Raw genomic sequence first — 72089 nt, 5'->3', positions numbered from 1 at the left:
GAAAAACGTTGAAAACATTAAAATCATCCATTTTGAACCCGTTTGTGAAAAAGCTTCTCTCCTCGCTGGCGTGCCGCACGAAGGAAGTCTGGTATTCCATGAACCTCCCACTTCATGGACAGATCAAAAGTAATAGAGGAACTGTAAGAGTCTAAGAATTTAGCACGGTGTCAACCGAAGATGGGTTTACCTCCAGCGTCATATACCAGTGGTAAATACTCATGAATCTAGATTGAGGGTTTTGTTCGACCAGCTTCTCGAAGTTGCCAATGACCAATGGATTGAGAACCTCACAGGGGATGAGGAACCGGAGCGATAATTCCGCGAAACGATCTGTCAGAGGTCATCGTATGAGTTGAATTCATACAACCCAACGCGATACGGAGACAGCGCTACTGAATCAGTTGATTAAATTGCATTTTTGGAAACGTAGCATTGGGAAATTTCTATTGCAATACGAGTTGAAATCGTTGGTGAACTGTTTATATTGCAAAATAAACTGCTAAAAAAACCCAAAAAAATATTAAAATTATTTTATTTTACTGTTTTTGATGGGATGATTAGCAAATATCTTGACAAAAAAAATTTAGGCAATGTCATGTGGAAGAAAATCAAAAACTGTGGATCAATTTTGACAAGTTGATACTGAACTTGCATCAATGGCAAAAACGACAAGGACACGAATCCAGTTTAGGACTGAACGAGCAACCAGAGAGGTGTGTCTGCGAAAGTTGTGCATACTCTATTGAATCGATATAAAAAAACAAGGTTTTGGTGCAAAACCAGTTGCCTAAAAAGCCGCATTCAACCTTCTATTATACATAAGAATGCTGATAACTGCAAAACAACATCAGTAAGCAATCGAAGCAGCAGAGAACTTTAATAATGTTTTTCAAAGTATATACTGAACTGTACATTTAAAATTAGCAAACATTTTATTTAACCAGCCATTATACCTCACAGACGTCCTTATTCTTGCGTTGATCGGAGCTATCGCTGCTCAACATTACAATCAACAACGTGAAGAGTAACAGGACACCCCAGCCCACTACGACATAAATGATGGCCACACCTGGGATGTGCATAGGCGAAAGGAATCTCGGAACGAACACCAGACCCAGGGCGAATAGTACTTGATCGATGCCGATGGTCACAAGCGCACTGTCATCTACCAAGTTGATGGCAAGAGTGGATTTATCGCCCAGGTGCATCGTGAGCCAATCGAAGGATACCAGGCCCCTCAGCCAGTGCACAAAGTCGATGCTTTTCCAGTGCGTAATGATTATTACCACTAGGTGGTGTTAAATTAATTTTAAATAGGACCAACTTGTAAATAAATATTTTGAATTTATTCCACAATTGTGCGCATTCTTAAAAACAGTTTATGCCATATTTATTCTATCAACTTGTAAATAAATATTTTGAATTTATTCCACAATTGTGCGCATTCTTAAAAACAGTTTATGCCATATTTATTCTATCAGTTTTGTGTAGAGAGAGGTCCTTCCCAAAAACTGACATTTCTTGGAAGGACACATGCGAAAGTGACTCTCATATTTCATGTAGTACAAAAGCAAGCTATTTCATCTATTTGAGTATTGTCAATTCAATTCATATGAACTTAGGCCAAGCGCCAACGATATGATCATGTTTCTCAAGTTGTGATCAAAGATTACAACATGCGGATACGATTTTCCATGCATGCAATGTACTATTATTCCGCAACTAATTGGGATCAACTTTCAAATTTAAAAATCATTTGTCTCGGATATTTATTAAATTTCTTTCTTAGAATTTTACTAAGAGCAAAGAGAATAGTTATACTTTTATGTATACAACTGCACAAGTTTAAAGTAGAAATATTGATTTTTTGGCTTTATAAGCATCCAACATATTCTAAGGATCCGATCTCTAAGAACTTCCAACACATTCTGGAGTTAATGTCATCAATGACTATGAGATCTTTTGCAGCATCTATCTTTTGTGTTTGATTGGTACATAATCAAAGCGTTTTAATGTGCTTTGAGTGCTTAGTCAAACTATTGATATATTTCTGTAAGTCATCCAATATATTCTGAAGATTTAATTATTAATGCTTACCTGATCTACATCATATTCAATGCAGTGCAAACTTGCGGTGTTTTTCTGACACCATCCATAATTCCTCCTACTTCAATTCATAATCCGAATATCGTTACAATTACTAGACAGGGCTTTAAGCTCTGAGGACCTTGTTATCATTGAAAGGATTGAAAAAAATATCTTATTTAAAATTCCAATGAAAAGCGTTAGGAAATCATTCGTAATGAAATTTAGCGGATTGAAATGCCAAATGCAGTATGTTATATTTGGTTTACATTAATTGGGATCGAGCTAGCATAAACACGCTTAAACACACCAATAAATTAGCCTAGTGGTATTGATGTCTTTGTCCTGCCTTTGGAAAAGGTTCCAGTTCCAGGCGAAACCGGCCATGAATGTCGAAATTTGACACGAGCCGCTTAGATTTGGACGAAATTTTGCAATCATGTTCAGAATACGTATTTTGACATTAGAATTATTGTTTGGACTCAAGAGTAGCTTTTGAGAAGGGCTTAAGTGTTTCGGAAATGGTTCGTTCTAGAGAAAAAGGTTGGTCTTGGTCTTGCTTGGTCTTGGTTCTTAAGCTTGACCGGATGCGCAGTAGTGTGGTGTCAAACTATGAGTTTGACATTAATCAGATTTACCGTATCTATCAAGTGTTAAAAGTTATGCAGAGAGACCCACCCGGAGCCGGGCCACCAAAAGAGATATTGCCCCACTATGTCCTTTAAAATAAGGTACTTTGCCTGGAAAACTAAATACACTTCGTATTAAATTCTCCAGAGCCAGAATTATCAACACTAATGTCACTTTGTAGGATGTATAAAAAAAAGTTAGTGGTTCTTCGAGAGGAATCAGTGAAATACAGCGGAATCAGGCAAACTTTATTCATTTGGAGAACTCAATTGATGACTTTCTAATTTTTCCAATTTTCTTTTGGCATGTTGGCTTCACAATATAGGGTGGGTGTACCAATTGTCGCCATACATAAGAACAACTATTTTTTAAAAAATAAGTAAAAGGCATGTGGGCGGACTTTATATATCAAACGAAAGTTTTTACTTCCTGCTCCTTAGAACAGCTGTGAAAACCACAATAAAATTTGTTATTATCCTCAAAATTGATTAATCCATAATAGGAACGCATGCACCAGTTGTGGCACTATTCTTAATTTTGGTTCCTTATTTGGCAAATCCCATTGTTTTCTTATGGGACTGGCCAAATAGGGACCACTAGTGCGACAACTGGTGCAAAGGACGTCAAAAATTAAGCAAAATCAATTTTTACAATTATGCTTTGCTTGTTTTGGAGGACATCAAAGGTGTTATCGTATCATATGAATATGCTTTATCGATATGAACTTGGTTTACGGTGATTTGATTGGCCATTTGGCATATAAAGCACTAGTGCGACAACTGGTGCTATAGCCACAACTGGTACATCTAGCCTACATATTGGCAAGTGAATATTTGTTTTTATTTCGTGTGCATAAACTACAATTTTTTATTTATAAATTGACTAACTAAAAATAATTTAACATCATCTAGTGGTAGTACCCATGATGCACTGGGACAGCCACCACCTTGTGCACTGACTGAGGGGCCTGGTGTCCCTTGATTGGCTCACGGTGCACCTGGGCGATGAATCCACTCTTACCATCAACATGGTAAGTGACAGTGCGCTTGTGACCATCGGCATCGATCAGATAGTATTCACCCTGGGTCTGGTGTTCGTTTCGAGATTCCTTGCGCCCGTGCACATCCCCGGTGTGGTCATCATGGATGTCGTAGTGGAACTCGTAGTGAGCCGGGGCGTGGTGTTCTTCCTCATGTTGTTGGTAGTAATGTTGGGCAGCGATGGCTCCAACGAGAGCAAGAACAATCAAAGATGTCTGAGGGATGAAACAATTAATTATATTTGTTTTATGATATGCATATGAAGAACTATACCTTAAAGAACATTGTGTGTTTTAATTATTTCTTTGTAAAAATCACTTGGAGCTTGAATGCTTACTGATACTGTTCGACAGATATCTCAATTCTTTTATACAAATATTAATTGCAGCTTGTTATCTAGCCATCAGGTCAGGTTAAATCCAAGTATACCAATACACTTTCACGGACACACCCCACACTATGTTCTTCGTCAAACTGGATTCACGTCCTTGTTGCCATTCGGGAATCATAAAATATGCATTGTGGTGCTTGCTTTATTTGATCTTTCACTTTCATGTTTTGGCTTGGTAACAGAATGTACATTCTCACTTGATTTGGCAAGTTATTCGAATGAATATAAATTCTTCGTTTCAAAATTTGGGATTTGTACAAAATAGGAATGCAACTTGAAATATTTGACGCCCAAAATTTGGGATTTGTCCTCAGCTGGTTTGGCCTAATCTGACTGGGACGAAAAGTTTAGTTTCTGTTCCGATCAGATTGAAAACTGTCTGTTGATTCAAATTTTACAACCATAGGAAATAACCTAATTGTACACTGGGGTCTATTTTCACGTGTTTTTATGCGGGTCTTTTTTTACGCGACTATTTTTACGAGGATTTTGGGATTTACACACACTTAAAATCAGTTTCGCTGTTCGGTAAAAAAAAAGATATTTCGGTAAACTTGAGAAATTATAGATTTTTCGGTAAACATGATTTATTTTACCGTAGTTTCGTAAAACTTTTCGAACGATCTGTCACTTTTTACAGTATTCGGTAGAAAAAATACAAATCGTACGGTAAAAACAAATTATCACAGTATACGGTAATTAAGCTACCGAACAAAATGTAAAATTATATTTGATTTACCGAACTCCGGTAAATTAAAATTATCTGTCAGATTTGAGGACAGATTGGCAGTCATTTTCAAAATGAAGTCTTTGAAGTTCGCTTATGGTGTAATTGTTCGTGGTTTTATAGTGACAGGAAACTCGACGTGTGACAATAGAAAAAGTAAGTAGATATAAGCTAAGAAATATTAGCTATCCTATGAGATAACTCGATAAAACATTTTTGATTATAATTCAACACTTTTAAGAAAGCATGATCGGGGTTCGGCGAAACCACATAAAATGCATTTTCAACTGAATTGTAATATTTTGTTCACAATCGCAAAATGGTAATTAGTTGAAATCAATGTATTTATTGGTGCAATGTGGGATTTTCTAGAAATCTGACTATGAGACGATCACACCCTTTTTTTCTTGACTAATACTGCTACTATATAATATTTATCTACAGGTAGAAGACTACCTCACAGCGTTGCTGCCGTTTGCGCCATACTGAGTTGATTCAATGGGGATCAAATTTATATACGTGTGACTTTTGTTTTCTGTAAACCAGAATTGAATTCATAGTAAGGGTCTGTTCACAAATTACGTAACGCAAAAATCCAAGTTTTTGACCCCCTCCCTCCCACTCGTAACAAAAAGTATCATTTTTAGTACCCCCTCCCTCCCTCATGAAACGCGTAACTGTGAAGAAATTTTTTCTTCTCTGAAGCATTCGGGTTTTGGTATTTTTTTGAACACTGTTAGAATAGGGACGGCACATGATTAATAATCAAAGATATCAAGAATGAAGCTAGCAGAAACGAAAATAGAACTTGCGACCATAACCATTTACATAGTTTTGCGGAACTGTGGTGTTGAGAAATTCAATATTCGCTAGTTATTTTTACGCATATCAGTCCCGCTATGTGAGCATGCTTGATTTCGATAATAACTAATATATGATAACGATAAACAGAAATTACTTCAATCAGCAATCAAGACATTCAAATAAATTTTTATTCGCGTTATGCGTAACATTTGGTAGTACCCAGCCCCTCCCCCACCGTTCACTGTAACAAAGTATAACGTAAGTTGGACCTCCCCCCTCCCCCCAGAAGCGTTACGTAATTTGTGAACAGACCCTAAAATGCTTGAATAGAAATAGTACGCTTTCATTGTGATGGACAAAAATATGTTTGTACCTCCGAAAATTTTAAGATAAACATTGACACATAAAAAACCGAACAGGTTCGGTTAGCACGCTGCTCTAATTAGTACGGTAGTTTAGACATTTGACAAAAATCCATTACCGAATCGTACCGTAGATGATCTAAAATATCAAGTACCGAACGTTCGGTAATTTTTGTTTGCATTACCGAACAGATTATCCAACGTTGAAAGCTGTTGAAAGTTCGGTAAAAAAACTACCGTATACTATAAAAAATTCTAAGTGTGCATGGTTGTATTATAGACCGGTTATCGGACCGCATAGTCTGCACACCGTATTGAATGATAACGGCCAACGATGCATAAACTTCGCAGCCTCCCGCAGAATGGTAGTCCGTACTCCCCGCAAAAATATACACAAGGCCTCATGGGGACCACCTTAGAAAACCAAATCGATCACGTTATAATCGACGGTCGTCCGCACCTACCACAGTAGACTGGCCCAAAATGCATGAAATCCTGAATTTCAAACCTTGCACCCTTAAATGACAGTTTGGGGGTCCCAGAAGCTCCCCTGAAAATTTCAGCTCATTCGGTCCAGTGGTTGGCGTGCGCAAATGGCTCAAAGTTTGTATGGGAAAAGTGATCCAAATGTATGAGGAAACGCAACCGTTTCAGTTTTTTGCTTCTATGTGGCGCTGTAGTCGACGGATTCCTGTTGTGGATTATATAAGGAAGCGACTGGTGAAGACCGGATGTAAATCCCTTTGAAATTGGCCAAGTTATAAGCATCCAAAGTCGAGGGTTTCGAGCGTGTCCCCCAGGGGTGTTTAAAATGAGAGCAACGTACCACAGACCATTGCGGCGGCGATGCAGGCGTATTCGGTGCCGTGCGAAATTAAATACATGATTAACACGCAATCTCGCGAATTTTTATCCGATTGGTTAATACTTTTCGTACTCTGTACAGTAGTGTAGCTAGAGAGGGAGGGGGTGAATAAGGGGGGGGGGAGCAAGGGGGGGAGGGATCTTTTTTTTTAGTAGGAAAACACATCCGGAATATTGTTCGATGATTAATCTCGCAATTTTCTGGCGTCGTTTTATCTTCGAGCTAACACGCTAAAAAATTTACTCAAGATTGACAAGAATTGAAGAACTCAAAATTTGGTCAAGTTTGGTTTATGCTATAGTTTAGAGTTCAATTTTCGAAGCGTGGAAGCAAATACACGAAATAAATTAAGTACTTCTTCCATTTATTTTGTTAGCCTCAAATAAAAATATACAGCCATCCAGTTCCAACATTATTGATATGATCCTTCAAAATTACCTTATATTTGGTAGGATCGTTCCTTATAGAACAATATTGGACCCATTTTATTATTTCCCCTTTATGGTGACCAATTTCAATATAGGGTATTCAGAAAAATCGATCATTTCAGGAATTTTAATTTTTCATTAAATTGTAACTCCCAAATCATTAGGCCTATTTGTTGTATTAACAAATCAAATAAAAGCTCTTTATTTCTACAGGTATACCTCGATATAACGTAACTAATTTTTCACTCTTCAAATCGTTGTATCTCCAAAACCACTACTGGTCCTGCAAGAAAAATGTGCTTCTTGCTTTTGTGAAGTGATATTTGATCGTGCAAGTGGAATACATAAAATGGATTCAAAATCTAAGGAAGAATTAAGTATGGAACTTGTTGTCCCAATTGAAAGTTTAAAAGGTGTGAAGTTGCTTTCAAACGGTGATGTGCTTGGTCGGCTGCGTTTTATAATGAAAAATCAACACTTGAGTATAAAACCAGCTGCTAAAACTGTAGTAACTGAACTTCAAATTTTTTGGGAGAAATATAGAATTCCTCTAATGAAACACTACAATGCTGTTGTTAAGCTCCTAAAATTATTTAAGAAAATGCGAGCAATTATCAAGAAACCTTCTCACGCGGGAGATAAACAGAAAGAGCAAGAGTCTAGTTTCATTAATAATTTGGATCGATTGTTTGACATTGCTCGACGAAATGCATTAAATTTGATTAAAAACGATAAGGATAAACAGTTCCTTATTCTGCAAAGGGAAGTTGGAAGGCCTGGATCTGCCTTTGTAAGAGTTAAAAAAGGCAAAATCGAAGAAGAACCAACAACGGAACCAGAGCCTTCCTTGGAATCTCAATTAGCTACCAGCGTTTTTACTATTGATGGAGGAGGTAAGAATATAATCAAATAAGATGGTAACTTATACTATATGTCATTTTTTATGTCTTGCTTCCAGATGAGAAACCCTCCACTAGTCGTTTTCCGAGCGAAGTAAAACAAAAATAATGACTCCTATACTAGCTGCCACCCTAGACCGTATTGGACTATGCGACCGAAATGCAATGTATGTTATTTCTGCGGTTTTAACAAGTGCTGGACTAAACTTAGGTAAGTTCTCCTTAACAGTACTTTTATTGTATTGTTCTTTCTCCTTGAGTTTAATTTTATTATATTGATAGTATCTTGTAACTAAAACAAAATCTTTATTAACTTTATCTATTTTCCAGACGATTTTACCGTTAGCAGACAAACAATCTCAAGGGCCCGTGCAGAATATCGCGAAGAGATTGCTCAAAATATCCAAAGCAATTTTGATCTAAATGGACCACTTGTTGTACATTGGGATGAAAAGCTGCTTCAAGATCTCACAGGTAATATATTTGAGTATTTTTATAGCATTGAAATGTGTTATTCTGTGTTATGATTTTTGGATATCTTCTAACTAAGCATGATTTGAAGTAATCGATAGGTTTTTTGTTAATTGAAATTTTTTCCTACAATTTTAGATTACATTTGGTAATATTTGTTTTTAAAGAAGCTATTTGTAACATATTTTCAACTTTTTTTTTAAAAATCTATCTGATTTTTTTTCTTTTCAGGTACTGACAAAGTAGAAAAATTGACAGTTTTGGTATCTTCTGGAGCAAATGTTCAGCTGCTTGGAGTCCCAAAATTGTCTTCTGGAACTGGTGAAGACAGGCAAACGAAGTTTGCAAATTAATGAATGCATGGGAACTAAGCAATCGCATCTGTGCAATGGGATTTGATACAACAGCAGCGAATACAGGAATCAAAAAAGGCGCTTGTACCCTAATCGAGAAGCGGATTGGCAGAGATCTTTTATGGCTGGCGTGTAGGCATCATATTGCCGAAGTTCTGATGACAGCAGCTTGGGAAAAATTATTTCCTTCAAAAGGCCTTTTTTCAAGTATTTTTATAAAATTTAAATCGACATGGCCTACTATGGATCAATCATTTGATGAAAATGGGGTAGACTAAAACATTATTGAGATCCTTGGTGATGAAACACAACATTTGATTGAATTTTTGAAAAACCAACTCAATATTCAACAGCAACGACAAGACTATAAAGAGTTGCTAAATTTATCTTAGCATTTCTTGGTGTGAAAAGAATTGACCAGGAGCCACCAGGAGCACATAGCAATGCCAGATGGATGGCGAAAGCAATATATTGTCTTAAAATATGGCTGTTTAAAGGCCAATTTGACATGACCGATGATGAAAGGCGAAAAATTCCAGTAATGTGTGCTTTTATTTTACGAGTTTACATTTGGTCTTGGTTTAAAGCTCCTTTACCCTCATCAGCAGCACGAAATCTAAACCTGGCAAACAAATTGATAACTTTACGAGATGCTTTCCCTGATCAATCAAGAAATGTGTATATGGCTGCGGCTTCAAGATTTGCAAATCATCTATGGTACTTGAGTGAAGAACTAGTCGCTCTGGCTTTTTTCGACCCAGAAATATCCACTGGTGAGAGAAAAGAAATGGCACACAATTTAAAATCTTGTAAGGGTGATGAAGTAAGAAAATTAAAATTGAAAGTATCTACGATCGATAAGTTGACTTCTTGTACGCTTTCGGTTTTTGTTTCTCAAAATACGATCAATTTTTTTAAATTTCTGGATTATCTGCAAATTTTCTCAAAGGAGATCCTAGTAGGGGAACGGTTTGCCACTTCATCTCATAGCTCCTATTTCCATCCCATCAAAAACAAAGCAATGGAAAGGAATTTGGTTTGTTTATTGTTTTTGCAATTTTTTTCAGCAGTGAGCACGCATGTTGACAAAAATGAAGCGACGAATTTGGTGCCGTATTTCTTTGTTTAGCGATGAGGTGGATAAATGTACAGTGAGATGGAGATCGAAACAGTTCCCCTATATGGGATGAATTGGAAGAATTTGTTGAAAGTAGAAATAAAATTAATTCATTTTTGATAGTGAATGACTGTGCTGAAAGAGGAGTTAAACTAGTTCAAGATTTTTGTGGAAAACTGACAAAAAATGAAGAACTGCTTCAATATCTCAAAGTTGTTCAACAGCATAGGCAAAATTTTCTAGCAGTTAGAATAAATAAATAATATAGGCGCCACCTAGAAGCAAAAACTTAAACGGTTGCGTTTCCTCAAACATTTGGATCACTTTTCCCATACAAACCTTGAGCCATTTGCGCACGCCAACCACTGGACCGAATGAGCTGAAAATTTCAGGGGAGCTTCTGGGACCCCAAACTGTCATTAAAGGGTGCAAGGTTTGAAATTCCAGACTTTTCACTTTTTCCATATAAGCTTGGACCACTCTACTACCGCAGTGCTACCAATGTCGGATCGCGTATCTTATCAGCCGGTTCGTGGAACTGCAAATCTCTCAACTTCATCGAAAGCATACGCATACTCGCCGATGTGCTTAAGGACCGTGGATTCGGCATCATAGCGCTGCAGGAGGTTTGCTGGAAGGGATCAATGGTGCAAACATTAAGATGTAATCATACCACCTACCAGAGCTGTGGCAACACACACGAGCTGGGAACAGATTTCATAGTGATGGGCGATATGAAAAGCCGCGTGATTGGGTGGTTGCCGATCAATGGAAGAATGTGCTGGTTGAGGATCAAAGGCTGGTTCTTCAACTTCAGCATAATCCATAGCCCACGCTCCGGAAGCACTGATGATGATAAGGACGCATTTTACGCGCAGCTCTGGAACGTGAGTACGACAGCTGCCCAAGCCACAACGTCAAAATCATCATAGGAGATTTGAACGCTCAGGTTGGCCAAGAGGAAGAGTTTACACCAACTATTGGAAAATTCAGCACTCACCGGCTGACGAACGAAAACTGCCTACGACTAATTGACTTCGCCGCCTCCAAGAATATGAACATTCGCAGAACCTACTTCCAACACAGCCTCCCGTATCGGTACACCTGAAGATCACCACTGCAGACAGAATCACAAATCGACCACGTTCCGATTGATGGACGGCACTTCTCCGACATTATCGACGTCAGGACATATCGTGGCGCTAACATCGACTCTGACCACTATCTGGTGATGGTGAAACTGCGCCCAAAACTATCCGTCATCAACAATGTTCGGTACCGACGACCGCCGCGGTACGACCTAGAGGGACCTGATGTCGCCACAACATACGCGCAGTATCTCGAGGCAGCGTTGCCGGAAGAGGATGAGCTCGATGTACCCCTCCCCCCTTGAGGAATGCTGGAATACATTCAAAGCAGCCATTAACGACGCATCGGAGAACAACGTCGGGTATATGGGACGAAGTCGACGGAACGATTGGTTCGACGAAGAGTGCAGACAGATTCTGGAGGAGAAGGACGCAGCGCGGGCGGTCGCGCTGCAGAAAGGTACCCGGCAGAACGTGGAACGTTATAGACGGAAGCGGAGACAGCAGACCCGCCTTTTTCAGGAGAAAAAACGCCGCCTGGAAGATGCGGAGTGCGAGGAGATGGAACAGCTGTGCCGTTTTCATGAAACAAGCAAGTTCTATCAGAAGCTCAACGCATCCCGCAAAGGCTTCCCTCCGATCCGAAATGTGCCGGGATAAGGATGGGAGAATCTTGACGGACGAACGTGTGGTGATCGAAAGGTGGAAGCAGCACTACGAGGAACATTTGAATGGCGCTGAGAGTACAGGCAGTGAAAGTCAAGGCAGCGGAGGAGATGACTACGTCAGTTCAGCGGACGATGGAAGCCAACCAGCCCCCACCTTGAGGGAAGTTAAGGATGCTATCCAACAGCTAAATACCAATAAAGCAGCTGGTAAGGATGGTATCGGAGCTGAGCTCATCAAGATGGGCCCGAAAAAGCTAGCCACTTGCCTGCACAAATTGATAGTCAGAATCTGGAAAACTGAACAGCTACCAGAGGAGTGGAAGGAAGGGGTTATATGAACCATCCACAAGACAGGCGACAAGCTGGAGTGTGAGAACTCTCGAGCGATCACCATCCTTAATGCCGCCTACAAAGTGATATCTCAGATCATCTTCCGTCGTCTGTCACCATTAGTGAATGAGTTCGTGGGAAGTTATCAAGCCGGCTTCGTTGACGGCCGCTCGACAACGGACCATATCTTTACTGTACGGCAAATCCTTCAAAAATGCCGTGAATACCAGGTCCCAACGCACCATATGTTCATTGATTTCAAGGCGGCATACGACAGTATAGACCGCGTAGAGCTATGGAAAATTATGGCCGAGAACAGCTTCCCTGGGAAGCTTACCAGACTGATCAAATCAACGGTGGATGGTGTGCAAAACTGTTTGAAGATTTTGGGCGAACACTCCAGTTCGTTAGAATCGCGCCGGGGACTAAGACAAGGTTTTAATAGACTTTCGTTCCTGTTATTCAACATTGCGCTAGAAGGTGTCATGCGGAGAGCCGGGTGTAACAGCCGGGGTACGATTTTCAACAGATCCAGTCAATTTATTTGTTTCGCGGATGACATGAGCATTCTCGGCCGAACATTTGCAAAGGTGGCAGAACTGTACACCCGCCTGAAACGTGAAGCAACAAAAGTTGGACTGATGGTGAATGCTTGTGGGCGGAACCGAGCGCGACAGGGCCCGCCTGGGAAGCAGTGTTACGATAGACGGGAATACCTTCGAGGTGGTCGAGGAATTCGTCTACCTCGGATCTTTGCTTATGGCTGATAACAATGTTAGTCGTGAAATACGAAGGCGCATCATCTGTGGAAGTCGGGCCTACTACGGGCTTCAGAAGAAACTGCGTTCAATAAAGATTCGCCACCGCACCAAATGTGTCATGTACAAGACGCTAATAAGACCGGTTGTCCTCTACGGACATGAAAGGAGGACTTGCAAGCACTCGGAGTATTCAAGAGACGGGTACGTAGGCCCATCTTTGGCGGTGTGCAAGAAGACGGTGTGTGGCGGCGAAGAATGAACCACGAGCTCGCCCAACTTTACGGCGAACCCAGTGTCCAGAAGGTAGTGAAGCCGGAAGGGTACGATGGGCAGGACATGTTGCAACAATGCCGGACAGCAACCCTGCAATGGTGGTGTTCGCTTCCGACCCAGCAGGTACGAGACAGCGTGGAGCGCAGCGAGCGAGATGGGCATACCAGGTGCAAAACGACCTGGCGAGCGTGGGGCGTGTCCGAGGATGGAGAGATGCGGCCTCGAACCGTGTATTGTGGCGTCAAATTGTAGATTCAGTGTTATCTGTTTAGATGTAAATAAATGAAATGAAATGAATGGTGCCCACTTATGGTTAGAGTCCTTCGGTGTCATTTAACGATGATCAGCCGCCTCAACCTGGGAAACAGACGATGTTGTGAGCGGTACTCCTTGGTAAATAGGTGCCCGCTTCAAAAACCGAAAATATTCAATGGCTGTTCGGCTAAAACCACTTGTAATGTCGTGCTTTTTATTTGTCATAAATCAGTACAAAATTAAGTTTTCATACAACAGGACATATTGCAGCAACCACATTCTTCTGTCCAGTCAGCAAAAAATCCGAATCCAATGTTCATTGCCGCAAGAAAAATAGTATCTTGAATTTATCGACACATACTTCAATTATCGACATTGCGTCAAGAACATGTCCTTGCCAATTTATACGACAATGTATCAAATCACAAAGTACTAATGTCAAGACGAACGTTTCAAAATACTGAATTTGTTATACTGTTGCCATAGACCAATCAATGTTCACCCAGTAATTAACTCTCCTCCAATGCCCCTGTCTTGCACGCATTCTCAGCCTTACTGTTTATGAAATTAGCAGCTAATATTGACATTAGCAGCTTTACTTTACTAATTGCAACCTTACACGCCTACAACACACGTATTAAACGACGATTTAATGCCATCGCATCTAGTGGAATTTCATACCGATGTGGTAAAGCAACTATTTTTAATAAGCGGCTTACCGTCAATGGTATCTCGTAAAATCCACGCCAATCAATTTTACGAACACGCCGCGGTGAAATTGCTTAAACCTGACCAAAAAGTGTCACCAGCAGCACCGTCGAGATGGTTGACACTGAAAGTGCTGGTAGGACGACGACATGCAACGGCATGTCGGCAACATTGATACCCGGTAAGAGCTTCTCACTAAGAACGATTGGGCGGTAATTAAACATTGAATGAGCGATGCTTGCCGGGGGAAAAAGACCTAAACTGTAGTTGCAACAGTTTCGCAAGCAGGTTCTTGTTCTACACGCAGTTAGAGGGGTATGTGGACCTCATAGTTTCGGTAGATCAAATCGTTTGTATGAAATTATTTATTATTGATTTCGCATAGACGTAGTCAGAAACAAATCCGGAGTCAAAACAGGAGTCAAAAAATGTAGGGTTGCAGAGAATATATATTTCTATTTTCGAAACTTACGTAACGTGCTTGTTGCGATAAGCGGATTTTAGAGATTACATTGAGACAATGAAGTGGAGATTGAAAATAACCAATTTGTGCGGGATGTGTTTTATGGACCCTATACATATTAAAATTATCCATAAACGCCAATGTGCACTTACCGTTTGGTGGGGCTCTCAGTGATCACACGATAGTGAATTCGTTGAACCAGTTTTGCGAACAGAATCAGTTTTTTTCCTTTTATTTCTCTTTTGTCGGCGTCTGCATTATTTTCAAGGACGCTTGGTATCTTACTACTGGTAGATGACCAGCACTTGCACAAATAGTTGACTTCGAAGAGGAAATCAGAGTGTCTTGATATTCAACTCCTTCGTTTGCCTTGGGTTGACCTTGTTGGGAAAGAAATTTGGAAAGTTGAACAAAATTGCTGGCAATGTCCGATTGAACGTGGAAGCTGGCGAATTATAAAAGCTTATCGATTGAACGATAATGGCATCAGTTCATTCATAGCTCGATTGCTGTCTAGAAGCGTTCTCCGTAGCAAAATATTTTGAATCATGTCTCTCAAAGTAAGTTAACATGAAATCATTTATATTTGAATCAAATTGTGACATTTTTTTCATTCATTAAGGTGTGCATCGTGTTAATTGCCTGCATCGGCGCTATTGCCGCCCAGCACTATTATCAGCAAGCTCATCAAGAAGAAGAACACTACGCTCCTGCTCACTACGAGTTCAACTACGACATCCACGACGATCACACCGGAGATGTGCACGGACAGAAGGAAGTTCGGGAGGGCGACAAGACCCAAGGTGAATATTATCTGATCGATGCCGATGGCCACAAGCGCACCGTTACTTACCACGTCGATGGCAAGAGTGGATTCATCGCCCAGGTTCACCGCGAGCCCATCAAGGGATACCAGGCCCCGCAACCAGTGCACAAAATCTTGGCGGCTCCAGTGCAACAGCATTACTATCAACACTAGGCAATTGATATGAGTGTGATATAATGGTTAGCAATAATGTAGTGCAATTGAAATAGAACAGATTATTAGGCATTTAACTACAAATTGTGTTTTTTTTTTATTTTATTACTAGCAGACCCGTTTCGCCAAAAATTGATTTATGATCTGATTAGTTATCGAGTTATGCAGATATGTCTGTTTCATTTGTATGGGAGCCCCACTTACCAAAGGGGGAAGGGGTTTCGTACCATCTTAAAAACCTTCTCCGGCCCCAAAACCCCTGCATACAAATGTTCACGCTGATCGGTTCAGTAGTTTCCGAGTCTATAAGGATTAACGTTCGTTTTCAATCATTTTTGACTTAACTTCACTAGCAACCACCGATTAAGTGTATTTGGATTTAACAGAGCAGTAAGATCGATTGAATATTGCGTTTATTTGCATGCTCCAAATATGTGCATGAAAATACATTTAAAATCACAACATAACGGGACTTATTATGATCTGCACATGCTTAACGACGCATTCAGGAATCTGTTTAAACACCTGCTCACATTTGTCTTCTAATTTTTGATTTTTGCAGCACGATAGTCTTGGTTATATTTGTTGTTAGTATTTTTGTGATGACCCCAGTTGAATCTTTGAAAAGTTCTGCAATATCTTTGTACAGTTTATTTTGTTCAATCCGTCTAAGGTCACAAGCTAGGTTGACACTTCGTCTGCAATCCGAATACTTGATTTCGAGCCATCCAGGGTTGCACGTATCAGTCTAATCAGTTTCGCCGGAAAACCATGTTCTAACATTATCTGGCACAGCTCATTTCTTTTTTTAAACATCAATGAAATCTATATACATAAAAATGAATTTCTGTCTGTCTGTGCCTTATAGACTCGGAAACTACTGAACCGATCGACGTGAAAATTTGTATGTAGAGGTTTTTGGGGCCGGGGAAGGTTCTTAAGACGGTTCGAGACCCCTCCCCGCTTTGGAAAGGGGGGCTCCCATACAAATGAAACACCAATTTCTTCATAACTCGAGATCTAATCAGAAAATAAATCAATTTTAGGCGAAACGAAGTTCGTCGGGTCTGCTAGTTAAAAATAAGAAAATAAGGAGAGGTTTGACTCGTTTTTGCAATTTATAACAGCCTCATATAGATCTTTTGACAGGTAATCAAGTAAAACTTACTAGGGAAAACTGTGTTGTTCACTTTTTTATTTCCTAGTCCTTAACAGAATAGTCTCAGGAACACGTCAAAGACACAAAAATAAAATTAGAAAGACTGTACATTACCCCAGGAAACCAGCCACGGGATCGGGACTATATCAGTCGTGGGATTTAGAGATTTTCGTCTCGCAGTGTACTGGGCTGGGCCATTTAACAAACACGTGTTGCTTGACTGGGCCTTGTTATAGTTTGGAGTGGGTTTTGGACTCGACGACCGACTGGGTTCTGGAGGCACAAGTTGCTTGCTTATCTGGCATATTAGACTAAGTGATAGGGAAGCCCTCTGTCCTTTTCACCAGTTGGCCTTGTAAACATAGGCGTTGGATTGCCAATCCGGATATGGTGAGTTCGATTCTCAGTCCGGTTCAGGATGTTTTCGGGTGCGAAAGATCCTTGACTCTCTGGACTTATTGTATCCGCTATACTTGCAACACAAGATAGGGGCTGTCCATATACCACGTGGGAAGGTTTTGGTCAGTTTAATATACCCCCCTCCTCACCGTGTACATCTGCTCATATAAATTCTCAACAAATTGTGGACATTCGCCATACACCCCCTCCCCCATAAACTGTCCACGTGGGTTGTATACTATTTCTCCGAAAAACATTTCGCGGTACGACATTCCGCGGAATGTATCAACTCTCCGAAACACATTTCGCGGAATGCACCTTTTCTCCGAAAGACATATCGCGGAATGTACCTTTTCACCGAAAATCATTCCGCGGAATGCCATTTGGCGGAATTCAACTAGAATAATTATCATTCAAATATTTACCGATTTCAGATTAATTGCATGAAATCTGGGCTATTTTGGATTTAATGCAAACCCGAACCCGACATAATTTAATTATTTAAGCCCGCACAAAAGTTTTCCCCGAAAAATTCATACAAGATATTTTCTGAAAAAAAATGTAAGCCCAACAACGAACTAGCCTCACAATTATCAAAACTGAATAAAATAATTTTCAGTATTTCGTTTCTTAATCCCGTACCTGACCCGTACCCGATTTTTTTATCTCACAAACCCGTACCCGACCCGAACCCGATATTGTACTAATTTTTCAAACCCGAACAAATCGGGTTCGACTCGGGTTGCGGATTTCAAAACCTGAAACCCCACCATCTACCGCCCGTTACAAGGCAAAAGGAGTTGCTAATGTTTTCTTCAAATGTCCAGTATAAGGCGAAGGGAGGGGTAACGCTTTCTTTAAATTGATGTATCTGCCTGGTATGAGGTGAAGGAGGGGGGTGGTAACGCCTTCTTTAAATGGATGCATCATCCCGGTATAAGTCGAAGGAGGGGGGAAGGTAACGCCTTCTTCAAATGGATGCATCTGCCCGGTATAAGGCGAAGAGAGGGGTCACGCTTTCTTTAAATGTATGCATCTGCCTGGTATAAGGTGAAAGGAGTTGATTATGCCTTCTTTAAAAAAATGCATCTGCCCGGTATAAGGCAAAGGTAGGGGTAATGCCTTCTTCAAATGGATGCACCTGCCCGGTATAAGGCGATGGAAGGGGGAGGGGGGTGGTAACACCTTCTCTAAATGGATGCATCTGCCCGGTATAAGGCGAAGAGAGGGGTCAAGCTTTCTTTAAATGGATACATCTGCCTGGTATAAGGTGAAGGGAGTTAATAATGCCTTCTTTAAAAGAATGCGTCTGCCCGGTATAAGGCGAAGGCAGGGGTAACGCCTTCTTCAAATGGATGCATCTGCCCGATATAAGACAAAGGTGGGGGGTGGTAACGCCTTCTTTAAAAGAACGCGTCTGCCCGGTTTAAGGCGAAGGGAGGGGTAACGCCTTCCTTAAAAGGATGCATCTGCCTAGTATAAAGCGAAAGGAGTTGATAATGCCTTCTTTAAAAGAACGCGTCTGCCCGGTATAAAGCGAAGGGAGGGGTAACGCCTTCTTTAAATGGATGCATCTGCCCGGAATAAGGCGAAAGGAGATGATAATGCACTCATAAGAAACGCGACGCGTCGTTCTTACGTTAAGCACAAACCATAAAAATTGTTGTGAGTTGATCATGCCTTCTTTAAAAGAATGGGTCTGTCCGGTAAGTCGAAGGCAGGGGTAACGCCTTCTTCAAATGGATGCATCTGCCCGATATAAGACGAAGGAGGGAGGTGGTAACGCCTTCTTTCAAAGAATGCGTCTGTCCGGTATAAGACGATGGGAGGGGTGACATCTTCTTTAAATGGGTGTATCAGCCCGGTATAGGGGACAATTGAAACTATTTCTAAATATTCTGGTAGGCGTTCCTTAGCCGTGCGGGAAGATGCGTGACTGCCAAGCAAGACTATGCTGAAGGAGGCTGGGTTCAACTTCTGACCCGGTCTAGGAAATTTATCGACATTTTTTTTCGGCTTTTATAAAAGTTTCAACGTGTTAATCTCTTGTTAAGCGAATGCAGTAAAAATGGTAACTGGTAAACCTCGCAGGTAATGGGTATACCCCGTTAGGCATAAGTACGTTCGGCATAAAGACGATAGTCATAAGTACGTTAGGCATAATGGACGTTAGGCATAACGGACGTCAGGCATAATGTACGTTAGGCATAATGAACGTTAGGCATAAAACTACCCAAAGAACAGCCTATGGTATAAAGAAGGCAGAATTATGCCAAACGTCCATTATGCCTAACGTACATTATGCCTAACGTCCGTTATGCCTAACGTCCATTATGCCTAACGTACTTATGCCTATCGTCTTTATGCCTAACGTACTTATGCCTAACGTTGCGGACCCCAGGTAATAATTGTGGGAAAGCTGAATGAACAAAGGCTATTATTATTAATATTCCGCGAAATGGTGCATTCCACGAAATGGTACATTCCGCCAAAAGTCATTCGGCGAAAAGGTTCAAACCGCCAAATGTCATTCCGCGAAATGTTCAACCGCGAAAATGAATTCCGCGAAATAGTTTTCGGTGAAATGTTATACAATCGTCCACGTGGTATATGGACACATAATCATTCAATGGTGGGCATAGAAAAGCTTTCAATAAATAACTGAGGAAATGCTATTAGAATACTAAGATTAAAAGCGGGCCATGTATCAGTTGGAATCTAGAGCCATAGAAAAAGAAGAAGAATATGATGAAGAAGAAGAAGGATAAGATAAAGAAATACTCTTCCTTCTTCATAAATCCCATCAAAAGCAAAGCAATAAAAGCAATTATGCTTTAGATTCTTGGAAACTACAATAAAATGCATATGTGTGTACATAATTCGAGAACGCATCATCGCTGGAAGTCGAACCAATTAAAGGCTTCGGAAATATTTGCGATGAAAAGATTAACTTACGCTCTACATGCACCATGTGCAAGGTCTCTATAATACCAGTAGTGCATCTCTACGGTTTTAAAACCTAAAGTGTGTTCTAAAAAGACGCACATGTATCAATTTTCTCTCTGAAAACCGTTAATGTAAAGTTAAATAAAGTAACACAATCTGAAGTTAAATGCTTAACAATCTGTTCTATTTCAATTGCACTACATTATTACTAACCATCATATCATACTCAGATCAATTATCTAGTGTTGATAGTAGTGCTGTTGCACTGGAGCCGCCAAGATTTTTTGCACTGGTTGCGGGGCCTGGTATCCCTTGATGGGCTCGCGGTGAACCTGGGCGATGAATCCACTCTTGCCATCGACCTGGTAAGTAACGGTGCGCTTGTGGCCATCGGCATCGATCAGATAATATTCACCTTGGGTCTTGTCGCCCTCCCGAACTTCCTTCTGTCCGTGCACATCTCCGGTGTGATCGTCGTGGATGTCGTAGTTGAACTCGTAGTGAGCGGGAGCGTAGTGTTCTTCTTCGTGATTAGCTTGCTGATAATAGTGCTGGGCGGCAATGGCGCCGATGCAGGCAATTAGCACGATACACACCTTAATGAATGAAAAAAATGTCACAATTTGATTAAAATGTAAATAATGTCATGTTATCTTACTTTAGCAGACATGATTCAAAATATTTTGCTACGGAGAACACTTCTAGACAGCAATCGAGCTATGAATGAACTGATGCCATTATCGATCAATCGAAAAGCTTTTATAATTCGCCAGCTTCCACGTTCAATCGGACATTGCAAGCAATTTTGTTCAACTTTCCAAATTTCTTTCCCAACAAGGTCAACCCAAGGCAAACGAAGGAGTTGAATAGCAACAAACTCTGATTTCCTCTTCGAAGTCGAAGTCTTCGAATGTGCAAGTGCTGGCCATCTACTATCCCGGTGTCCTTGAAAAGAATGCAGACTAAAGTGAGAGAAAAACTGATTCTGTTTGCAAAACTGGTTCAACGTATTCACTATTGAGAGGCTATTAAAAGCCCGACCAAACGGTAAGTGCGTATTGGCGTTTATGGATCGTTTTAATATACATCACGCACAAATTGGCATTTTTTGATTCTACTGACTGGGGTTTAATCACCGTGGAAACTTATTTGTTGTTTTAATTGGCTTTTTTCGGTGACAATTAAATCAAAACAGCAATTTAGCGTTACGCATTTCGGCTTACTACGCTTCAGCCATCACCAGACGCTACTAGCTGGCAACCTCCTAGCTGTTCAGTCAGACAAACAGCTAGTAGCTAGTAGCGTCTGATGATGGCTGAAGCGTAGTAAGCCGAAACGCGTAACGCTAAATTGCTCTAAATTGATGATTTCGTGTGTGTTACTTCTACGTGAAGTTAAACGATTTACAATGATATGGAAATGCTAATATCATCTTCCAAACTTGGACGTACATGTTCATGATAGCATTAGAGGCGAAAGTATAGAATTGATAGTTCCGTTAGGATGCGGCAGACATGAAGAATGTTTTTTATGCCAGTGGAGATATATCAGCTTCCACACTGATATTCTTCCCTCCCCCTTCATACGGGAGCTTGGCAGAAGGAAGGTCGTGCGATATGTGCCATCACAAATATTGCCCTCCGCTCGCTTTCAAATCGACTTCTATAAAAACATTCTTCATGCATGCCGTATCCTAACGGAACTATCAATTCTATACTTTCGCCTCTAATGCTATCATGAACATGTACGTCCAAGTTTGGAAGATGATATTAGCATTTCCATATCATTGCTAAATTGCTGTTTTGATTCAATTGTCACCGAAAAAAGCCAACAAAAACAACAAAAAAAAATTTATGATTCTCACTTCGTTATATTTATAAAATCTCTTAAATCAGCTTATCGCAAAAAGTACACTCATAAAGACGTACATTCTTCATGAATACCTCCATGAGAGAAGCAGTGCAATCATGCATGTTTTCTTCGAAATGGACTTACTTAAAAATATTTAACTAATGGCTCAAGACAATTATGTAATACACATTAATATTCCTTCTGGCAATTCGCTTATAAAGGATGTGAAGGATTAAGAGACAAAGCCTGTGTATAAGGGTGCGAATGGAATGTATAGGAAAAAAATTGTCTTCGAATTTCAAAAAACGACATTGCTCACAAGTTTCATTATCCCAAAATATGACCCCATGCAAAATTTGAGCTCAATCGGACATGATTTAGGAGCGCCTAAAATTCATCAAAGTTTTGAAATTTTTACACAGGAAAATTTTCCCAAGGGAAGACCAAAGGAAAAGTCGAAAATCGAATTTTTGCATAATGCATAAAACGTCGAGATCTGATGGTATTTCAAAAAATTTTTTTTTGTACAAATCGATTTTTTCTCTTAGAACATTTTTGGGGCTTTTTTCAGATGATGAAATTTTTTTCATCGAATTTAAACACCGGACAAAATTAATCAAAACTATATTTTTTTTATTCTAGGTTTTTTTATTACCAGTATTTATTTGAACCTTAGAAGTGAAAGCAGGCACACTGTTTATTATTATTATTTTTCATAAAATGGAGGATATTCTGTTTGTTGGGGAATATTTGCCATTGTTTCCCAAGTCATCTAACCTAGCAATCAATTCCAGAGTCAAAACTAGGGTTTACTACTGACCTGAATTCTTCGGATGCTTTCAAGGATTTTTTTGGGGAATTGACTTCAGCCATTTTTTCGTAAATAATTCTTCAGGAAATACCACCAAGATTTTTCCAGATAAGTACTTTCAGAAATTCCTATAAAAACTCTTTCGAAAAATTATTTCAGGTGTTCCTTCGAATAGGTACTATCGGAAATTCTATTCTCTCGGGAGTTTCTCCGGTAAGAATTCCTTCCACAAGTCTTGGACAAAGCTTTCCTCTTGTGGTTTCCTCAGGAAATTCCCGGAAATTCCTTCGCAGATAAATCCAGTAATTCCTTTGGAAATTCAAAGAAAATTTCGGAATTTTCTTCGTTGATTCCTTCACTAGTTCTTTTAGGAATTTATTTAGATTTTTTTTTATAATTTCCTTTGGGAATTCCTGTAGGAATTCGTTTGAAATTCAAATTAAAATTCGAATATTCTTACTGGAGCTGTTGAAACTGTTTTTAGAAAAGTGCTTTAGAAGAAATCCTTCCGAAATTTCATTTGGAATTTCTTTGGAAATCCCCTTAGGTTTTCTTTCAGAAATTGATTTAGGAATTTCCGCGGGATGTTTTAGAAAATCCTTCAGAAATTCTTTTGAGAACTCCTCCAATAAATTACGCCAGGAATTCCTTTTGACATTTCTTCGGAAAATTCTATGGAAAGACCATTGTAAATTTATCCGGAAATTCCTTGGAAACTTCCTCCAAGAAATCCTGCGTAAATCATCTTAGTAAATCCATATGAAATTTCTGGCAAAATTCCAGCAGGATGATTCCAGAAATTTGTTTGGAAAATTTTTTCGAAAATTTATTGAAGAATTAAATAGGCAATACTAAAAGAATTTTCCGATGAGTTTCTAACAGAATTTTAAAAGGAATTTCCAGATTGAATTTCGGAAAGAATTCTCAAAGTAATTTCCAAATGCTTCCTAAAAGTATTCCTGAAGTGTCTTCGAAAAATATCTTGAAGGAATATCCGAAGGTCTCAAGGAATATCTACTTGAACTCATGGAGGATTGTCGAAGGGATTCCTGGATGAAGATTTGAAGTAATTCTAAAGGATTTCTAAGAATTCTTCCATCTTCCTAGAGAAATCTCTTAAGGAATTACTGGAAGAATTTCTTTATGGAATTCCTGAAATAATTGCTAAACTAATTTCTTAAAAAAGCTCGAGGGAACTTCTAAACCAATTTCCGCAGGAATTTCTAAAGCAATTTCCAAAAACAAAAATCCGAAGGAATTCTCCTAACGCAGCGGTTTTTAACCTTTTTGTTGAGTGGTACCCCTTGCGGCTTTGTCATTGTTTAATCTTCAATCTAAAAATATAATTGAACTGTTCGTTATTCCTCTATTTAATTTACTCATATTGCCATTAAAACTTCAAGAGTTTTTGTATTTTGACAGAGCCGTTGAAATTTGAAAATTAATTGTTGAACATTTTTGGGCGATGTTGACAGGAAAAAAGAAAACTAGAAAAAATAAAAACCAAACTATCAGTTAATTGATTCAATTGTTTTGAATGACAAACGAACAACTTTTATTGCAACTGTGTACTTTCATTTGTATTCTTTATAATCTCGACTCGAAATAGGCTTTTTTTTGTTAATTTAAAGGAATCTGTACTGTACTCTATAATTATTAGCAGAATAATTATTTCCACAAGTTCAGTTTTTGAGTTCAAATATCAGTACCAACATTCTTTATTGCTAGCAAGAAAAATGTGTTACAGTTCATCTCGAGCTCAAACATTTTTTTTATTTTTTTTTATTTATTCAGACTAAGGCCTGTCCGACATTCTGGCTACGTGCCCGACTCACCGTAGTCTTCCGATTTTCGCGGTGTGAACGATGGATGGTTCTCCCGGCAGCTAATGCAATTCGTGGTTCATTCGCCTCCTCCACGTACCATCCGCCATCTGCAACCCACCATAGATGGTATGCAGCACTTTTCTTTCGAAAACTCCAAGTGCGCGTTGGTCCTCCACGGATATCGTCCAGGTCTCGTGTCCGTAGAGGACTACCGGTCTAATGAGCGTTTTGTAGATTGTCAGTTTGGTACGACGGCGAACTCTATTCGATCGGAGCGTTTTGCGTAGTCCAAAGAACGTACGTTACCCAGCCACTATGCATCTCCGAATTTCTCTGCTAATATCATTTTCGGCAGTCACCAGTGAGCCCAAGTACACAAATTCTTCTACCACCTCGATTTCGTCACCACCGATGCAAACTCACGGTGGGTGGCTTACATTGTCTTCTCTTGAACCTCTTCCTATCATGTACTTCGTCTTCGTCGTGTTGATGACTAGTCCCATCCGCTTGGCTTCCGATGGTACAGTTGCTTCGACTCTTCACGGTATCGATCTTCCTGCTGACGCTTTTTCCTCTGGAAAATCGAGTTTTGTCTGTTCCGCGCCTATATATATTAGACCTCTTCATGTTTTCAAAAAGTATCGAAAATTCAACCGGTCAGCCCAGAATAACAATTCTTATGCTAAAATAAGTCTCCTGTCAAATTTTCAGCTAATTCGGATAAAATTTCGAGGTGGCTCAAGTCGATTTAGTGTTTTTGGGCTATTTTCAATTTTGGAAAAAATCTAACTCGAGGTATAAACGTCGAAAACTATCGCAACAACCTCTATACGGAAGCTTTTTGTGTGCTCTACAAGTCTTGTGAACATTGCTATTCGTTCCGTTCACGCTTTGTCCATGTTGAGCATGAGCATGAGCATGATTGACCGCCCACGGTTGCTCCTTCGTTATTGCCAGGTCAGCTGTAATTACACAGAGAACCAACAGATGATGTTTGGGACTAACATCAACCTCAATGTGTAAGAACTGGTGACCCAAAATTAAGCAATACCAGCGCCGGCCGTGTCCGAATGCAGATCAATTAGGAAATAGGTAGGATAATGTTGACGTGAAACTCGCTTTGATGGAAGCCGACGAGTCATCTGCACTTCCACGAGAAATCACTGGGATGTTGGATATATGGGGAAGGGAGTGTAGCAATGTTCGTTTTGGTAAACGGTATGCCGTGTGTAGCGTGTAGTTTGCTCGATGTTGCACAAAACACAATCAAACGCGCACTAATTAATTGACTTATTGACCGCACAAAGCAGAACAAAATGTATCAATGATCGCGCGATCGTTCTGCCTTCTGAAAAAAAATACGATCAAACACGCACTAAACTTCCTCTTGCTTACACATTTATTGACCCGCACAAAGCAGAAAATAAATTTTAATGATCGCGCAATCGTTCTGCATGCAAGAGGTTTAGGATCACACGCGCACGAAATTAACACATTTACAAGACACGTTAGTAAAGAAAGTGTTAACTTTAAACAATTTTTCAACACTTTTTAAAAGGTACACTGGTGCATAATAGTTACAACATGCGATTTCCGTTTTATAAAAAAGTAACAAAATCTCCATGACGATTTTTATGCTGTTATTTCTACACAACATCGTTGTTCTTATTTTTCTTCTTCTTATGTCCAACACTTTCATTGTAGTAAGAAAACGGGCGACTTGGATGATCAGTTCAAAAAATGAACGCAAACTCATAGTTTAGTCAATTTATACACGCAGTAAATACGTTAACAAATCATTTTTTGTCGCGTTAGATTCCTCAATATATTATCGCACTACAAGCAATTTTTATGATTCATAACACAAGCACTCACTTCGTCAAGTAGAAAACGAAATACGCATCTGTTGATACAAAGTGATTATAGTGGAAGTAAACGGAATAGTGAAGTTTTTTAACTCTGTACTTATAGTTGTTTTTATACTCTATTCATTTAAATTTTCAACATCATTGGATAACATTTTTATAACTTATTATTATGCTTTCTTTAGCTTCTCACATTTAAAAAACGCTTTAGGCGTAATATTTTGTTCACGCAGATTTTTTCACTTTGCCAAAATAAAAAAAAAATATATACCATGTTTACTTCAGAAGATGAAGCACTTTCTAATTATACATCATTGTACTTTTATCTTAAAGACATTTGCTCTTCTATTATTTTTAAAGTCATTTTCAGCCCCCATAGTTGTGGGCTACTTTTTTCTTTCAAAAACAATTTCTTCTGTATTTTGGCCAATCAAGTGCGACATTTCGCTTCCTTGATGAAAAACATAAATTATCATCTCCTAGTTTTAGAATTTTCACCCTCATATAATACATATAGTATTATCATATTTATGATACGGAGAAACCGTGTTAACGCCCATGGCTTACGTTACGCCTAGAAAACGAGAGGGAATTCTATGAGGCGGGCGATCCATGCAAGTCTTAAAAATGCACAGGAATTTTAAAATTAAAAACGGTTTGTAAGTTGAAACGAGAGGTTGGTTAAGTGCAACGTAGTAAATTTTACTACGATTTTTAGTGCCACGACCTTGGTCACGACACATAATTGATGTATTATTGAACATTTCACCATCTCCAAAAAATTCCAGCGTGCAAAATAAGTGGAAAACTTAAAAATGCAACGTACTTTAGAATTATGTTAACCGGGTTTCGAGAATAATGGAACGAGCTTACCGAGTTGGTTGTATATTAAAGAACTCCACTGGACAATTCTTTTTACGTACACCTTTTCTTTTCTGTTGCTGGAATTTTCTCCCGTTCACGCTTTGTCCATGTAAAAGTGATTTTCAAGCTTTTATTTATTTATTTATCATCAGACTAAGGCCGGAGTGGCCTGTGCTGCACATAAAAGACTTCTCCATTCAGCTCGGTTCATGGCTGCACTTCGCCAACCACGCAGTCTGCGGAGGGTCCGCAAGTCGTCCTCCACCTGATCGATCCACCTTGCCCGCTGTGCACCTCGCCTTCTTGTTCCCGTCGGATCGTTGTCGAGAACCATTTTCACCGGATTACTGTCCGACATTCTGGCTACGTGCCCGGCCCACCGCAGTCTTCCGATTTTCGCGCTGTGAACGATGGATGGTTCTCCCAACAGCTGATGCAACTCGTGGTTCATTCGCCTCCTCCACGTACCGTCCGCCATCTGCAACCCACCATAGATGGTACGCAACACTTTCCTTTCGAAAACTCCCAGTGCGCGTTGGTCCTCCACGAGCATCGTCCAGGTCTCGTGTCCGTAGAGAACTACCGGTCTTATAAGCGTTTTGTAGATAGTCAGTTTGGTACGGCGGCGAACTCTATTGCTGGTATCGTTATCGGCGGTAACCAGTGAGCCCAAGTACACGAATTCTTCAACCACCTCGATTTCGTCACCACCGATAGAAACTCGTGGTGGGTGGCTCACATTGACCTCTCTTGAGCCTCTTCCTATCATGTACTTCGTCTTCGACGTGTTGATGACTAGTCCAATCCGTTTAGCTTCGCTTTTCAGTCTGATGTAGGCTTCCTCCATCCTCTCAAAGTTACGTGCCATGATATCAATGTCGTCGGCGAAACCAAATAACTGGACGGACTTCGTGAAAATCGTACCACTCGTGTCAATCCCTGCCCTTCGTATTACTTTCAAGCTTTTAACTGCATATAAATACTGTTTCCTCCAAAAGTCGTTGTTCTACAAAATTCTTGAATTTATGACAAATGATTGCTAATTTATTATATTATTATTCCTATTTTTTCCCTGAAAATTTGAGTAATATAATTGTCGATGTGCGATTTACCGTTAAATTCTTAAAAATCAGAAGCTGAACATTTGTCATAAATTTGCACGCTGAGATTTCTTCAAACAAGTTGTTCAAACAAAGAAACTTCGATACACTTGTTACTACAATGCACTCAATGTTAAAAGCATGCAGACGTATGGTGAAATTAACAAAATTTGGAAGTCGTTTGTTGTAAGCATTAAATATCATATGATTTGATTTATGTTTTGTTCGAACAACTTGTTTAAAGAAATCCTAACGTGCGAATTTGTGACAAATGTTCAGCTTCTGATTTTTAAGAATTTAACGGTAAATCGCACATCGACAATTATATTACTCAAATTTTCATGGAAAAAAGAGGAATAATAATATAATAAATTAGCAATCATTTGTCATATATTCTAGAATTTTGTAGAACAACGCCTTTGAAGGGAAACAGTATTTTTCTGCACTCAAAAGCTTGAAAATCACTTTTACATGGACAAAACGTGAACGGAACGAATAGCAATGTCCACAAGACTTGTAGAGCACACCAAAAGCTTCCGTATAGAGGTTGTTGCGATAGTTTTCGACGTTTATATTTCTTGTTGGATTTTTTCCAAAATTGAAAATAGCTCAAAAACACTAAATTGATTTGAGCCACCTCGAAATTTTATCCGAATTATCTGAAAATTTGACAGGAGGCTTATTTTAGTATAAGAATTGTGATCCTGGACTGACCGGTTGAATTTTCGATACTTTTTGAAAACATGAAGAGATCTAATATATATCGTGCCTCGTTCGCCCTCGTGCGGTGTTACAGCAATCTCGCCCATGCTGCATTCTTCTCCTCAACTAACTGCTCACATTCGCCGTCATCCCAGTCGTTTCTCTGATACGGAGCCACCGTGCCTAGTGCAGCGGTTGCGGTGCTTCCAATGGCGGATCGAATATCTCTCCAGCCATCTTCCAGAGACGCTGCGCCTAGCTGCTCTTCCGTTGGGAGTGCCACTTCCAGCTGCTGCGCGTAGTCTTGGGCTAGCCTACCGTCTTGTAGCCGCCCAATGTTAAGCCGCGGCGTCCGACTTCGACGCGTGTTGTTCACCGTCGAGAGTTTTGAGCGCAGGCATACTGCAACGAAGTAGTGGTCGGATTCCTTACTCGCACTGCGGTTAGTGCGGACGTTCGTGATGTCGGAGAAGAATTTACCGTCGATTAGAACGTGGTCGATTTGGTTTTCCGTTTCTTGGTTGGCCGTTGTCATTCGATACGGTGTGCAGACTATCCGGTCCGATGACCGGTCTATACATTTCCTCCCTTCCTACCTGCGCGTTCATGTCACCGATGACGATTTTGACGTCCCGCAGTAGGCATCCATCGTATGTGCTCCAGCTATGCGTAGAACGCTTTTTTCATGGTTAAAAGACTATTATTCTTCCATTTACTTCCACTATTAATAGTGGAAGTAAATGGAAGGATAATAGTCTTTTAACCTTGTAGCATTTCCCCTAAGACGCTCTAAAAATAATTAATCGCTTTTTTCATGTCGCCGGGTCTCCCTTCGTGTGGGCAGTGCACGCTGATGATGCTATAGTTGAAGAAACGGCCTTTAATCCTCAGCTTGCACATCCTTGCGTTGATTGGCTGTCACCCAATCACGCGTTGGCGCATCTTACCCAGCACTATGAAGCCGGTTCCCAGCTTGTTGGTGGTGCCACAGCTTTGGTAGAAGGTAGCCGCCCGATGCCCGCTTTTCCACACTTTCTGTCCTGTCCAGCAAATCTCCTGCAGCGCCACGACGTCGAAGTTGCGGGGATGTAATTCATCGTAGATCATCCTGTCGCAACCTGCGAAACCTAGCGACTTGCAGTTCCATGTTCCAAGCTTCCAATCGTGATCCTTTATTCGTCGCCTAGGTCTTTGCCGATTATATCAAGTCGCATTATCTCTTATATTGTTCGTAATTATTGGTTTTCCATGCGGCTTATTGGGCCTGCGCAAACCTCCGCAAATTTCCGTAGGAATTCCGACCAAATTTCCAAAAAAGCTTCCGAAGAAATTCTTCAAAAAAATCGTTAAGAAAATTCGACGGAACCTATTGAGAAATTTCCAAAGAAATTTTCAAGGTGTAAGTGTCCCGACTAGAAGAGCATAACAGAAACTGAACACAATTTTAACATATTGTGATATTTGTTATTTTGATACAATTTTTTTCTTAGTAGCCATTATCTTTCAAATGTTCTAACAGGATTGTATCATAATATGATTAAAAAATGCTTAACACTGAATTGCCCAGCACTAGGCAATGTCTCAAAGCCATAGATATCACAATGCTGATATAATTTGACAAGGTTGCCTAATTTGTAAAGATGTCAGTTTCATGTTCTTGAAAAATATTCTTGTTCAGACAAAAACAGAAATCTCTGATTGTTGATCACAATCTGGAAGCCTCTCACGACCTGTAAAAATGTCCAACTGAACAGAAACAATATATTTTGTATCTGATTCTGTTATAAATTTGTAACAAAATATGTTATTTTTATGATACAATTGTAACAAAATTTTATAGTTTTTTGTTTCCAGTGGTGTAGTTGTTGGTTGATAGAAATTTAGATATTTTAACAACATCCTGCACCATGTTTCTAACAAATTTTGTTATAAAAAATTAGTATAACATAATAACATATGTTGATATAATTTTTATATGACCTTCTAGTCGGGGTTCTTTAAGGAATAAAAAAATATTCCTATAGGAATTTTCGAAGGATTTTTTTTATTGAAAATCTGAAGGAATCCCTAGAGTTCCTTCTTTGAATTTTCAAAATACTACTGGCTGGATAAGAAAAATACAGGAATGACCGAAGGAATCCCTACAAGAATTTCCGAAGAATACCTGGAGATCTGGAGAAATTCCTGAGGGGAATTTCTAAGATATTCTAAGAATTTCTTCCTAGAGTTTCCGAAGAGATTTATTGAGAAAGTACTAGCAGAATTCCAAAAATATGATTCAAGGAAATTCCTAAATCAAATTCCGAAGAAACTCCTGAAGGAATTTCCAAAGGCATTCTTAAAGAAACATCGGAAGGACTAAAGGAATTTCCGAAGGTATTCCTAAAACAATTTGCGTAGGTATTCCTGAAGGAACTTCAGAAGGATTTTCCAAAAGAATTTCTAAGGAAATTTCTCCAATAATTCGTAAAAAAAATTTTTGAATGACTTTCGATATTTCTTTTAATTCCTGTTTTGAGTTTTCGAGGAATTTCCAAAGGAATCTTCCAATTTATTTTCGAAATAACAATTTATTTTTGAGAAACCTTTTCAAATTTCCTTGGAAATTCCTTCAGAAAATCCTTCCTTCAAGAATTCCTATTCTAGCATGTATTTTGAAAACGTCGTATGTCCAAATGAGAGACTCTCTTTAATTGCGCTCTCTTGCACTAATATCGAAGCTAGTTTTGCATTTATTACAATATTTTCACCTTATCACGCTAGACAAAGCTATTTTCTTCGATCTTCGATTCTTTCGATCTCTGTGAAAAAAATCCGATGTAAATGTTAGTATGGCTTCGTAATAATCGAAAGAGAAAGTAAACAAAACGAGCACCTCTTTTGGACTTACGACGTTTTCAAAAATCACGCGAGAATTCTTCTAGGAATTTCTTTGGAAATTGATTTAGAAATTCCTTTGAAAAATCCTTTAGGAATATGTTTATGAGATCCATTAGATTTTTTTGGAATTCCTACGGAAAACGAAAATTTCTTTAATAATTTTAACGGAAATTGTTTCAGGAAAACCTTCCAAAATTCTTAAAGGAGAATTCTTTATATTAGTTTTTTCATGAATTCCTATGTAAATTGCACTAAGATTTCCTGCAGAATGAACTCCTTCAATTTTTATTAAGAAATTGCATCAACAATTTTTGAAGGATACTCTCAACCAATTGCCAAAAAAGTCCTAGAGAAAATTCAGAATGAAATTTCCAAAGCCTGAAATATTTTCGGATAGACTGCAAAGAAATTGTTGAAGCTATTTTCGAAGGAATTCTTACAGGAGTTTACGATGGAATTTCCAATAAAATTACCATAGAAATATGTATTTGAATTTCTACAGAAATTCCTACATTTCTTTAAAAATTCTTCCGAAAATAACTCCAACAAATCCTTTGGTGTGCACTGGTTAGAATACTGCTGAAACTATTGGTGCAACGTAAGAAAGCTTTTTTATTGTCTGGCTCGTCTCCGGCCAAGAAAGCAATAAAGTATGCTCAGAAAATTATTTAGAACTTTTCCAATGTTATTCCACCACTTGATTGTTACTTTACAAATACATGCTTCGACCTCAACAGTAAGGTCGCCATCAGTGTCTCGTATGAGTCGAGTATATGTATAAAGTATGGTTAAAGACAGAAATGAATGAAATCAGACTGCATATCAAGTCTATACGAATTTTCAAGTCATTTGCAATGTAAAGCCGTTCCAGTTCAACTAGGGTTATTACCGATGCATTCATTTCCTTCAGAGACAGTATGTGCTATCCTTAAAATAAAACAAAGCTAGGATAATTCTTGTTTGATCAAGACTTCATTTTTAATAAATAAACCCTACTCTAATGAACAATTTGCGCTACGTGGAACATATTAGTAAATGATATTGTATTGCCACACCTCTCAATGGTGATAGTACGTTGGATAAGAAACATGCTGCACCGGAGCAACGTAGTGGTGGGCAACTGGTGCAACAGGAACCACAGTCTTGACCAGCTTCTGGGTGAGAGGCTCACGGCGAACAACAGCATTAAATCCGTTGTGCTCATCAGCAGTGTAGTCCACAACACGACGGTAACCATCGGCATCGACTAGGGTGTACTGTCCAACGACGTTGTCACCGTGGCGTTCCTCCTGTTGGCTCTTCACATCCCCGGTTGTTTCGTCGTGCACGGAGTATGAGAACTGGTACTCGGCTGGTGCCTCTGCGTATTCTACATGCTTTACGGCAACTGGCAGGACAACAGCACTGGCGGCAGCAACCAAACCGAGGAAGATCAAGAACTGAAATGTATGAGAAATGATAGAATCGTTCTAGAATGCGTTTTATTTGGACTTACTTTGAAAGCCATTTCACACTGTTTTGATCACTAGTTGGTAGTACTAAAAGGGTTGATAATCGAATGATATTGCATTACATTATTCGTACGATATTTATACCAAACAGGTGGAAAGAACCAATTTTGATTCACTACTTGAATTATTTCCACCAAAATATGATCTGTATCGATATACTAATGAACACACCTCCAGTTGTACGTGAAATTCCATTTGCGTTTGACATGGATTGACAGATCACCCTGTGCGCAGCTAAAAGCATATTTTATTGCTGACAAGTGGGTATAACGTGCGCAGATCATAAGCTCGCCAAGCGCAGTTAATCCTAGCGTGGTCCTTCTATCGGTTGACCGTGTTGCATTGCATTGCTTCATTCGTGCGTTTCGATAAACGGGAAACATGATCAGAAAACTGTCCTAGTATTAACTAGTTTGAGATTGCGTAGTTTATCGAATGCTGTGGGTAGGTATAGTTAGCGAGTTGAAAAGAATTAACACCCGATCAATTGGACAAATTTACGATAAAAGGCAAATTCTCCAAAATAGCAAATCGGTTTGGCAAAGCAAAATTGATCCAAGCAATGAAGGAAAGTCTGATCAACCCACGCTCCCAAAGAAGAAAAATTACTCTTGAATATATAAGCGGCATGATCTGCTTGATATAATATCACTATACTAATAGAAACACATCGAGCAACATCTTTTCCATCGTGGAGATATTTTGATATTTTTTTTCGTTAAAATAGCTTTCAATTTTTTCTCAATTGTAGCTGGATCATTCTACATGTATCGGTCATGGTGTCTTTGTCCAAAGAGACTTATTTTCAAAAAAAAAAACAGTATTAAAGTATTAAAATCAGTAAAAGTTTAGCTCACTTTTTTTGTACTTGATGTCAACCGATTTAGTTGCAACAGGTCGACGGGGGAACCTGTCCCAATGATTCCTATTGAAAATTGGCCGGATCAGACTATGAGCCTTGAAGTTATGGCTAAAATACTTTGTTTTTCATACAAAAAGCATGTCATTTTCTTACTATTTTTTGGCATTTATCCTTAACCGATTTGCACGCAATAAGATGCATTAAACGCGAAGTCCTGTCACATTTGTTCCTATTGAAAATTGGCCAAATTGAACCATGGGCTCAGAAGCTATGACCCATATACTTTTTTTATACAAAAAGCGCATAAAAAATTATCACTCATTTTCTACAAATTTGCTAGCAATTGACTACGAAAAAGCTTTCGACCGTCTCTAACACGAGAATATGTGGGGCGCCCTGAGACGCAAGGCGATTCCTGAGAAAATCTTCGGCCTCAGCGATACAAGGCCTTTTCCTGCAGAGTGCTGCACAATGGGGACTTGTCTGACCCTATCCGGGTCGTAGCTGGTGTGAGGCAAGGATGTATTCTATCACCGTTACTGTTCGTCATCGTAATCGATGAGATTTTGGTAGATGCGTTTTACCGTGAACCAAATTGCGGGCTGTTATGGCAGCCTATAACCATGGAGCACCTAAACGACTTCGAATTGGCTGATGACGATGCACTCCTTGCTCAACGGCGCTCTGATATGCAGAGTAAGCTCAACGACCTTGCCGAACGCTCCTCTTCGGCAGGTTTAATCATCAACGTCAACAAAACCAAATTGTTGGATGTAAACACGGTGACCTCTTCGAGCTTCACAGTAACCGGGTAACCAGTGGAGAATATTGAAAGCTTCCAATATCTTGGTAGCCAAATGACGTCAGACGGCGGTACCAAGATCGACATAGGCACACGAATCAAGAAAGCAAGGGCTGCCTTTGCGAGTTTAAGAAATCTGGAAAAACAGGCAGATGAGAAAACGCACTAAAATACGAATTTTCAACTCTAACGTGAAATCTGTGCTGTTATACGCTAGCGAAACATGGTGTGTATCAGTGGAGAACACTCAACGGCTGCAGGTGTTCATCAACAGATGCCTGCGGTATATAATTCGGGCCTGGTGGCCTCACAACTGGATCTCAAACAACAAGCTCCATCGTCGTTGTCACCAGAGATCGATAGCAACAGAAATTGAGGCTGGGTCGGCCACACTCTACGTAGGGGCGGAAATGAAATCTGTAAACAAGCATTAGACTGGAACCCAGCGGGACATCGCAGCAGAGGCAGACCCAGAGGCTCATGGCGGCGAAGCCTCAATAACAAATAAAAGAAGTCGACCGAAATCTATCCTGGCAACAGGTTAAAGCGATAGCTGGACAACGCTCAGGATGGAGATCTTTCAAGTCGGCCCTTTGCACCACCGGAGGTGTACAGGATCCATAAGTAAAGTAAAGATTTGCTAGCGACAGGATGAATTAAACGCGGAATCATGTCCCATATTTTTCAATCGAAAATAGGCCAAATCGGGTTTTGGGCTCAGAAGTTATGGCCAAAATTCATTTTTGATCCAAAACACACAAAACACGTACAAAAACCTCACTAATTTTTCGGTAGTTCGGTGGAATTTTAAGATTTTATGATTAGGGGTAAATCAGTGTAAGCGATTTTGATTCGACTTTCTAGAAACAAATGTTGGGGAATGATCGAGCGTGAGGAGTTCTGCTTTTACCAGGGTTAATAAAAGTATGTATTAGTCGGATTGGTTCCGGTTTAATCCACTTCTCTCTACCATTAACTGCTAATGCGCAACCGCGAATAGGTTTTTGAGCTATTTTTTGTCGTCAAATGAATTACCTCAAATTTTCTGGAAGATTAAAAAAATAATAAAGCTGGATCAAAAAATTTTGGATTTAAAAGAAAACATGAGAAAGATGTAGTTTGATCAAAAATTTCATCTCTGATGATGTTAAACGCTGATGCTATTAAACGATGATCTTTTGGTGGAAAATGTTCTATTCTTGTCTCTTTTAGTTTAAACATTCTTGGTTTTCCAAAAGATGAGGATGGTAATAATGATACTTATAGTTTGTTCAGATTACGAGCTTTATAACTAAGCTACACTGGGGGAAGTGGAAAAGGAAAAATCGATAATAATGCCTGTTTGAATTAGTTTAAAACCGATTTAAATGATCTTAATGCGTTCAATCAAAATGGGCTATCAAAAACAGTCAATTTTGCACCAACTGTACGGTAATTCATACCATTTTGGTCGCTTCAAATTTAGGGAAATAGATTTTAAAATTGGGAGTTGTTTTTTCCACTTACCCTAGTGGGATGGGGTAAGTGGAAAACCCACGTTACCTTGACTTTCAATAGTGATGAGTAGTTACATATAACTAAAATCAGTGTTGTAAAATGTCATTTGCATTCTTTTTCATAATTTTCCCAGAACATTTTCCAGTAGTTATCAACTATCAACTATCAACTATCAACTATCAAGTATGGCGAACTTATAGCGCTTAAATGTAGCTACAACTTTGTCTAACAAGAAATTGCTGTAAATATGTAATCTGGGGCGTGGGAGGCAAAATGTCATTCAAAAAATTCATAGCCTTAGATGTTATATTTAGAGTAATGTACCTTTGGACAAAAATATATCACTACTCAAGCGTTATGCGTGCATCTAAAATTTTGAAGAAAATTTGGCTTCCGAAGAAAGTTATGAACAAATTAGTCAAATGACATGCAGATGACATTTTACAAGCCTGACTAAAATCAATACGATAATTACTCTGAGTATCTTTTGTGGAATATTTTCATTACCTTAATGGAAAAGATCCTCAAAGAATTCTCGTAATAGCTAGAGGAGTACTGGTTTTGCCTTCTCAAACATTAAGTGTACGTAAAATCAACATATAGCCCCAAAGATGAACTTTTTAAAGGAAAAATGAGGCTTACAGGGTTATAAACTAATCAACTTAGTTTAACGAATTGAGATGATGTTATTATCAACTATTCTTGAGCACTTGTCCTTAACCAATTTGTTCGCAAAAAAAAATTGCATTCAACGGCGAAACTTGTTATGAATAAAAATTAATATGAATTAAAGAATATATTTACCTATCAGTGCTATTTTTAACTTTCTTATAATTTTTTTTTCATATGTAAAACATTTGAAAGACATCAATACCGATAGGTGGATTAATCAGGCATTTTCTTAAGAAAATTATTTTGAGCTTTTTAGTGGAATGTCTGCACTTGTCATAAGACGAGTTTGTACAATCCCATTGAATTCCACAACTTAAGCATTTTCTACTTTATATTACTCCAATCACCACTGGAATCACCATGATAACAAATAAGGAACATATTAAGATTCACAGCTATCGAAATAAACCCTGGAGGGAAGACAAAAATTGCGTTATTGGAACATTATCCACTTCCCCCGCAGTGTTTGATACCTGGGGTAAGTGTAAAATCTTTGAATTATTTCCTTTCTTGGTACAAACCACTACCAATTGAATGGGATTAGTTTAATTATATTATAATGGTCACCTGTGATGTAAATTCACTTGAAAAAGGGACAATTGGTGCAAATAAGAATTGATTTTATGAATGCAAAAATCAACTTTTCGCGAAATCTAAAATAACAGTTCATGCGTTAACCGTGTTAGTGTATGCATTATACAAATTTCAACACAGTATTAGTGTGAGCATCAAAGTATATTCTTACTTAATGTTATGATGTGGTAAAAACTGTAAAGTATGTACAATTCCAATTTTTCGAGTCGATTTTTCCACTTCCCCCAGTGTACCTTATATATAATATTAACCTTCCTAACGTGTTCGGGTCAATATGACCCGAATCACACTTTCAAATTGTTATAGCTTTTTAACGCAACAATATGAAGGTCTGAATCTTCTTGACTTTTCCTATTTCGTGGAAAACTATGTTCCGGAATGTTGAACTACTTTGTACGACGTTCCTGAAGGGCTCCAAAAAAAAACTCACACTTACGGTGTTCGGGTCATATTGACCCGGATTTGACTTGGCAATATCTCGGGCATTACACAGCCAAATTCACATGTTTATATATCAAAATAATCGTCTGCTCATAAATTTTCCGAAACAAACCTCAGATTGTTGATCGGCCACACCTACATTCTGTAATCGTCGGAGGAAGGATCGTCAGTTGGTCACTTATATATAGACGAAAATTGCACACGAATATCGCGAATGAACGATTTTATTGCTGTTTTTTCTAAGAAATGTACATAATACTATTTCAGTAATGATGAATCGTGAATGCTGACGATATTTCTACAGATGTTCTAGGTTCTCCAAACCATTCTGTATTTTAGAGCCCTGGTCTACCAAGTCAATTACGCTTGGTATGAAACCAATAGCAATCCATGGTGCCCATGCATGCCCTTAGAGGCCATGCACATAATTTATGATCTAGATATGTCCAAACCGTATGTTCTAAGTTCTCCAAATCATTCTGGAGTTCAGACGAATTGATCTACCAAGATTACTGGGCTCGATATGATGCCAATAACAATCCATATAGGTCCTTAGAGGCCATGCGCATGATTTGCGATCTAGATATGTCCAAACCTGATGTTCTAAGTTCTCCAAATCATTCTGGAGTTCAGACGAATTGATCTACCAAGACAACTGGGCTCAATATCAAGCCAACAACAACCCATACAGGCCGTTAGAAGCCTTGTGCATGATTCACGATCTAGATATGTCCAAACCGTGTGTTCTAAATTCTCCAAATCATTCTGAAGTTCAGACGAAATGATCTACAAAGGATACTGGGCTCGATATGAAGCCAATAACAACCCATACAGGCCCTTAGAGGCCTTGTGCATGATTCACGATCTAGATATGTCCAAACCGGATGTTCTAAGTTCTCCAAAACATTCTGGAGTTCAGACGAATTGATCTACCAAGATTACTGGGCTCGATATGAAGCCAATAACAACCCATATAGGTCCTTAGAGGCCATGTGCATGATTCACGATCTAGATATGTCGAATTCGGATGATCTAAGTTCTCCAAATCATTCTGGATTTCAGACGAATTGGTCTACCAAGATTACTGGGCTCAATATCAAGCCAATAACAACCCATACAGGCCATTGGAGGCCATGTGTATAATTCACAATCTAGATATGTCCAAACCAGATGTTCCAAGTTTTCAAAACCAGGTCAGCTGGGCTCCATTCAAAGACAATAGCAACCCATACAAATCCTAGAAACCATGTGCATGATTTATGATCTAGATATGTCCAAACCGATGTTCTAAGTTCTCCAAATCATTCTGGAGTTCAGACGAAAAGGTCTACCAAGACAACTGGGCTTGATATCAAGCCAAAAACAACCCATACAGGCCCTTAGAGGCCTTGTGCATGATTCACAATCTAGATATGTCTACACCGGATGTTCTAAGTTCTGGAGTTCTGACGAATTGATCTACCATGATTACTGTGCTTGATATCAAGCCAATAACAACCCATATAGGTCCTTAGAGGCCATGCGCATGATTAACGATCTAGATATGTCCAATCCGGATGTTCTAAGTTCTCCAAACCAGGTCAGCTGGGTTCCATTCAAAGACAACAGCAACCCATACAGGTCCTGGAAACCATATGCATGATTTATGATCTATATATGTCCAAACCGGATGTTATAAGTTCTCCAAATCATTTTTGAATTCAAACCTATTGATCTACCTCGTCAGCTGGGCTTAATTCAAAGACAATAGCAACCCAAACAGGCCGTTGCAACCCAAACATAGATATGGAGCTCAAATAGGCTCTTACAGGCAATGTGAATTATTTACGATCTAGATATATCCATAATATGTTCAAGTCAAATATAGTTGGTATAAATCCTATAGCAATCTATTGGCTATTGGCGCTCAGAGACAATGTGCATGGTTTATGATTTATATCTGTCCAAATCGAATATTCTAATCAACACAAATCATTCTGGAGTTTAGACCATCTGGTTTACCAAAGCAACTGGGCTCGATACTTATCCAATAGCAATCCAGGATGTTCATATAGCCGCCTTGAAGCCATGCACATGATTTAGGATTCAAATATGTCCAAATCGGATATTCTAAGCTCTTCAAGTCGTTCTGGAATTCAAACCGTTCGGTTTATCATATCAATTGTGCTCGGTACAAAACCAATAGCAACATATGGTGCTAAATATTTAAATCACTAAAGAGTTCACATGAGTTGGTGTACAAAGTAAACTTGGAACAAAACCGATTGGAACCCAATATATTCAAGGTACTATCGGCAATGCTTACGGTTTACAATCTTGGTTCATCCAAATATGATGTTTTGAGCTCTCAGATTATGGTATGGGAACATATCTAAATTGTGTGTTCATATGTACACCCGTGTTCAGAATAATAGCAGCGGGAGCCGTTTTTCATACAAAATGGTCAACTTTGCAAAGCTATAACTTTGTACCCCGATGACCGATTGAGCTGAAAATTTAGCAGTGAGCTACAAATATGTTGAAATTTACACATACTAGGTAACATTTTTTCGAATGACGCGTTCAAAAATTATGCACTAGGTCAAATTGTTCAAAATAATAGCAGTTTTTATTTTTGAAATATTGGCCAATTCAATTGTCAAATTCCACAATTTGTATTTTTTGAATAATATACTTAGTGTCTCGCAGCACCTGAATTCAAATTGATAACATTCCAATCAATTGTTTTCCTGATATTTCCAAACAAAAACTGCTATTATTTAGTGCGTAATTTTTGAACGCGTCATTCGAAAAAAATGTTACCTAGTATGTGTAAATTTCAACATATTTGTAGTTCACTGCCAAAATTTCAGATCTATCGGTTATCGGGGTACAAAGTTACAGCTTGTCAAAGTTGACCATTTTATATGAAAAACGGCTTCCGTTGCTATTATTCTGAACACAGGTGTATGGCCTTCAGGGACCTAAATGGATATAATAAATTCTTCTTCTACTTCTTCTTCTTCTCATTGGCATTACATCCCTTGGGTGTTCCATCTCTCGGGTGTTCAACCTTGCAGATAATAATCGAGGACCTGATGAATAAGAAGGAGTCGCTATCGAGTTTGTAGCGAGCGTAGTTGACTTAGTAGACCAACTGGCCTGAGCTTCAGACTGATTTGAAAAACTTATATTATCCGATTTGGACATATTCAAAATATAAGTTATGCGCATGGTCTCTAAGGGTCTATGGGGACATCATGGTTTGCTAGTGGTTTCAATTCGAGCCCAGTTGACTTGAAAGATCTATTGGTTTAAACTCCACAAATCCTGGCCTGGCTTGCTATTGATTTTGTACCGACCTCAGATGTCTTCGTAGATCAATTTGTCTGAACTCCAGAATGATTTGGGCAATCTAAGATATCCGGACATATCTAAATCGTTAGTCATGCGCTGACCTCCAAGCCACTGTATGGATACCATGGGTTGCTATTGGCTTTATATCGTGCCTAGTTGTCTTGGGTGACCAATTTGCCTGAAATCCAGAATGACTTGAAGAACTTAGAATATCCGATTTTGACATATCTAATCCGTAAATCATGCACATGGCCTCTAGAGGTCTGTATGGACCCCATGGGTTGCTATTGTCTTTCTATTGAGGTCATTTGCCTTTGTAGACCAATTTATCTGAACTCCAGAATTATTTATAGAACTTAGAAAATACGTTTTGGACATATCTAAATCGTTAATCATGCACATGACCTCTAAGGGCCTGTATGGACACCATGTATTGCTATTGGCTTTGTATCGAGCACAGTTGTCTTAGCAGACCAATTCGTCTAAACTCCAGAATGATTTGGAGAACTTAGAACATACGGTATACATATATCTAAACCGTAAATCATGCGCATGACCTATATGGGCCTGTATGTATACCATGGTTTGCTATTGGCTGTGTATTAAACCCATTTGACTTGGCGAACGAATTGGTCTGAACTCTAGAATGATTTGGAAAACTTGGAACATCCGGTTTGGATATATCTAGATCGTAGATCATGCATAAGGCCTCTAAGGGCATGTATGAACCCCATGGGATATTATTGGCTTTGTATCGAGCCCAGTTGTCTTGGTAGACTAATTCGTCTGAACTCCAGAATCATTTGGAGAACTTAGAACATCCGAATTGGACAAATCTAGATCGTGAATCATGCGCATGGCCTCTAAGGAACTGTATGGATTGTTATTGGCTTGATATCAAGCCCAGTAATATTGATAGATCAATTCGTCTGAACTCCAGAATGATTTGGAGAACTTAGAACATACGATTTGGATATATCTAGATAGTAAATCATGCATAAGGCTTCTAAGGGCCTGTATGGGTTGTTATTGGCTTGATATCGAGCCCAGTAATATTGGTAGATCATTTCGTCTGAACTCCAGAATGATTTCGAGAACTTAGAACATCAGGTTTGGACATATCTAGATCGCAAATCATGCGCATGGCCTCTAAAGACCTATATGGATTGCTATTGGCTTGATATCGAAGCCAGTAATCGTTGTAGTCAGGGTCCTGGCCTGGCATGGCCTCTAAAGACCTATATGGATTGCTATTGGCTTGATATCGAAGCCAGTAATCGTTGTAGTAGGGGCCCTCCTTAGCCGTGTGGTAAGACGCGCGGCTACAAAGCAAGACCATGCTGAGGGTGGCTGGGTTCGATTCCCGGTGCCGGTCTAGGCAATTTTCGGATTGGAAATTGTCTCGACTTCCCTGGGCATAAAAGTATCATCGTGTTAAGCCTCATGATATACGAATGCAAAAATGGTAAACTTGGCTTAGAAACCTCGCAGTTAATAACTGTGGAAGTGCTTAATGAACACTAAGCTGCGAGGCGGCTCTGTCCCAGTGTGGGGATGTAATGCCAATAAGAAGAAGAAGAATCGTTGTAGTCAACTCGTCTGAACTCCAGAATGATTTGGAGAACTTAGAACATCCGGTTTGTACATATATAGATCATAAATCATGCATATGGTTTCCAGGACCTGTATGGGTTGTTGTTGGCTTGATATCGAGCCCAGTAATCTTGGTAGATCATTTCATCTGAAATCCAGAATGATTTGAAGAACTTAGATCGTCCGGGTTGGACATATATAGATCGAAAATAATGCGCATGGCCTTTAAGAGCCTGTATGGGTTGATATTTGCTTGATAATGAGCCCAGTAATCTTGGTAGATAAATTTGTCTGAACTCCAGAATAATTTGGAGAACTTAGAACATCTGATTGGGACATATCTAGATCGTGAATCATGTACAAGGCCTCTAAGGGCCTGTATGGGTTGTTATTGGTTTGATATTGAGCACAGTAATCTTGGTAGATCATTTCGTCTGAACTCCAGAATGATTTGGAGAACTTAGAACATACAGTTTGGACATATCTAGATCATAAATTATGCGCATGACCTCTAAGGGCATGCATTGGCACCATGGATTGCTATTGGTTTCGTACCAAGCGTAATTGACTTGGTAGACCAGGGCTCTAAAATCCAGAATGGTTTGGAGAACCTAGAACATCTGTCAGCATTCACGATTCATCATTACTGAAATAGTATTATGTACATTTCTTAGAGAAAACAGCAATAAAATCGTTTATTTACGATATTCGTGTGCAATTTTCGCCCATATATAAGTGGCCAACTGACGATCCTTCCTCCGACGATTACAGGATGTAGGTGTGGCCGATCAACAATCTGAGGTCTGTTTCGGAAAATTTATGAGCAGACGGATATTTTGGTATATAAACATGTGAATTTGGCTGTGAAATGCCCGAGATATTGCCAAGTCAAATCCGGGTCAATATGACCCGAACACCGTAAATGTGAGTTTTTTTGAGCACTGTAGGAAGGTTAAAGGATTAAGTTATGTGTAGAGAGTCCATTCCCGGAAAAATCCCGAGTATTTTCCGAATCCCGGGAATCATTTCTTACAATTCCGAAAATACCAGGATTGCCGGAACAATTATAAATCCCTCATAAAGATAAAAAAAAACAATAGCTGTATTCAATTTGCTCGAAAAGTATAAGCCACTTTTTTGTCTAAAGTAAATATAAGCCGAAATATGTAAATCATTCACTACGCGCTAGACAGAATTAAACCGACTTCTACACCCGAACAGTTTAATATACCGAAATCTGATTGGGTGGCAGCTGACTGTATATTTCCTCGATCTCAGCCAATTGTTCAAAAAAGCAGACTCTACCTTGCGAGAGACCGTCAGAGCATTTGCAGGATTATTGTTTCCTAATCCAAGCAGCACCTAATTCATATAATCTTCAACTCAAAATTTAGAAAAAAAAAATATCATAGTTTCAAAGGATCGATCGATTAAACATGTCGCTTCAATGGTTCCGGATTTATACGGAATCCCAGAGGGGTCTGTCGGGTGGCCATTTCGGACATTTTTGATTTTCATGTTTGTTATTCGTACCAATATCGTCTTTTTATACCCGTATCGTGAAGAAAACTTATTTGCGATGCTTCTGAACAAATTTGGAAGCATAATGGCCATACTGGAACCGGTTCTCTAACTGGGGACATATATCAGAATACTTCGAAATGTATCATGAGGCATTTTTTGCCGATAGTTATATTGAAATTAATCTTAGATTTCTACTAACAATTTTATCCATTTGATCCAAACATCCCGGGACACCTGGAACCAATTCCGGAGACCCTGTGGAAGACTTCAATCCGGGTTTTGAAAAGAACATAGCATGCGACATATCAAACTTCATGATTCTCCATGACAAAATATTGGATAACATTTTTAATTCTTGATTCGACTTCTGGCCACTTCCGGGATAACTCAAAGGAAGCGATATTGTAATTTGTTTTGTAAGTTAGCGTTCGTTACCAAATCTATTAGTCGTATGCACATTTTAACTTTTCGAAATCATTCGAATTTAATTCAGGAATTCCTTCGGAGATTCCGTCAGTAATGCTCCTTCAAGAATTCCTCTGGAAATTCTTCAGAAATTTCTACAGAAGTTAATTCAGGAATTCCTCCAGAAGTTCCTTCAGGAATTCCTCTGGAAGTTCTTTCAGGAAGCTCTTTAAGCGATTTCTATGGAAGTCCCTAAATCAATTACTCCGGTAGTTCCTTCAGCAATTCCTTCGGAAGTTCCTTCAGGAATCCCTGAACGAACTTTAAAAGCAATTTCTGAAGAAAATTCTGAAAAAAAATCTAAAATCTGGAGGAATTCCTGAAGGAACTACCAGAGGGAACTTCCGGAGAAATTCTTATGGGAACCTCTGGAGGAGTTCTTGAAGGAACTTCAGGAGGAATTGCTGAAGGAACTTCAATAGGAATTCCTCACGTTTTTTTTTGAGGAATTCCTGAAGGAACTTCCGGAGGAATCCCTGAAGGAACTTCTGGAGAAATTCCTGAAGGAACTTTTTATGGATCCTGTACAACTGGTGGTGCAAAGGGCCGACTTGAAAGATCTCCATCCTGAGCGATGTCCAGCTGTCCAGCTATCGCTTTACCCTGTTGCCAGGTTAGATTTCGGTTGACTTATTTTATTTATTTAATGAGGCTTCGCCGCCATGAGCCTCTGGGTCTGCCTTTGCTGCGATGTCCCGCTATATTCCAGTCTAATACGTAGAGTGTGGCCGACCCAGCCCCACTTCCGATCCCGAATTTCTATTGCTATTGGCCTCTGGTGATAACGACGATGGAGCTCGTTGTTTGAGATCCAGTTGTGATGGCACCAGGCCCGAATTATATACCGCAGGCATCTGTTGATACACATCTGCAGCCGTTGAGTGTTCTCCACTGATACACACCATGTTTCGCTAGCGTATAACAGCACAGATTTCACGTGCGTTCACTTATCTGCCTGTTTTTCCAGATATTTCCTAAACTCGCAAAAACAGCCCTTGCTTTCTTGATTCGTGTGCTTATGTTGATCTTGGTACCGCCGTCTGACGCCATTTGGCTACCAAGATATTGGAAGCTTTCGACATTCTCCACTGATTGCCCGGCTACTGTAAAACTGGAAGAGGTCATCGTGTTTACATCCAACGATTTGGTTTTGTTGACGTTGATGATTAAACCTGCCGAAGAGGAGCGCTCGGCAAGGTCGTTGAGCTTTCTCTGCATATCAGAGCGCCGTTGAGCGAGGAGTGCAACGTCATCAGCCAATTCGAAGTCGTTTAGGTGCTCCATGGTTATAGGCTGCCATAACAACCCGGCCGCGGTATGGTTCACGGTCAATCGCATCTACCAGAATCTCGTCGATTACGATGAGGAACATTAACGGTGACAGAACACATCCTTGCCTCACCCCAGCTACGACCCGGATAGGGTCGGACAAGACCCCATTGTGCAGCATACTACACGAGAAGGTCTCGTACTGTGGCTCGATGCGGCCGATGATTTTTTCAGGAACCCCCTTGCGTCTCAGGGCGACCCACATATTCTCGTGCGACGGTTAAAAGCTTTTTCGTAGTCAATGAATACCTGAACAGTTTAATATACCGGATTGTTAGGTTGAGTGGTAGCTGACTGTATATTTCCTCGATCCCAGCCAATTGTTCAAAGAAACATACGCTACACCTTGCAGACGCTATTTGCAGGATTTTTGTTTCCAAATCCAAGCAGCGCCTAATTCATATAAACTTCTCAAAATATGGAAAAAAAAATTTAAAAAAAAGAAACTTCAGAGCATTTTTAATACATGTGTAAAATGTGGCATCTGCTCAATATTGGCAATCTTGTTAAAAGTTTGAAGATTGTTTTGAAAGCAACAGAATAAACGTATTTCTAAACAAAGACCATTTAAATATGAAGCAAGAAGATGCTACTTAAATGGATAATGACATAAATAAGTTTACTGTTCCTTGAATTCATAACATGTAAATCTTTAACAATCGAAAATTAAGAATTGGAGGACACGCAGAATACCAACAAAACACGGCGCAAATTAAGCCGAAATTTTTTTTTCCTAATATTATTGGAATAAGAGCATGTTATTAATAATGAAACATATACACTAAATTTCCTACTAGTCTTGTTGCATCGATTAGAAAGTTGCAACAAATGCCAATTTTACAGGAGTGATGCCTCTTAAGGAATAACTCTTCAATAAATACTGACTAAAGCTCGATCCACTTAGTATTTGGCCGTTTCTTTACAATTACTGCAGTGCCTCTGGTGGCCATACCGAGAAGTGAAATACATCACATCGTTGCGGAAGGTTTGTTCAATTTATTTTTTAGACGACAATGGCGCAGTCGGTAGGATTGGGGGTGCCAGATACCTGGATAAAACACGCAGAGCGAAGCACTCCACAATCGACGTCGGTGATCACGTTATTTTGAGAAACGAAACAAACTCACTACAAACTACAACCATTCCTTGTTGTGGAAAAAACAGGGACAAGGCTGTAGTGACCCGGACGAGGTTTCAAAGCTCGACCGTTCGTTGCACCAATACTCAGCAAACTGAACTCTGTTGTCGATTCGTTCTGACACGAACGAAAACCGAAAACATTTTTGCATTACCATGGAGCTCAAGTTAGCCCTGCATGCTGATTAAAAACAATTAATAAATAAGTACAAATCGTTACAAGGTAACAATCTTAAAGCCATTTTGTAATAACTCCTCATTCCAATCTTATCCACTACAGTTTCATGTTGAAAGTACAATGCAAACTTATGTTTTTAAGTAATACATCACGAAATCAGAATTGTATCAAATTCACATGCATGCTACATTGTTTTCAGCTACGAATTTTCGCTTTTGAATAAAATTCAATAGAGTTCAATTTTGTTAATTATTGCAAAAATCCCAGGATCCGGGATCCCGGGTTTTTTATATCCCGAATCCCGGGACAAGAAAAAGTATCGGGATTTGGACTCTCTCTCCAAACAAATATGATGGAAATAATGGGATCTATCCCCATTAATTACTGTTATGACCACTCTAATAAACTTTAAGCGATACATTTTATAAAGAGCGTGAAAGGCATCATCACCGCTAGGTGGATTATTCTGTTTTTTTTGCTATAGGAATTACCTACAAATTTTCTCAAAAAACTCAAATGGGTTGCATAATATTCATTTTAACACTCATTTGGGTGCTATAATGAAAAACCAACATCAAAACAGTAGTTACATGACCAAATTTTGATGAATTAGCTTGGGTTAGTGTTCACATAGTGTATTCACTGCGTCGCTTAATAAATAAAATAGTTTGATGGACATGACATCAAAAGTTTCCAAAGGCAAGTACATCCATCGCTTTACGGCTTATCGAATTATGCAATGTGGCACGGTAACAGGGATTCTGATTGTTCTCGGCAGAAACATAATTTATTGGGAAGAATGGCCAAATGGAGTAAATTAGACTACAGTTTTGGTACAGTTAGTTAAATAGTATAAACTAATATTTTTTTATTGCCCATGAAGAAATTCATAAGGGAATCTTATGAACATCAATCATTTTTGTATATGAGGTTCATAATATTTTCAACACGTTTTTCATATATGCTGTGCTCTCTTACGAGTTAAAAAAGGAAAGAAATACAAAAAAATCGCTACAAATCGAAGCAAAATTATATTTGTCTCTTTAAGGATTTGGTCCGATTCGCGAATTAAAATCAAATTAAACTTGAATGTGACAGTTTAATAATAAAAAATAAAAAAACATGCACGCAGGGTGAGATGATTTTTGATATCGAATAATTTTCCATAGATGTTTTATTGTTCTTGCTGAATCATTCTTATGACCGCCTGATTTTTGAAATTTTGAACCATCACTTTTAAGTTTAATTTGATTTTAAATCGCGAATTGGACCAGTCTTAGTCGTAAAAAGTACCATTACATTGGAAGACACTCTGTGCAAAGTATGATTATAATGTTCCGCCATGTTGACTTCTCATTCCATAAGATTAAGTAATATAGATAAGTAACTCCTATGAGCTTCATAAGATATTAAAATTAATTACATAACAGGCCAATAATTGCCATTAGAGGCGCAATAAAAATGAAGTTAGATTATTCATTCACGCTTCATAAGATGAGGCTCATGATGTTTCTAAGATAGTTTAGTTGAGTGTTCCTTCTTTCTTTTTATTTGTTCTTCTTTCTTCTCTCTCTTTTTGTCTTCGTCTTTCTTTTTTCTTTCTGCTTTCTTTCTTCTTCCTTCCGTATTCCTCCTTCTTTTCTTTTAATCGAATCAAACATTTGGGATCCACACTGGACAAGACATAATGTCCAAGCGTTGTATGTATATAACATTTTTGAACCATCTGCATTTTTTTTATTTTTTTGTCAGAAATAATGTACTGCTCTTCAGTACATGTAATCTTTGAATATTGCGCTAAAGTTTAGAGTCCTGGCTATAATCCCTTTACCTTTGATTTCGTATACTGTGCACTTCGGCAACTGCAATGGCAGGACTCCAATCATATTCCTGCAGGCGGTTCTCTAGAACTAATAGAGCCTAATAGGCTCTCTAGAACTTCATGAAATTAAACTTGTATATTATGTAGTTTCCAGCAATATAAATTAAACACATTAACCCTTGTGTGGCCGGCTGGGTACCCGGGTACCTTTTTGGAATTCAATTCGCGATACCTAAATGAATTTTCATAGTAGGAGGTTGAAACTCTGTCATATCCACAATAATGACGGCCAAAATCGATTGTACGGGTTAACTGGAATTTTGATTAAGGAGGGGTGGAGGGAGGGGTTCCGACATTTTTTTACCCTTTAAATGGCCGGCTGGGTACCCGGGTACCCACGAAACTAAAATGCTTATATCTTAGGCAATTTTAAACCGTTTTAAATCGTTTTGGGCTTATTCGATTCAAAATTTTGTCCTTTATCATGCTGTTTTAGAATTGGACCGGTCCGGACCGTAGGATCACCGGGAAATCCGGACTTCTAGGGACATGTCCTGCATAGATTACACCGATCGTGGTTTTCGATAGGTAAATAGCAATATGGGTATCAAACTTCTTGATATTTCATCGGCAGGTTGATTTTTATTGATTTGGGTCCATCAGACGTGCAGATCTTTAATTGGCCATTCCAGAACAAGTTCCTCGAGGGGTCATAGGAGGCCATGGACACTTTTCAAGGGAACATCAACAATATGGGTATCAAACTTCCTGAAATTATTTCTAACGTGTGTTTTTGACAAGTTGAGTCCAGAGTGGCCAATTTGGAACAAGTTTCCCGGCTGGGGAGGGGAGAAGGGGGGTGTTTGGTCAAGGTTGGCCGAACACATTTCTCATTGGATCCTCAACAATATGGATGTCAAAATTCTTGAAACTTCCACAGCAGGCTGTTGTTTATATTCTTGGTTCCAACAGATGTGTGAAAATTTGAGTGGCTATTTCGGAACAGGTTCCCAATGGGGCCAAGAATGGTCATAACCATTTTTCAATGGAACCTCAACAATATGGGCATCAAACTTCTTGAAATTGCCTCAGCAGTGTGTTTCTGATTGTTTTAGAGCCACCAGACGTGCTGACTTTATAGTTTCCATTGCAGGACATGTCCCCGTAGGGTGTTAAGTGGCCATAAATACTTTTCAATATAAATAAATACAAATAAAAAATAGAAAGTTTTTTTTTGTAACCCGTGTGTTGGGAGTCAAATCATTGCAAGGACCACCTTTTGACACCAGAAGGCAACTAGTTGGATCACCGAAAGCTCCAAAACAAAGCCGATTCTAAAAGTTTATCCTAGTAAACAGACTTTTTAGAATTTTAGTGTTGTAGCGAACAAAATCAATACAAGGACTACTCATTTATCCCGGATGGCCACTAAGTGGTTTTAGAAAGTTCTGGAACATCAGGAGAAATGACCAGGTGTAGAAGATTCTATTTTGAAGTCGCGTTTTTTTCCTAAAAACTATTACTTGTTGTAGTATTGTGAGAGTTTAATCATTGCATGACCAACGCGTTGACCACCATCTGGCGCAGAATGTCCGGAACACCCATAGTAAAGACAAATTCTTGAAAATCGTCCTAGAATACAGTGGTTTGTTATGAATGTGAGAGCAAAACTCCGCTAGATGGTCCTCCGGGAACTCCGGAACATTCTGAGAAAAGGGCCAGTTTTTAAATTCATCCTCATAAACCGTTTCACAAAACGATTTATGCATCAAAAGGAGAGCAATATCATTGCAAGAACTAAACGTTGACCCCGGGAGGCCACTAAGTGGTGCTCCAGAAGCTCCGGAATAGCCGAAATGGTAATCAACTCGCCCTAGAAAGCTGCGATTTTCTTTGTAGTTGGTTGCGATCAAAATCAATTCGAGGATCATTCATTGACACCGTGGGCCGTTAGGTGAGCATCTGGAAGCTTCGGAACTTTCGAAGATGTGCCAATTTTTAAGTCGTCCTAGAAAGTTGTGAGTTTTTAGAAATCGCTTGTTGAGAAATGTGAGAGCATAATTGATGCAATCTAAACGGATAGCCACAATACATCCAATAATGCTGCGACTTTCAATAAATCGTTCGTTCACTTCAAGTGGTGGAATAAAATGGGATAGTTCGAAATCGTCTTATGACAAGTGAAGACACTCCACTAGAAGCTCTAAACAACCTTTGACTGACGTATTGTAGAGCTCCATAATTGTCAATCTTGGGTGATGTTCCTCCAGTTTTCATAAACGTTTAGGGCTCCCAGGTCCGATGCCACTCTGGTGAATATTGTTTTTGCTATTCTTTCTTCCGACATTCGCATTAAGTGACCGGCCCTCTAGAGTTTGTCGTATTTTATACGATTCACAATATTTTCTTCTTTATACACTTGATACAGCTCGTGATTTATGCGTCTGCGCCACACATTTTTTTCCTAATTTCCCATCGAGAATTGTACGTAGGACTTTTCGCTCGAAAACCCCAAAAGCTTTCCGGTCCACCTCTTTTTACATCCTTACGAATCAGAGCAAATTTCGTTTCCAATATTCGATCTCGATGAAGCCCCTATTCGCAGCAGCAATACGTCTTTTCCCTTCACAGAAAAGGTCATTGTCACATGTCACTTGTCATGTGTTCAAAAATAAACAAATTCTTCAACAACTTCCCCATCAAGCACTACCTCAGCACTAACACCAATAGGCCTACCTTTATCTTTACCCGCAACCATGTACTCCGTCTTGGTAGAGTCGATGATTCAGCCTATCTTCGCCTGCTCCCTCTTCATTAGGGTAAAAGCCTCCACTACTGCCCTGTGATCGTTACCAATGTAGTCAATGTCATCCGCAAAGATCAGGAGCATATGCGACCATGTGATGATAGCGCCCTTCTTCTGCACACCAGGGGTGGCATTGTGCACCTCGATTCGAACGTAATTCTATCGAGTCGAACATGTTTGGCATTACGGCTTTCGATTCGATCTCGAAATCGACTCATCGTTCGAGTATGCTCGAGGAGGTACAAGAATAACGAGATGTATTGGCATTATGGGGACTCGATAGCACACTGAAAAACGACTCATGTCGAATGAAAATCACTCGTCACCTTTACAGTTTTCGAATGTTGTTCGAGAGTCATTTCTTGCTGAAAGTTTTTCATTATATTTGTTATTATTTCTCTACGGGAAGAGTATAAATGTTTCATTATTGTATCTTGAAGGAAAGAATGTCATTAGTATACCTACTTTTAAAGTTTCCAGACAATATGCAATCTCTAATTATCCCGAAATCCTCGTAAAAACGACTTCAACTTAAATCGTTTTTTTGCAGTTTTCACGTATTTCTTGACAATTTCGATAAACCGCGTGAAAAATTTATGGGGAAAATCTGCCTAAGAACATATAGGTATATTCCAAAATCTACGTAAAAATAGTTGAGTTAAATAAAAAAAACGCGCAAGAGATGACCCAAGTGCATCTAACTAAAACACATGGAAACATCAAAGTAATTTATTATCGAATCCTTTTTTAGCTTTAAATTATCTAGCTCAAAATTAGATATGTGGCATAAACTTGAATAAATATAATAAATGCTAAAGCATTTGATGAGTTTGATTGCTCTACGCATGCGGTCGCGTGTGCTCAGACGACTAATGACAGTGGAAGACCGACACTTGATTACAATTAGAGCAATCAAACTAAACAAGTGCTTTAGAAAAGCCATGCACAGCCAAGACATTTAACAAAAACAAAATGGTTTTCGTACGGCCGAGTTGCTTATAATTTATTATAACTTATAATTTGTGTCGTAACTTTATCTCAATTTATAAAACATGTCATATCGGCATAATGTTTTAATCGGTTTCAACTACTAAATAATATTGCAACAGCTAAATAATATTGCTTTTATAGTTGTTGTGACCCCCGGAAATAGCGTTCTAGCACCAAACTCCGACACACAGCACGCCTTTACCGGTGTGATAATCGTGCAATAATTGCAACGCACAAACGGGTTCTGTTCTTCGGTTTAAAGCTTTTGAAACAAACTTCACAGCACTTTAACGGGTTTACAAACAGTTTATTTGCTTTAAACACTTATTACTACTAAACAGACACTTTATTGGGCAACTAACAATACATTTATTACATTTACTACTTCTAATTTAACTTCTAATTAATTTCGGTGACCGGTCGAATAATGATCCAACTTTCGGGAGGTGCTCTTTTATAGAGATAGATGGCGGAAAAATAAGGGTTCGTTTCTAATCAAAGCTTTTGAATCGATCTTAACCTTTACAAAGCTACATATATGTGTTGAACGTCACAATACAATAACTTTACGCCTACCCTAATGCTAATACACACAAACAAACATTTATAGCAAACTCTTTACTACAACATAGCCGGCCACCTAAATTTGAAAGCTCGAATTTATATAAACAAACTATCACGATGCAGACGAACAGGAATGGCGTTATTTCACAAAACAATTACTTAATTATCTATATTTTCAGCTAACTGCGTATCGGAAATATCGGCTACGGCATTCATCGGTTGCTGGTCGAAATTAAGAGGAAAAATTCGGGTCACAGGTCGTTTGTAGGTTCCACTAGCTGTTCGCAAAGTTACGACCCTTACTACTCCGTCTGCTCCAGGATGAATTTGTTCGATGCGTGCAATAGGCCAATCGATGGTAGGTTTGCCGTCCTCCTGAACAAAACAATTTGGCCGATGTGGACATCAATGGGAAGTGTTGTTTTCTCTCGACGATGGTTCAGTTCTGTGAGGTATTCTTTCCTCCAGCGATCCCAGTGCTGCTGGACCAATTTTTGCAACTGTTGGTAGTGGTTTAGTCGGTTGGTGGGAATTTGCACGTAGTTTGGTTCCGGGAGGCTTATGAGCGGTGCCCCGATGATGAAATGACCGGGAGTGAGGACATCTAGCTCAATAGGATCGATGGATAAGGACGTAAGCGGTCGGCTGTTCATGTTTGCCTCGATTTGTGCTAGCACTGTTGCGTAGTCTTCGTAGGACAGCTGCGTTTTTCCGAGCACTTTTCTCAGTGTTGTTTTCGCGGTTTTCACAGCGGCCTCCCATAGACCGCCGAAGGTTGGTGCTCTTGGCGGAATGAAGTGCCACTGAATTCGGTGTTTGCTGCATTCTCGGTTGATTGATTCTCTGGTGTGTTTCGCTTCGAGAAGACGGTATAATTCGGTCAACGTATTCGACGCCCCTTGAAAATTTGTACCGTTGTCCGAATGGATTTCTGCTGGCATCCCGTGGTGTGCGATGAAGCGACGTAAGGCTGCAATAAAGGCCTCTGTGGATAGGTCACAGACCAATTCCAGATGCACGGCTTTGGAGGCGAAACAAACAAATACGGCAATGAATGCCTTCCGTGGTGCTGCTCGTCGGTGCGCTGGTTTTAAGTAAACGGGTCCGCAGTAGTCCACTCCAACTACGGTGAAAGCTCTACATGGTGCTGTGCGGGACTTTGGCAATTGGCCAACGGGTTGAGAAACTGGAGCAGGGTTTAGGCGATAGCATTGCGGACATTTGCGACACACAAAATTGGCGATTGTCTTTCCGTTAACTGGCCAGAATTCTTGATGCATTGTAGCTAAGGTCATGCGAGGACCGGAATGCATGCATTGTTCGTGATAGTGTTGTGTAATGAGGCGTGTGAGTGGGTGGAATTTTGGTAAAATTATAGGGTGCTTTGTGTGGTAGTTCTCGGAGGAGTGTTCAAGTCGTCCACCGAGTCGAATGATTCCCTTTTCGTCAAGGAACGGGCCAAGTAGTTTCAATGACGACTTTTTGGAGACGGTTCGAGTTTTTTCCAATTGTTTACGTTCATCTGCAAATATTTCCTGTTGCGCCAACTTCGATAGTGTTTCTTTAGCTTGCTCTAGCTCTCCTACTGAAGCGAATAGGTTCGGGTGGCAACTATGTTTGCGACGACATCGATTCACAAAACGAAGAACCAAGGCAGTAATCCGAAGTAAACGCCAAAAGTTTGAATAGCGGTGAAACAAAAAGTTATGCTCTGGTGCTTGTTGAATCACGAGTGCTGTTTTACGACGCTCCAGTAGATCCTCCGGTGGCGTACCAGTTAGGTGTTTAGGCCAATATTCCTCCTCGTTCGAGAGCCATGACGGACCGCAGCGCCACACAGTAGCGACGGAAAAATCTTGAGGAAGCATTCCACGTGAAATGTAGTCAGCCGGGTTTTCAGTTCCTTTCACGTGATTCCAGCTATGCCCGTGGGTTAATTGTTGAATCTCTGCTGTCCGATTCCCGATGAAAGTTTGCCAAGTGTTGGGTGGTGCCTGAATCCAATGAAGTGTGACCATCGAATCTGACCAGAACCAACAAGAGATTCCTTCCATCCTGAGTGCTGCTGATACTTTAGCGTACAGTTTTGCTCCCAGGAGTGCAGCACAGAGCTCAAGCCGCGGTAGGCTAACGCGCTTGAGTGGTGCTACCCGTGATTTGGCCGCTATGAGCTCGATTTTGATTTGTTTCGCCTTGTCGATGGAGCGTGCATAGATGCAGGCCCCGTACCCAATTTCCGATGCATCGGTGAATACATGGAACTGTATAGAAATATAATCTGGCTGGAAGATGAAGCGAGGTACCTTGTAGTCATTCAGACATGGCAACTGTGCAACGAAATCCATCCATTTGCTTGCGATTTCCTCCGGAACTGGATCGTCCCATTCAACAGCGGTAAGCCAAAGATGCTGCATTCGGATTTTTGCCCATGCGATGACTGGCGAAACAAGTCCAAGCGGGTCGTACAGCTTGGCGATCGTAGAAAATATCTTGCGTTTTGTCCAAATACATTCTTCTGACGATGGTTGAACCTCGATGCACAGGTAGTCTGGTTTTGTTTCCCATCCAATACCAAGCGTTTTTATTCTCTGATCTTCTCCAAAGTGTAGAGTTGTTTCGCCAACAAGAGCCTCGGTAGGAATGTTTTTCAAGACATCCGGATTATTCGAAGACCATTTCCGAAGCTCTAGACCTCCTTCTTTCAACAAATCTTGCACTTCTTTTTGCAGCAGTATTGCCTTTTCCACCGTGGGGGCACCCGACAGGAAGTCATCCATATAAAAATCTTCTTCCACGGAGCTGGCAGCATGCTCGTATTTTTCGCCCAAATCCAACGACAATTGTTTCAGCACCCGAGTAGCGAGAAACGACAACGGAGACAAACCGCAAGTGAAAGTTTGTAGCTCGTAAACCGATATTGGTTACAAAGGATCGAATCTCCAAAGAATTCGTTGGAGCGGTTTATCGTCATCATGGATCCGAATTTGACGGTGCATTTTGCGACGTCCGCCACCAGGGCAATGGCATGTTTCCGGAACCGAATCATTAGTTCAAGTAGTTCGTCTTGAATAGTTGGCCCCGTAAGTAGAGCTTCGTTGAGTGAAAAGTTTGTGGAAGTTTTCGCTGATCCATCGAAGACCACACGTATCTTCGTCGTAGAGCTTGTTTCCTTGAATACAGGATGGTGTGGAAGATAGCACACAGTTTTGCCTTCATCAATATTGAGTCATCCGCCAATCCAATGTACTTCATGTGACCCAGCTCAATGTACTCCATCATGAAATCACTATACTGCGATCGCAGATCACAGTCCAGTTTCAATCGCCTTTCAGTGTGATGAAATCTTCGGAGAGCCATCTGTTTCGATTCTCCAATCATATTATTGAAATTCATGTGCTTAGGGTACCGCACAATATACCTGCCAGTGCCATCACGAAAGACTGTGGTAAGGAAGTGTGTCTCACAATCTTCCTCTTCCTGTTTGCGTTGTGTTTTGACCGTAGACTATTTCACTGCCCAAAATCATTCGATTGCCTGCCTTGTCCAAAGATTTTACCTTCGCAATATGGCAGCTAACCCGCGACTGCCCTTTTATGTAACATCATCAGCTGCTACCCATCCGAATACCGTATTGAAAAATACTGGGAGCGTATTGTCGAATTTACGAGCTTGCAACCGGCCACCATCGCTTATGTGGAATTCGTAGAAGTACTGGGTACCTAAGACCAAATCGATCGGACCAGAAACGTTGAAACCAGGATCAGCCAAAACCATATCAGCCGGAGGTTGCCATTCTCGCATCGGAATCGAGTATGATGGCTGATTTTCAGTGAGCTGCTCCAACACCAGAAATTCCATTGAAGTTGAGAAATTCTCCGTCCGAGAAGAAATTGTAGTGGAGACTTCATAAGCCGTGCGATTTCGTGATCGACCAATACCAGTTATTTCCACCTTTTTGTCCCGTCGTGAAAGTTGAAGTAGCTTGCAGAGATTTGCCGACATCAAGTTGGCCTGTGATCCGGAGTCTAGAAGCGCCCTTGCCTGATGTATCCTTCCCCAAACGTCCTTCACATTTAGCAACACCGTGAGCAAAAATATATGCGATTTTGAGTGCCCTATCGCCGAATTGGATGAAATTAGTGCCATCGAACTAGAAACAGATTCACCAGAGTTCGAAGCACCGCCATTTGATGATGATGTAGAAGGGTTTCCGTTTTCATTCGTTGCCAGAACCGTGGAACCAGAACCAGGAAATCCAGGAGACAACAACGTGTGGTGCTTCTTCGAACACGTTCTGCAACGATATTTTGACGGACAGTCCCGTGCCAAGTGATTCCTACCAAGACAATTACTGCAGAGCCGCTTGGAGTTGGTGAGCTGCAGCCGTTTGTCCACTCCTAAATTAGCGAAGGTTGGGCACTGAGTAATCCAATGATTTTCCTTACAGGCGAAGCAGTTTGGTGACTTCGTTTCAGTCGCCGAGTTGACCGAAACTTTCGTGGGACGGAATTTACTAACGCTAGTGGATGTTGCCGTTGAAAACATACGCTGATCGACCGAGACCGCATCTAATACCCGAGTTTGTTTTTTGAGAAAATCGACCAACGACCCAAACGACGGTTCCTTTTCTGGCGACACATTTTCTTCCCACCGCTTCTGAATAACCTCCTCCAGTTTTGAAACCAATAAATGGACTAACATAGCTCCCCAACCACTCGTTCTTTCACCTAGCTGGTTGGTGTTGCGCTCGAAACAATCAATTAGATCGTGCAGACCAGCAGCTGATTCCTTCTTCATCCTAGGGTACTCGAACAACGCGTTGAGATGACTTTTTTGAGGAAATAATTGTTAGAAAACCGATCGACCAAAACCTCCCACGCAACCCTATAATTAGCCTCACTCATCGCATATGAATCAATCACCTTTAAAGCGTCACCTTTCAACGAGGCACGCAGATAATGGAACTTCTGTATGTCCGTGAGCTCTGTCGAAGAGTCAATCAAAGCTACATAAATATCGTGAAACGGAAGCCAATTTTGAAAGTTGCCATCGAACTCCGGCAAATTGATTTGTGGAAGTCGTACGGAGGCTTGGACGTTTGGGACATGGTTCGTGTGCGCATTGGATGTGTTTAGTGTCACTTGACCTTGCTGTACCTTTCTTGCCAACCCTGCTCTTACCTCAAAGTACTTTCCTTCGAATTCGGCCCTGAGTTGATGGTGCTCTGGCATGTTCTCCTCATTGTCCTCCATGCTCTCGATGTCGTTCTGTAGATCCTCGAAATCATTCCACTTTTGCTCGAGTTTCTCTAACCGAATGTTGACCGACTGCTCATCGAACTCCTTGGTGTTTTCAGGTACTGTTCAATCCGGTCCATGAACTCGAGAACGCTGTCTCTGTTGCGTATCAAGCTCTTGAGTTTCTTCGACGTCGACATCTTGCTTGCACCGAACGGAATTCACAAGATCACCAAAGAGCTGTGGAAATATAACCAGGGAAGCACCTTCCAGAGAAAGTATATTTGATGGACAGGGACTCACCTGGTGAGCCTGTCTTACAGGCCTTGTATACTATATAATATAATCTCTGGGCAGCAAAGTCTACACCGTCAGCAACACCACACGAGCTGTAAAATTTAACAAGCGAAGCACCCTCCAGAGAAAAGTATTTGATTGGACAGGAACTCACCTGGTGAGCCCGTCTAACAGGCCTTGTACAATAATACAATCTCTGGGATCAATGGTCCACACCGCCAGCAACACCGTACGAGAGCTCGAGAGCTGTAAAATTAAACCAGCGAAGCACCTTCCAGAAAAAAGTACGTTTGATGGACAGGGACTCACCTGATGAGCCTGTCTTAAAGGCCTTGTATACTAATATTCTGGTCAGCAAACACCGCCGGAAACACCTTTCGAGCGTTAATGCGCCTTGCACAGAGCCGTCCACTACGTTAGCGTTAAGGGAGTCCTAGATTGTTCTTCCTCACCCACCAGTAGTCCAAGATGCACGTTGAAGAATCCGGCCACCGAAAACTCCTGGTAGGCCTGTCTAACAAGCCTTGAATAATTATTCAATCTCTCCTTGAAACCAACTCCAAAAACTGCTATGGCTGCGCCCAATAGTTCCAGATATGTGATTTTCGTGATGGCAGCTCGAGTGAATTCACGATTATAGCTATGGCGCCTTTCACCTTTGTAGTCGCCGAGAATGGCGCCAAACCAATTGTCTGTTGATCCAAAGGGCTTATTAGCGTCGGTAATTTCCAAAGAAACGCTATCCTGGTCACGGCACCAATGTTGTGACCCCCGGAAATAGCGTTCTAGCACCAAACTCCGACACACAGCACGCCTTTACCGGTGTGATAATCGTGCAATAATTGCAACGCACAAACGGGTTCTGTTCTTCGGTTTAAAGCTTTTGAAACAAACTTCACAGCACTTTAACGGGTTTACAAACAGTTTATTTGCTTTAAACACTTATTACTACTAAACAGACACTTTATTGGGCAACTAACAATACATTTATTACATTTACTACTTCTAATTTAACTTCTAATTAATTTCGGTGACCGGTTGAGCAAGATGGAATTTTTTGAATAATGCTCCAACTTTCGGGAGGTGCTCTTTTATAAAGATAGATGGCGGGAAAATAAGGGTTCGTTTCTAATCGGAGCTTTTGAATCGATCTTAACCTATACAAAGCTACATATATGTGTTGAACGTCACAATACAATAACTTTACGCCTACCCTAATGCTAATACACACAAACAAACATTTATAGCAAACTCTTTACTACAACAATAGTCATTGAGCACGATTTGCTTGTTTATAAATTAACTGCCAATTCATGCCATGAAGGATGCCTTTCCATCAGGCAACATGCTACACGCAGATGAAATTACTCTTATTCTCTTTGGTTACTCACATTCGCAATGCGCTGAAGGTTGTCTCTCCAGCGGGCGGCATGATAAACACGGAAAAAACTATCTCTTATTCTCTCTGTTTACATTTCGTTTGACAGAACATACTCGATTGAGCTAGTACAGCACCATTCGAAATCTTGTACTGCGACTGAATGAAGTCGAACGAAATTCATAATGCCGCAATTTTTTCGAAACGAATGCAAAAACGTACGAATCGAGTGATTCGATTCGAGATGCGCAATGTCACCCCAGATCTCCTAATCACCCCCTCGAGTGCAATATTTACAATAAATTTGAAAGCGCATCACTCTGCTTCAATCTCTCCACGGTCACAAACACGGTTGATACGTCGTCTGCAACCCGAATATTTTATTTCGAGCCATCAAGCGTTTTGATAAGAAAATTATTTTGAGTCGAGTAAGTCGAGTCAAGTACGAGACACTGAAGACGGCCTTACTGTTGAGGTCGAAATACGTATCTGTCAAGATACAATTAAGTGGTGGAATTCAATGGGATTGTATAAACTCGTCTTATGACAGGCATCAAGCGTTGCACGTATCATCGTAATCATCGTGTTCGAACATTATCTGCCACAGCTAATTTCTTTTCACTGAATCGTACGCTGCTTTGAAATCAATAGACAGATGGACTGTACTCCCGAAATTCATAAAGGATCATCTTCAGGCTAAACATCTCATCCGTCGACATCTCATCGGCCATACAGGTAGATTTTGAAACTGGAACGACGAAACTGATTAGACTAGCCAGTTTCTTCATCTACTGAGAGAGCGCATCTAGTTACAGATTTTTGTTTCACACAGATTATCAGTGGATTCTGAATGCAAGTCAATGTAGGGAAGTGGGTGCAAATGATGATGCAATCACTCGCCCACTGCAAGCCGAATATACCTCTGTTCGTACAGAATTTATTGGAATTGTTGGGTTAAGGTCCGAGAGGCAGAGGTCCGTCTTGGTTAACTGTCAATGTTATAGATAGAAAGCAACTGATGGCATTTCTAATTGGATGTATAAAACGAGCTCTTTAGTTCATTTCCAATTCTAGCAGAAACGGTTAGAATAGTCAAGTTGAAGGTATAGGAAAAGAAATGGAAATGGTATGGAAGTCCACTTCCAGTTCTAGATATTGCTAGAGATAAATATAAAGAAAGATGCAAGGTAGGAGAATGGAACGGACTTTGGATTGAACCCACGATCTCCTGCGTATGAGGCAGAAGCAGTAGCCTTATGACTACCAAGCCCGCTCCCTTCTCCTTCTTTTTTTACTTTGTTACAAAAACAATGTTCACGATTACGCAACTGTTGAAAACAAAATGTAAGAAATGACGATTGCTTCGGGAATTCCGGTATTTCTCAGGAGGACTTCTTGGTGGCCACTCGGGATCAATGAATGATATTCGCAATCTCACGCTTAGAATCATAAGGGCGTAACTGTATTAATCGATTTATCTTCGACGATATTTTCCTTTTATCAATGTAGTGAATTGCGGTAGTTTGTCGAAGGTTCTTGGTTGTAATGAAGGATGATTGCATCTTCTACCTGAAGCAAATATAAAATCGATGAAGAGAAACCGATCAATACAGTTACGCCCCTATGATGCTAAGCGCGAGCAAAGATTCTACTTCTATACTGCTATTACAAACGATTTTCAAAAGTTTCTAGAACGAACTGCAATAATTTACCACTGCTCTGGATGCTTCTGCACTTCTGGAGCACCATCTAGGGACTACCAGGTGACCCTTGCATTAATTTTGCTCTCACAGCAAATGACGAATTTCAAGAATTAACTACTGCTCCGGATGATTCAAAGCTTCCCAAGGATAACTTAGTGTCCACCTGGAGTCAATATGGCCCTGGATATTACTTTACAACGGATTGCAAATTTCTAGAACAAACTTTCGTAGTATCAGACAGAGGCCACCTAGGATCAAAAAGTAGTGCATGTATTGGTTTTGATGTGACAATGTTAAAACAAACGGTTTATGACACATCTGTTTAGAAGAATTTCAGGAATCGATCATATCTCCAAGTGTCCGGAATCTTATGGTGGGTCTCCTGCTGGTCACCCGGCGTCCATGAGTGGTCCTTGCATTTATTTTGCACTCACATTGCTAGATAAATTGATTTTAAACAATGAGCTCTGAAAATGTTAATGAACATTCTTGACCCCTCAGGGAACCTATTCCGGAATTGGAGATCCGGGGTGAACTTGTTTGATGAACCCAAATAGATCAGAAATAAACGCTTGAGACAATTTCAAGAAGTTTGACACCCATATTGTTGGGGTTCCAATAATAAATAATTTTGGCCAACCCCGGCTCCCGGGGAACCTGTTCCAGAATGGCCACTCCTGAGTCAACTTGTCTGGTGAGCCTAGGATCATGAAGGACATACGCAAGAGTTAGTTTCATAAAGTTTGATACCCATATTGTTGATGTTCCATTGAACAATGTTCATGGCCACCTATGACCCCTCGAGGAACCTGATCTGGAATGGCCAATCGAAAATCGGCAGTTCTGATGGACCCAAAACTTCTTATCAATCTACTGATGAAATTTCGAGAAGTTTAATACCCGTATAGCTGATTAGCTATCGAAATCCACGATCAGTATCATTTATGCAGGACATGTTCCTGGAAATCCGGATTTTGCTGGAATCGAATTGACCAAATCGGTTCATCCTAGTAACATTTGTAAAGAAGAGAAAATTCTGAATTGAATAAGCCCAAAATTGTTAAAATCGGTTTCCAGAGATAAAAGCATTTTAGTTTCGTGGGTACCCGGGTACCCTGCCGGCCTGTTAAGGGTGTTTTTTTTGCCGGTCACACAACGGTTAATCACTGTAACGAAAGATATCTCATTTGTTTATCTCGATAAAAATGAAACTATTTTTCAGCTCCACTTCCTTTGCATTCAGACTCTTGAGGTGGACACATTTTTGGAGTTAATGCGAATCGATTGAAAAAAGTGCTTTGCGAAACTGGGTAACTGGTTTTGCTTGCAAAACTCGAGCGATTAACAGAACGACATTTCTATACAATCAGTAACCAGCGGTTAAAAAATATATATTTATTAGATTGGTTGCATATGATTGCCTTTGAATTTGCGATCGATAGTGGCTATAGTTAAGTAGCACAAAGGTCACAATAAATTTGCAGTCCAGTTTTTCTGGGGGTCAATCAAACTGGATACGCGGATTGTAATCGATCACATATTCCCACCCACTGCCATTTGGAAGTTTGTTCTATATAAATAGCCTGTGTGGTGATTGAATATCCATCAGTCACTCATTAGCATTATCAATTAAGGAACGCAATCAAACAACAGATTTTGTGCATCAACATGGCTTTCAAAGTAAAAATATATTTATTTTAAAATATGTTTCCATATTTTTCATAATTAACAATCAATTTATTTCACAGTTCCTCACCTTCTTTGCTCTGGTTGCTGCCACCAGCGCTGCCATTCTACCAGTTGCCATCAAGTCTATTGAATACCAGGATGCGCCAGCTGAGTACCAGTTCTCGTACTCCGTTCATGATGACCACACCGGGGATATCAAAAGCCAACAGGAGGAACGACATGGCGACGTTGTGAAGGGACAGTACACTTTGATCGATGCCGATGGCTATCGCCGAGTAGTCGACTACACCGCCGATGAACATAATGGATTCAACGCCCTGGTGCACCGTGAGCCACTTGGTCAGAAGATTGTCAAGACAGTTGTCCCAGTTGCCAAGGTTGTTGCTCCAATTGCTCAGCACTACGCTGCTCCTGTGACCAAGATCGCCTATCCAGTGTACAAAAGTGCTCTCCCGGTTGCTAAAGTAGCCATCCCAGTCCAGAAGGCTGCCTACAGCAATAATCTGGCCACTGTCAGCTTCTCTGCCCCAAGCCTTAGCTATAACTACTAAGAGTCGTTAGAATGAATTGTTGAATTATTATAAAATGGTTAAACAAATTTAAACAATATGAAAAGAATAAAATTATAGCATAACTAAATTCATTTATTTTTGCATTTCTCGTATACTAAGTATATGTTAAGGTAAAGTGACCAGACGTCCCGTATTATGCGAGACAGTCCAGGATTTGGCTTACTAATCCCGCGTTGCCGGACGTCCCAGAAAACGTCCTGCATCTACCCTAGCAACACAATTCAAGTTGATTTGGTTGCAATAACTCATATATGACCAAATTTTGTCATATATGAGTATCATAAACTGATTTACAACATGAGTGTTGCTCGGGTAATAATAATCTATAAAGCATCGAGAATTATAGAATCCGTTGGAAATGAATGGTTTAGAAAACATGAAAAAAAGAAGTTTGGGTAGTCTAGAGGGTCTACTGAGCTCGGAGAATTTGGATAATTTTGAGAATCTTGACAACTTTTTGCAAGTATATCGAAGAATCTAGGTATTGTGAACACCCAACCAGAGGATGGCATATTTTAATACAGTTCTGCTTGAAAGTATTGCAAAATCTGTTTAAATTTTTGTCATTTATTTTACTACAATCAATGTACTGAAGTCTGGCAATTTCGTATTATTTCATTCCGTGTCGACAGTTCGAACGAGCCAGACGTGTGTGCTGTGTCTCATCGCGGGTGTTGTTCGGTAGTGCGAGTTTATTGTGTGGTGCCTACCTACGGATCCAAGGCGATCACTGTCGGCGAGCGAAGTAGCTGCTTCTGGCGACGCCAGTAAAGCAGGCTATTGTTTCTGCTGCTACCTACAGCAGCAGCACAGATAAGTGGCAGATTTTGTTTTATTGTTCTCCTTTTTGGAGCGGGACTGATTGAAATCAATTGAATTAGTTTTTTTTTCTTATTTTTTCTGATTTGCTAATAGTTTTAAGTTAGTATAAGACAGAATTGTCCTTCCACCTCTCGGGGTGAGAATGGAAGCAGAGACTATGGGAGGCGGTGAGCCACCAAAAGAGGTTCGCACACGGTTTTACCAGGCATCTTCGCCTGGCCCTTGGGTTGTTTACTTTCGGCAGAAAGCGAAAAGCCTAGATTTTCTCGGCATCAAACGAGACTTGACGCGTCGTTTTACGAAGCTTGAATTCAATCAAATCAACAGAAACAAGCTACGCATCACCGCACCTACATACCAGGTGGCGAATGAAATTGCTGGCGACAGGGCGTACAACATTGAATATTTAGTTTATGTCCCTTCGCGGGAGGTCGAAATAGAAGGTGTGATCAACGCAGCGAGCTTAACTTGCAAGGATGTGCTTGCAGGGAAAGGTCGCTTAAAGAATGCCCTGCAATCTACCGTGGATATCCTGGACTGCAAGGAATTGCATTCAGCAACCACAGTAGATGGTAAAAAGGTATATGCTAAGTCAGGCTCGCTTCGAGTGACGTTCGCCGGTTCGATGCTCCCAAAATATGTAGATATCGAGAATATGTTGTTTCCGGTGCGTTTGTTTGTACCAAGGGTATTTAATTGTACCAACTGCAAACAATTAGGTCACACTGCCGAGTTTTGTGACAACAAACCACTTTGTGGTAAATGTTTCCAAAGACATCGGGAGGATACCTGCCAGCAACAAGCCACAAAATGTGCTTATTGTGGTTTGGATCCTGCCCATGGTTTGCAAGATTGCCCGGTGTACAAACGACGCACCCAAAAAGTGAAGCGCTCGTTGGTACAGCGCTCCAAGCAGTCTTATGCGGAAATGGTTAAAGCGCAAGACACATCCGCCACTGCCACCGCAAAGACTGCTTTTTCAGCTGCCGTTCAAGTAAGTGACTATTATGATTCCATCTCCATTGATGAATCGGACTCTGACGCAGCCGACATGGATGATTCTTCGAGGTACACGCGCCCGAAAAGAGGAAGCAACCGTCTTCCCCGGGATCGCGCCGAAAGAAAACAAAAGTCATCCATAAAGGCTTGGCAAAATCTGAAGGTAATGGGGGATTACTTAAAATCCCGAAGCAACCAGTCTTCACTGCAGATCCCTGCTGCTCTAAGACATTCCCGCCATTGCCTAAAACCGATGTTCCTAAGAAACATCCGGCTAGGATTATCAATGAAAAGGAAAATGCTACTCGCACTTCCGAAAAGAGAATCTCGTCCAAGCGAGGATTGATATCCTTTAAGGACCTCGTGGACCGTTTTTTGAATTTGTTCAATATTCCGAATTCATTGAGGCCAATCATTGACCTCTTTATTCCAACAGTTGAAAGTTATCTGAAGCAATTGACTGTTTCATGGCCCCTTCTTGCAGGAATTGTATCTTTCGATGGATAATACGGCCATACAAGATACAATCACTGTGCTGCAGTGGAACTGTCATAGTCTGAAAAATAAATTAGACGTGTTCAAGTTTTTGATTCGCAATTCCGATTGCGATATATTTGCGCTCTGTGAAACATGGCTTTCTTCTGAAGATGAAATCAACTTCCACGATTTTAATATTATTCGCCAAGATCGGGATGATCATTATGGTGGCGTTCTTTTGGGGATCAAAAAATGCTACTCCTTCTACAGAATTCCCATTCCGACTGTTCCCGGCTTAGAAATCGTCGCTTGCCAAGTAAATGTGAAGAATAAAGATCTTTGCATAGCTTCAATGTACATTCCTCCAAATGCCTCTATTAATCGTCGACATTTTTGGAGCGCAGTCTCCCTTCTATCATCTCCAGTATTGATATTGGGTGATATGAACGCACATGGTATTGGATGGGGCGAAACGTATGACGATTATAGAGCGCCTATTTTCTATGATTTGTGTGACGATTTCAATTTGAATATTTTGAACACTGGTGAAGTAACTCGAATAGGACCAAATGGTCAACAAAGCCGTATTGATCTGTCTTTATGTTCCAATTCACTATCGTTAGATTGCACGTGGAAGGTTATCCAAGATCCCCACGGTAGTGACCATATGCCGATAGCCACCACCATTAAAATTGGCTATCAAGAATCTGAGCCAGTTAATGTTCCTTTCGATCTCACGAAGAACATTGACTGGCAAAAATTTGCATCGGCGGTAAAAATTGGTATTGAATCAACTGATATTCTTCCGCCACTGGATGAGTATCGATTCCTTACCGAATTGATTCATAAAAGCGCACTGGAAGCTCAGAAACGACGCGTTCCAAGTACATCTGTCATAAGAAGACCAGCCACTCCTGGATGGGATGATGAATGTACTAAGTTGTATTCTGAGAAATCTGATGCCTTCAAGGCCTTTCGTAAACACGGAAGGTCCGAGCTTTTGAAGAGTATTTGAGGCTTGAAAGAAAGCTCAAAAATCTTCTCAAGGCAAAAAAACGTAGCTACTGGCGACGTTTTGTCGAGGGACTATCACGAGAAACCTCAATGACAACACTTTGGAAAACGGCCCGCAACATGCGGAACCGCATTTCCACCAATGAGAGTGAAGAATACTCCAATCGATGGATATTCAACTTCGCAAAAAAGGTCTGTCCAGATTCCGTACCAGCAGAACCGCTATTTCGAGAATCAGTCACTGATCCCGGTTCTTTGGGTGGACCATTCACAATGCTGGAACTTTCTATGTCTCTTCTTTCATCGAATAACTCTGCTCCGGGATGCGATAACATCAAATTCAATCTTCTTAAAAACCTCCCAGATATCGCAAAAAGACGATTACTTGACCTGTACAACTGTTTCATGGAGTACAACATTGTGCCACCTGAATGGCGACAGGTCAAAGTAATAGCTATTCAAAAGCCTGGGAAACCAGCGTCTAATCACAATTCATACCGACCGATTGCCATGCTATCATGCATGAGAAAATTATTGGAGAAAATGATCCTTTCAAGAGTCGACCATTGGGTCGAAGAAAATGCATTGCTTTCAAATACTCAGTTTGATTTCGAAAAGGAAAGGAACAAACGATTGTCTAGCGTTGCTTTCTTCAGATATACAACTGGCCTTTGCGCACAAGGAGCAATTGGCTTCAGTATTCTTGGATATTAAGGGCGCTTTTGATTCAGTTTCCATAGAAGTACTGTCAGACAATCTGCACAGTAGTGGATTACCCGTTATTTTGAACAATTTCTTGTACAATTTGTTGTCAGAAAAACAAATGAATTTCACACTCGGCACTCTGACAACTTCCAGAAATAGCTACATGGGCCTTCCCCAAGGATCATGTTTAAGTCCCTTGCTTTATAATTTCTATGTTAAAGATATTGACAATTGTTTGGAAGGACAATGCACGCTCAGACAACTTGCAGATGATGCCGTGGTCTCTCTAAGAGGTCCAAGTGCAGCTGTCTTGCAAGGACCATTGCAAAGTACCCTAGATAATCTGACTGTTTGGGCCAGACATTTGGGGATCGAGTTTTCACCGCAAAAAACTCAGTTGGTTGTGTTTACTAAGAAGCGGTACCCTGCTCAACTGAAACTAAAGCTGTTGAATGATGACATCAACCAATCTTTATCTTCTAAATACCTTGGGGTCGTGTTTGATTCTAAATGCACCTGGAGACTTCATATTGAGTATTTGATAGAGAAATGCCGGAAAAGGATCCATTTTCTACGTTCTATCTCCGGAACATGGTGGGGTGCTCACCCGGAAGACCTCATCAAACTCTATAGAACGACTATTCTCTCTGTCTTAGAGTACGGCTCCTTCTGCTTCCTCTCAGCAGCTGATTGCCACCTTATCAAATTGGAACGAATTCAATATCGTTGTTTGCGTATTGCCCTTGGCTGTATGCATTCAACGCATAACATGAGCCTGGAGGTGCTTGCTGGAGTCACTCCTTTAAAGCACCGTTACTGGGAGCTCTCATTAAGAATACTAATCAAATGTGGAACAAGTAACACACTTGTCTTACACAACTTCGATAATATGCTTGAACTGGTTCATCGGTCAAGATTCTTAAGAGTTTATCTCAACTACATATCGTCAGATCTTTGCCTTCCATGTTATACTCCCCTCGAGTTGACTTCACCAATGACAGTTTCTCAATTGAATACGATCTGTCCATGAAACACGCTATTCAAGGAATACCAGATCATCTTCGAAATCTTTCAATTCCTCCATTTTTCTGAAAAATATGAACATGTCAATTGCAACAACAGATATTTCACTGATGGTTCTCGCATTAACGGATCCACTGGCTTTGGTGTTTTCAATGTAACTTCAACCACCTTCCGAAAACTTCAGGAACCGTGTTCGGTTTATGTTGCTGAGCTGGCAGCAATTAACTTCGCTTTGGGGATAATTTCCAATCAGCCCGTAGACCATTATTTCATCTTCTCGGATAGTCTTAGTTCCATCGAGGCACTCCGGTCGATGAAACCTGTTAAGCACGCATCTTACTTTCTTACAAACATAAGAGAGCAGATGCGTGTTTTGGTCGAAAGATCATTCAAGATTACCTTTGTTTGGGTCCCTTCTCACTGCTCAATCTACGGCAATGAGAAGGCAGACTCGCTGGCAAAGGTGGGCGCACAGGAAGGTGAGGTTTATGATAGACAATTCTCGAGCAACGAGTTTTCCCATTAGTCCGTCAGAGTACTCTTCAAAGTTGGCAAAGAAATTGGACACACAACGAACTTGGACGGTGGCTATTTTCTATAGTTCCAACAGTTTCTGGGCGAGCGTGGTTCAGAGGTGAGGACTTAAGTCGAGGCTTCATTCGCGTGATGTCGAGACTTATGTCCAATCACTATTCACTAAACGCACATCTGTACAGAATAAACCTTGTCGATAGCAACTTATGTAGGTGCGGAGCCGGTTATGATGACATCGATCACGTAGTTTGGTTCTGCTCGGAAAACGACGTCTCCAGAGAGCAATTATTGGATACCCTAGTGGCCTGAGGTAAACAACCCTTCCAGGAGATAAGAGGTGTTTTGGGGGATCGTGATGTGGTCTATATGCAAGCCATTTATAGTTTTCTTTGTTCCTCTGACATAAAAGTCTAATACTTTTGTTTTTTTCCTTTTCTTCAAAGTTTTTTTTTGTTTTGTCTCTGTCTGTCTGTCCCGTAGAGTGCCGTAGCTCTGGCCGTCCGGAAGATGCTCCCATTCGAACCATTCTTCGAGCACGACGACACACCACATCGTCCCCGACGCCAAATGACCGGATGAGCTGCTGAAATTCCTTGATTATGATGATTCCCTGATTCCCGAATCCTAATCCCCGTCCATCCTTAAACATTGTAAACCTAACCTCGAGTCACCACGAGTACGTTGGCTTATTTCCCTCTCTTACTAATTTAATAATAAGATTATGTCGATTGTACATATCTCAAAGAAACGTGGCTCCGTAAAGTGTTATACACGCCTGAGCCTACCAAATAAACGAAATTGGAAAAAAAAAAAAAATTTCGTATTATTTTAATTATTACAATTCATGTAGGGGAACTGTTACGTCTTCCTTCTCACTTATTATTCTAGACCAACATTTGAAAAGGGCGTAACAGCCAAAATTTATTCTCTCTGATTCTTTGTCCACACACGCAAAAAAATATTGCAGTGGAAACTACCATTTCGAGGGTTATTTTAAGAATACGCACCGACGATTTTCAGCAGATAACAAACCCGTTTGATTTTACCATGCGCTCAGTAGAAATCAACTGTGGCCCATGCGGAATGTTCTCACTTGAACTGAAACAGTCTGGAACCACGGTTAAATTTACTGAAATTTCATTTCATTTAAAAACAGTGCGTAGTCTACAAAATAGTAGTTTTTACCACGGATTTTTTTTCAGTGCATATATAGCTTTATATGTATACAAAGAATCACAAGGAATAAATTTTGGTTGTTACGCCCTTTTCAAATGTTGGCCTAGATATATTCATCTAATCGCGAAACAAAGAATTACAGCACCAATTTCGTCGCTTCTTTTTTGCTAGCATGTTTGCTTTTTTTGCGTCTCATATGAGGTGAAGCAGGGCCTCTAGTAGGTGACCTTTGACAAA

At 40.1% G+C, this 72089-nt stretch overlaps 6 protein-coding genes across 6 annotated transcripts; 3 read left to right on the top strand and 3 right to left on the bottom strand.

Annotated features, from left to right (window-relative positions):
- Positions 1-3537: 3537 nt before the first annotated feature.
- Positions 3538-4149, bottom strand: LOC134216474 (larval cuticle protein A2B-like). The gene is made up of 2 exons (XM_062695347.1): positions 4032-4149; positions 3538-3973 (listed from the first exon to the last, which is right to left on the bottom strand). Exons 1-2 carry the CDS (start codon positions 4041-4043, stop codon positions 3626-3628), a joined length of 360 nt encoding a protein of 119 aa, XP_062551331.1. The 5' UTR covers positions 4044-4149; the 3' UTR covers positions 3538-3625.
- Positions 4150-8333: 4184 nt separating this feature from the next.
- Positions 8334-9058, top strand: LOC134209779 (uncharacterized). The gene is made up of 3 exons (XM_062685813.1): positions 8334-8445; positions 8565-8708; positions 8937-9058. Exons 1-3 carry the CDS (start codon positions 8343-8345, stop codon positions 9056-9058), a joined length of 369 nt encoding a protein of 122 aa, XP_062541797.1. The 5' UTR covers positions 8334-8342.
- Positions 9059-15167: 6109 nt separating this feature from the next.
- On the top strand, positions 15168-15784 carry LOC134216473 (cuticle protein 19-like). The gene is made up of 2 exons (XM_062695346.1): positions 15168-15281; positions 15344-15784. The coding sequence occupies exons 1-2, from the start codon at positions 15270-15272 to the stop codon at positions 15698-15700; spliced, it is 369 nt and encodes a 122-aa protein (XP_062551330.1). The 5' UTR covers positions 15168-15269; the 3' UTR covers positions 15701-15784.
- Positions 15785-20388: 4604 nt separating this feature from the next.
- On the bottom strand, positions 20389-21240 carry LOC134216472 (cuticle protein 8-like). The gene is made up of 2 exons (XM_062695345.1): positions 20863-21240; positions 20389-20800 (listed from the first exon to the last, which is right to left on the bottom strand). The coding sequence occupies exons 1-2, from the start codon at positions 20872-20874 to the stop codon at positions 20444-20446; spliced, it is 369 nt and encodes a 122-aa protein (XP_062551329.1). The 5' UTR covers positions 20875-21240; the 3' UTR covers positions 20389-20443.
- Positions 21241-33056: 11816 nt separating this feature from the next.
- Positions 33057-33724, bottom strand: LOC134216471 (cuticle protein-like). The gene is made up of 2 exons (XM_062695344.1): positions 33599-33724; positions 33057-33542 (listed from the first exon to the last, which is right to left on the bottom strand). The coding sequence occupies exons 1-2, from the start codon at positions 33608-33610 to the stop codon at positions 33162-33164; spliced, it is 393 nt and encodes a 130-aa protein (XP_062551328.1). The 5' UTR covers positions 33611-33724; the 3' UTR covers positions 33057-33161.
- A 30737-nt stretch (positions 33725-64461) lies between these two features.
- LOC134212345 (larval cuticle protein A2B-like) lies at positions 64462-65163 on the top strand. The gene is made up of 2 exons (XM_062690106.1): positions 64462-64521; positions 64590-65163. Exons 1-2 carry the CDS (start codon positions 64510-64512, stop codon positions 65079-65081), a joined length of 504 nt encoding a protein of 167 aa, XP_062546090.1. The 5' UTR covers positions 64462-64509; the 3' UTR covers positions 65082-65163.
- Positions 65164-72089: the final 6926 nt, after the last annotated feature.

This window comes from Armigeres subalbatus, chromosome 2 (assembly GCF_024139115.2).
Source record: "Armigeres subalbatus isolate Guangzhou_Male chromosome 2, GZ_Asu_2, whole genome shotgun sequence".
Classification (NCBI taxonomy): Eukaryota; Metazoa; Arthropoda; class Insecta; order Diptera; family Culicidae; genus Armigeres; species Armigeres subalbatus.
This window is presented reverse-complemented; position numbering and strand designations above follow the sequence as displayed.

Excerpts from the sequence above, each read along its gene's own strand:
- LOC134209779 (XM_062685813.1), top strand. The coding sequence starts at position 8,343 with ATGACTCCTATACTAGCTGCCACCCTAGACCGTATTGGACTATGCGAC. Across the intron at positions 8,446-8,564 it reads AAGTGCTGGACTAAACTTAG|ACGATTTTACCGTTAGCAGA; the intron begins GTAAGTTCTCCT and ends TCTATTTTCCAG. Across the intron at positions 8,709-8,936 it reads GCTGCTTCAAGATCTCACAG|GTACTGACAAAGTAGAAAAA; the intron begins GTAATATATTTG and ends TTTTCTTTTCAG.